General features: G+C 31.5%; 4 protein-coding genes and 1 long non-coding RNA gene across 6 annotated transcripts; 3 read left to right on the top strand and 2 right to left on the bottom strand.

Moving 5' to 3' along the window:
* Window positions 1–2,064: 2,064 nt before the first annotated feature.
* LOC133038991 (uncharacterized) lies at window positions 2,065–7,626 on the top strand. 2 transcript variants are annotated; one of them, XM_061117743.1, is made up of 9 exons: window positions 2,065–3,444; window positions 3,648–3,725; window positions 3,840–4,701; window positions 4,851–4,920; window positions 5,689–5,769; window positions 5,903–6,234; window positions 6,340–6,469; window positions 6,591–7,087; window positions 7,225–7,626. In XM_061117743.1, exons 6-9 carry the CDS (start codon window positions 5,963–5,965, stop codon window positions 7,412–7,414), a joined length of 1,089 nt encoding a protein of 362 aa, XP_060973726.1. In that variant the 5' UTR covers window positions 2,065–3,444; window positions 3,648–3,725; window positions 3,840–4,701; window positions 4,851–4,920; window positions 5,689–5,769; window positions 5,903–5,962; the 3' UTR covers window positions 7,415–7,626. The 2 variants fall into 2 exon arrangements, with proteins under 2 accessions (XP_060973726.1, XP_060973725.1); XM_061117742.1 differs by having other exon boundaries at window positions 2,266–3,725; window positions 4,851–4,959.
* Window positions 7,627–19,120: 11,494 nt separating this feature from the next.
* On the bottom strand, window positions 19,121–20,888 carry LOC115694784 (UDP-glucuronate 4-epimerase 1). Its single transcript, XM_030621883.2, has one exon. The coding sequence runs from the start codon at window positions 20,661–20,663 to the stop codon at window positions 19,350–19,352; it is 1,314 nt and encodes a 437-aa protein (XP_030477743.1). The 5' UTR covers window positions 20,664–20,888; the 3' UTR covers window positions 19,121–19,349.
* A 35,112-nt stretch (window positions 20,889–56,000) lies between these two features.
* On the bottom strand, window positions 56,001–56,839 carry LOC115724550 (glycine-rich protein 5-like). The gene has a single exon (XM_030653855.2). It carries the CDS (start codon window positions 56,683–56,685, stop codon window positions 56,329–56,331), a length of 357 nt encoding a protein of 118 aa, XP_030509715.2. The 5' UTR covers window positions 56,686–56,839; the 3' UTR covers window positions 56,001–56,328.
* A 6,638-nt stretch (window positions 56,840–63,477) lies between these two features.
* Window positions 63,478–65,930, top strand: LOC133039120 (uncharacterized). Its single transcript, XM_061117938.1, has 6 exons — window positions 63,478–63,825; window positions 63,902–64,655; window positions 64,967–65,137; window positions 65,224–65,442; window positions 65,521–65,613; window positions 65,697–65,930. The coding sequence occupies exons 1-6, from the start codon at window positions 63,659–63,661 to the stop codon at window positions 65,820–65,822; spliced, it is 1,530 nt and encodes a 509-aa protein (XP_060973921.1). The 5' UTR covers window positions 63,478–63,658; the 3' UTR covers window positions 65,823–65,930.
* A 1,304-nt stretch (window positions 65,931–67,234) lies between these two features.
* On the top strand, window positions 67,235–68,426 carry LOC133039056 (uncharacterized). The gene is made up of 3 exons (XR_009688588.1): window positions 67,235–67,458; window positions 67,560–67,915; window positions 68,015–68,426. It is a non-coding gene; the product is annotated as an uncharacterized LOC133039056 (long non-coding RNA).
* The last annotated feature ends 3,663 nt before the right edge of the window (window positions 68,427–72,089 follow it).

Here is a 72,089-nt window from a genome sequence, read left to right as displayed (position 1 = left end):
AATATCTTTATTTTCAGATGTTTTAGGTCACACAATGGAGGAAATAAATCATCTTTAACTTCCTCAGGAAATATCAAATGCTGCATATTTATGAACAAGAATATATATGTTAAAAATCATAATTAAATTTATAAATAAAGAAAGATAAATATTGATATAGTGTAGAGACATATATACCTTTGTGTTGAAACATTTGAGAGTCAATGATTTGCAATGACCAAAATAAGTTAAGAAATTCCTTATTTTTTGATAAAAATTTATATCAAAACTATTTTGGACAGTTATTTGAGCTTCAAGCTTATTATTAGTTGAAGTAACCAAAACCCCAGATGACAAAGTTGGTCCATCATAATCAAACCAATGTAGATTTGGAGCTTCAATCTTAATAGTAGACAATTTGTAACAACTAACCAATTCCACACTCTTCAAATATTGATTATTACAAATGGTATAATCAATCTCAACTTTCTCCACAACATTGCATTTAAACAAGTGAAATTTCTCCAAAATTCGAAAACCCGTTAATGGATTAAAATGATCTTCAATCCATTTATTGGTTATGTTTGCACCCTCTAATCTTACATCTTTTAAGTTTTCACACTCATAAAGATTCAAATTCAATATCTGATTATTGTGACGACGATTATTCAAACAACCATAATGAAAATATTTAAGGCTAGGAGAAACAACTTTGATATCCTCCATTGCTTTGCAATTAATCAATTCCATGTTCTGTAAATTTTTGTTACTCATACCAATTTTGATACTGTGGAGACTCTCACAACAAGTAATTCTCAAACTCTCAAGAGAGATTAATTTCAAAACTTGCTCACTAAACCATTCATCACTAACTTGTGTGTTTGCTAGGATTAGAGTTTTGAGAGATTGCTTACAAGATTGAAGATCAATTTTATTACCATCGAAACGACCTGTAATCCCTTGTAGCTCAAAAGAAAACCACTCGAGTACTTCATTATCTTTAGTCATCTCAATAGTATCAAAATCTTTAGAATCTATAAACTTTATAGATTTCAATTTAGGACACGAGATGAGTATTGTTGTTGGCCTAATAGTAGTATTGCACCTCTCAAAAATCAAATCTTCTAATAATGGGCACTTTATAATAATCGAATTCTCTACATTAAGAAGAGCAATACCACACAAATTCATTGTTTTGATCCATTTTGATGAGAAAACTTCAACTGGTAAAAGTGGTGGCAGTAGAGGTTTATTTGTTTCTTGCGAATCTTGATCTTGATCTCTCACTACAATATTGGAAGTTTGATGAGTACGAGTTGTGCATTCAATGGTTAAGTGCTTGACCTTGTTTGCTATACCATACTCTAGTGAATAAGCAAGAACATTGTTGATGATATTATCATTGGGTTTGGGTAATTTAGTGAGAGGAAATCGACACGTGAAGCTATCCAAATCACATGAATTTTGTGGGATGCGTTTTAAGGAAGCAATAATAGTTTCGAAAAACTTAATGAGTCTTTGGGAACAAGTAGTCGAGGAATTGTATGTGCTGGTGGAGAAAAGTTGGTAATCGAAATTAAGGATTGGAAAAGTGCACCAAATATGGAAGAAGTGTTTGGAGAGGAGGCTTGTGCGGATTACGTCTTTGGTGGTTAGGAATGAAAATATGTGATGAACGATGTGCTGAGGCAAATATGAGAAGTGATCATCAACTCCATTGATAATGTCTTCTCTTCTCATTCTTAATATTGAGTGTTCTTGCTATTTTTCGGTGCTGCCGTGAGAAAGAAAGGATGAAAGCATTTGAAAAAGTTTGAATTATTTTGAAAGAGAATAAGTGGCAGCCGTAGGTATTAGTTGTGCTTTAGGGTTAGAGAAGATACCTTTTATATATATATAGGGTAAATACCATTTTGGACCCTGTGTTTTGCAAAAGTTACAGATTGGACCCTGTGTTTTGTTAAATGACAAGATGGACCATGTATTTTCTAAAATAGTAAAAATAGGACCCTGAGTATAATTTTTGATAATTTTTTTTTAAACAACTAACTTGAAGACAATACTTAATACGAACAGATACAAAAAATGTAAACAGTTTTGTCATATAGCACTTTTAGATCAGATTATAATTAAACTTTATTTTGACAAAAAATCAATTCAGGGTTTTATTTGTACTATTTTAGAAAATACAGGGTCTATTTTGTCATTTAACAAAATACAGGATCCAATTAGTAATTTTTGTAAAACAGAGAGTCCAAAATGGTATTTACCCTATATATTAGGGTTTCTTGTATCTTTAAGGTGGATGTTGGTTTCTTCTTGGGCTGCTCTTACTGGGCCGAATATAGTGTGAAAAGTGAGTCTTATTTGACTCATTTTTGTTGCTTTGACCGAGTGATTGGAGAGAGAGAGTAAGAGTCTTTGACACTTTGTTTTGGTTCATATTGTGCTCTTGGTTGTTGGGCCTTAAACATAAATATTGCAATTGTTAATTTTTAATAATACTAACTATTTTGTGGACATAAAATAATAATTTTTAAAAAATACCAATTTGCATAAAGTATTAACTTGTTTCTTTAAGTGTGTTGGTCAAACAAAAATTTCCAACAAATATCAACAACAAATGAGTCCTACCAAACTTATGATATTGATTAGTAGGGTTTCAAACAAAAACAATATGATTATACGAAACTAAGTGATGAAAGATGGGTATTTTTTTTGGGAAATTTACACCCATTACTGTTTTTTCCCAATTTCTTTCTTTTATACTGTTACACGCTCAAATTAACTTTTATACTTTTTTTTTTTTGGCAGTATACTGCCTTTCAAACTTTATTATGTAATGGGCTGATGCTTGCCACTTGTCACGATAGGGTTTTGCCACGTTTTTTTTTAAAAAAAAAATATATTTTTAATTGTTTGATTTGACGGTTTTCTATTCTTATCAAAAGGTATTGTACTTTTGCATTTTTCTTTTATTTTTTTTTATTATTTTCGAATATAAAATTTATAATTATAACTCTCTCTCCCCTCAACTGTTCATCTTCTTCCTCATTTTCAATTTTCTTTTACGGTTGTAGTAGTGGGTGGTTTTAGCATTTTAAAAAATTTCAAATCCCATCCCACTTTCTTAAACTTCCCTCTCACTTTCCCTCCCATTTTTATTATTTTTGTCAATAAATACCTTCATAGTTCCTGATAATGGTCGTTACTCGTTCATCACCATCTCCGGCTAAAGTTACAAAATCCACAAAACAATCGCAGAAAATCAGACCCAAATCAAAAATGGGTAAAAAAAATATGAAAGAGAACCCTCCTAGCCCCACTTCCCCTTCTGTTAAAAGAAAAACTCTTGCTGGACCTTCGAAGAACACTCGAGGAAAAAGACCTCGAATTGTTGTTGAAAATTCAGACTCAGATTTTGAGTTGGATTCTGAATTTCTTAAGTCGCCTGTATCTGTTAAGGTATTTTACTATTTATCTTTTGTTGTTTTTGAGGTTTTTTGTTTTTTTTTGTTAAATTCGATTTTTGAAGTTCATATATCAGGGTATATGTTTGTTTTTATCTCTGTATTTGTAATGGTTTTATATATCTTGTTTGATTTATTTATGTGTTTTTGTTAATTTTTTATTTGTTGTTTTGTTGGTGTTATTTTATTTTATTGTAGGGCAAGGGTAAATCCCCTGTAAATGTGTTGCCATCATCAAGTGTGGCTGAGGAAATTCCTGTTAATAGGATTGTTGAGGTTTTTCATGTTATGCATTCTGTTCTATGTTTTTTTTTATTGTTTTTTTGTTGTTGTTATTTTCGTAGTGTTTTATGGTGTTTTATCAGTATTTTTGATTGTTCTGTTTTTTAGGATTGGGAATGCAAGTACACCCGATCTCAATTCTATCATTCTAGAGTAGTAACATCTGGGTATTACTCTGTACTTGGAGACATTAAGAGAATTCTAACTGAATGCCAATTGGAAATTTTTTCAAAATCTGTGTTTGGTTATTTTCTTCGGATTTCGGAGTACATAATTCATTACCAATTGCTTCATTATTTGCTGTTGAGGGAGGTTCAGCAGCCTAATGGGTTGGAGTTTTGGGTTTGTGTCCAAGGGAAATACCTTAGGTTTAGTATCGAAGAGTTTGCGTTGGTCACTGGGTTAGATTGTCATGTTGATTCTGATTTTTATCAGTTTAAGCAAGATGATAATGAATTGGTCAAACATTGTTTTAAGGGGTACAAAAAAAATTACCAAGGGTGCTATTCAGACTGGTTTTATTGCTGACAATCTTAAGGATAACGACGATCTTGCAGTCAAGTTGGCTGTATTGTATTTTGTGCAGTGTTATTTGTTAGGTGGTCCCCCGGGTAAAGTTGTTTCGTCTGAGGAAATAGATGTTGTCGATAGTGGTCGATATAATGAATTTGGTTGGGGAAAGCATTGTTTTGATATCACTATGCATTCTTTGAAGGGTAAGATAGATTCTGGTTATAAGAGGGTAGTTCGTAGTGACGAGGATGGTGGGTATTACATATTATTGGGTTTTCCTTTGGCTATTCAATTCTGGTTTTTCGAGTGTTGCCCGTATGTTATTGGGAAACTGTCGTTGTACTCAAATGTTGGCATTCCAAGGATTTTGAATTGGCCTAAATTACCCAAGGACAAGGAGGGTCAGGTGAAAATGGATGTCATGAACACCCTCATTTTCGATCGGTCTTTGAAAGAGGTAATTATGTTGTTTTTTACACTATTTCCACTGTTATTTTAATGTTGTTTTTGTGTACATTATTTATACTTTATGTTTTGATTGTTGTTGTTATTTTATAATTTCAGTTTCATGTGCATATTGTTTTTTGTTGGTTTTTGTTGTTTCAGTTAAAATTAAGAAACATCACTCCAACTTCCGTTGAGAGATTGAGTTTGAGCCTCACTGATTTTTTCTCTGGTGAGACTACTCCCGAGGCTGTCAAATTCAAAATTAAAGGTGGTTCCAAGCCTGCTGGTCAACCTGGCTTGATGGGTGCTTCTTCATCATCTGCTCATGAGAATGTCTCCCGAGTTGAGTTTGAGGAATTTAAAAAGTGTTTATCTGTTGTTGTCAGCCAGCAAGGGATACTTATGAAATCTGTTGCTGAGATGAACAAGAAGCTGGACATTCTTATTGAGGTGTTTTTTTAATTGTCATTACTTTTTCTGGTATTTTTAGTAGTGTTTTTATGTTGTTTTATACAGTAAATTAATTTTTTAAGTTTTTTTTGTTCTCAGTCATCCCAAGGTGGTCTTACTCACAATGGATCTCAGTCTGAAGATGCTCTTCGTACTTCAGAAAATGAGGATGATGAAGATTCCACTTCGGAGGAAGACGAGGATGATAAATTCGACGATGACAAAGGAGATGATCATCATGACGATGAAACTGATGATGATGATGATGATGATGATCTTGGTGGAGATGGTGTTGGTGCTGGTCAGGATGAGGCTCACACGGGCGATGTTCGTAACGATGAGGGTGTTGTTGTCCCCAAGGTTGTTTCGAGGGATGATGATACCGGCAAGGTGGATGATGCCAAGAATTCTGACCCTGTGGAACCTCTTGCAGAGATCAAACAGGTGTATTTCTTGTTTGGACATCATTTTTTTTTTTGTGCTTTTTGTGTGGAATTCTGTGTTTTGTGTTTGTTTTAATAGTTTTTTACTGTTTTTTTGTTGTCAGCCTAAACAGTCTCAAGGTGGGGAGGAGAACATTGATGTTGATGCAACAATTGCATCTGGTGTTAAAGCTGTGGAGAATTTGGTTTGTGTTTCTGTTTTTGTTCCTTTGTAATTTGTGTTTATATGGTATTCTATTGTTGTTTTTTTATAGTGTTTTGATTGTACTTTTTGAAATTAAAAAAAAAAATCTTCTTTTTTTCCTTTTTCTTTTTTAGATTGGTTCCTCAACTCATGTCCCTGCTTCTGTTGAGACTTCTGAGAAGACTGATCTTGAAATGTTTGTTTTTCAAGAGACTCCTATTTTACGTCCTCAAAAGAGGGATCGGAAGAAAGGAGCTGTTTTGAAATCTCCATTCATTGAGCTTGCTTCTGGTGCATCTAAATCAGGTTCATCCTCAGTTTCTCCTGATGATTCTGTGTATAAGGTCGTTAAATATGTGAGTGGTTTGTGCCCGTTGGACAACAACATTGGTGAACCTGTCGATCCGCAATTGGAAGCTGAGTTTGTCAAGTGGGTTGATACAGGTCTTCAAAAGCATAAATCTAAGTAAGTATTTTTGTAGGTGTTTTCAGTTATATATCTCTTATCGTTTTCCATTTAGTTTTTAATTTTTTATTTGTGTTTTGATATTTTTTTATTTGTTTTTTTTAGCACAACAACTAATGTGTATTGTAAGGGTAAGGACAAAATATTTCCGCCTTTTCGTTTTGGTGTTGAGGACATTAGCAACAAGATGTGGTTTCACAACCTTGCCTACCCTAATTGTTTCCTTACCAATTCTGTAAGTTTTTTATTATTATTATTATTATTTATATTTTTTTTTTTTTTTTATGTTTTTAAGTGTTGTTCTGTTAGTTTTTTTATAAGTTTGAATGTTTTTTTACTATTTTTTTTTTGTACAGCACATTGACATTATTTTCTATTATCTTCGTAAGAAAATAATGTACTCAGCCGAGCCGAAAATCAAAGTCACCACAACTGATTGCCTCTTTTGTTCTAGCATAACAAGTTTGTATGAGAAGTTTGTTGAGAAAAACAATGATATATCGGTGTTGTCTCTTTCTCACAATGTGACCCAGTACATTCAAGGTGGTAAGATATTATGTGCCACTCCTTGGCATTTGGTTGATCATGTTGTTATGCCTATCAATGTAAAATTACAGGATCATTGGATTTGTGGTCGTCTAAACATAGCTGAGCGGCGGATATATCTGTACAATTCATTGCGTTCTGGAAGGTATATGACAGTTGCCAAAGAGGCTTGCAAGCCTTTTTCTGTTATTTTACCATATTACTTCTCTATGTTAGACTTCAAAGGCCTTCGCAACGAAGCTAAGTTTAGCACTATGGAACCGTTCCCTATTGTTGCTGTTGATGGTTTACCCGAGCAGGTCACAGCGTAAGTTTTATGTTTAGTGTTCAATGTTTTTCACTGCTTGTTTGCATTTTTATTTTTTTGTTATGTGACTTTGATTTTTATTAGTGTTCTCATAGTGTCTGTTTTTGTGTTTTCTTGTTGTTTTTTTTTTTTTCCAGTGATTGTGGTGTTTTTGTAGCATCATTTGCTGAGTATTTCATTGATGGCAAACCCATCCCATTCTTTGGTTTTGATGTGGAAATTCACCGCGATCGTTTGGCTGTGTTATTTTATCAATATGGCATGAAGAAGCAAACTGAGAACATTGAAAGTGAATCCGAGGCCCCTCCCAGCCTTCCCAAGAAGTGATTTGTTTTTTCAATCAGACTGTCATTGTTCTTATAGTTTTTTAATGTTTTTATGTTTTTTTATGTTGTTTTTCGTAAACAAACATTGGTGTTCTGTTATGTTTCCTTACGTTTTGTGTGGACAATATGTAATCTTTATTTTTGTATGTTTTTTCTTATTCTTCTTATGTACAAACAAGTTGGTATGTTAAAGTTGTTAGTTTTTTCATTTCACATCCCTTCTTTTTTTGTTTTTTTTTCTTATAGTTTTTCTGTTTTTTTGAATACAAATATTCATTTCAGTATTAAAAACACAAACTGTTTCAATAACAAACTTCATATATATATTCAATTTAGTATCCAACATCTTTTAATATCCAATCTAAAGTATCATCAATTCCCAATGTAATCAATGTTTTTCAAATAAAAACTGTATTCCCTTTGTATTTCAGAAATTTAAATTCCTCAATATCTCATTCTCAAAACGTATGTGTAGTTTTCTTTTGTTTTTCCACTGTTGTTCTGTTGTTGTTTTTATTCCCTTCTACGTCTTCTGCTGCATGTTCTTTTGTTATGCCCCAGTTCACCACATTTGCTGCACTTGTTGTGTTGATCCTTTTCCCATCCAGCCTTCCTTCTTAATGTTTTTGGTCTTCCTGATTTTACTCTTTCATGTGGAGGTAAGACTATAATATTCTTCACTTCTTCCGGTACCTCCCACTCACTTTGGTGTCCTATTGGGTAAACTCTCCCTGAATAAGTTGCCAGCCAATTTTTTTTTGTGTAGTAATCTGAACAGTAGGTGTACGAGTCCATGTTCATCTCCCTCATCACGGCCACAGCGTGCCCGCATGGCATTTCATCTATTTGGAACCTGTTGCACGTGCATGTTCTTTTTTCTAGGTCTACTTCCCACGATTCTTTCATTCTTGTTACCTCAAACAAGTAATCTGTTGTTGCTTTAACCTGTTTTAAATTTTATTACAAAAAAAAAAAAAACATAGCTGTAATTCGTACAACAACAATACAAAACTATTAAAACAACACTACAACAACACCTTTTACTTACTGTTTGTTTTTTTTTTTTTTACAAAAAAAAAAGAAGCATAATTAATATTTTACCTCCAGATTCAATGAGTATGTGTAATTTTTCAACAGTTTGTCTTCTCCAGTTGGTGATAGCTTAGTGAAGGTGTTGTGTACTTTTGTCCTATTAGTATGCGTCCATTGTTGCACCAATGCTCTCAAGCATTCTAGCAGCGTTGTAATTGGTAGCTCCCTTGCTGCCAAATTTGCAGCGTTCAGTGATTCTGATATGTTTGAGGTCATTGTAGAATACCTCTTGTTTTGGCTATGAATTCTTGACCACTTTTCATAACCGACTTTTTTTAGGTAAGGTCTTATGCGTTTGTCCAATCCATCCAATTCAGCTATGTGGAACTCGAATTGCTTTTCTGTGTAGGCTTTGACTGCTCCAAAGAATGGCAGATTGTATTTGGCAGCATGTTGTTTGAAGCTTGTTTTAAGGTTGCTCAAAATGTGGTAACCGCAGTAACTGTGTGTAATTTCTGGATAGATTTCTCTTGCTGCTTTGATGAGGCTTTCATTCCTGTCTGAAATTAGGCATTGGTGTTCCCGTACCCCATACGCTTCTTTAAATTTTTTGAAGAACCATTTCCAAGATTGGTCATTCTCAGAATCTGCAACACAAAACGCTAGTGGAAAAATATGACCTGCTGCATCTTGTGTGCATGCGCACAACAAAGTTCCCCCATAAGCTGCTTTGAGGAACGTTCCGTCCACAACAACTATCGGTCTGCATGCTCCCCACCCTTTTATGGATGCATCCAACGCCATGAAAACAAAGAGCAAGCTGTTGTCTTCTGCCGTTTTCAGATCGACAAATGATCCAGGGTTTGTTTTTTCCACCATGTGTAAGAAACTCGGTATTAGGCTGTACGAGTCACTAGCATTACCTCTCAAGTCGTTTACTGCATGTTCCTTACTTCTCCAAGCTTTCATATAGTTCATTTTGATGCCATATCTGTATTTCAACTCCCCTTTTATGTCCATCGGTGTTGCCTTGGTCTTTATGTTCAAGAACTTCAGTTTTATGCATTCCCCTATCAGTTTCGATTTTGTTTGCCTTTGGTCTTCATGCCTAATATTTATGGGGCATGTGTGCATATTTGAGAACCTATTGAAACAAAAAAACAACAAAAACAACATTAAAAAACTATTAAAACAAACCTGTTGCAGATATCAAACATGTGTATTTCAATACAAAGTGTGGAAAAAGGGCATTTGTTCAGGCTGACAACAAAAACAACATTAAAAAACTATTAAAAACAAACCTCCTGATTATGAATGTGTTTGTTGGGCCATTTCTCGATGCTCTTAGTGACCAATTGCAGCTTTCGTAAACACATTTCAGACTGTACTCTTGAGAGCAGGACTTCCACACTTTGTACTGAAAGTTGTTTTTGATTGCGTAGTAGCTGAGGACATTCTTTAGAGTTTCTTTGTCTTTGTATGCCTGTCCTTTTTCCACTTCGGGGTGTTGCTTGTCTGTTATTAACTTTGCATTGTTGATGTCGATTTCTGGATCCAGATTTTTACTGGTGTTTTCAAGTTGTTCTACCATTTCTTCAGCAACCAGATTTGCATAGTCAATTATGTCGAATTTGTCCTCCTCATCTTCTATTGTTTCTGACTGTTCCCCTTCTTCTGTTTGCTGTCCCGTTGTGTATGATTCTGTTGTTGTTATGTTGTTTTCAAGCGTTGTTGTGTTGTTTTCGATCATTGCCACATTATATTCATACGGTGTTGTTGTGGATATCGAATTTGGTGTTGCAGCAGGTGTTGTGTTGTTGTTTTGCTGGTTGACACATAGTGGATATGTCGTGAAATCTGTTTCCTTCATTTTCAATTCCAAGTAAAAGTAGAGGCTTCGATCGTTGCATATTTTGATCGGTGGTATTCCTTCTTTAGCTTGGTACTGTATTTGTAGTGTTGTGCTGGTGTTTTCGCACCCCAATGAAGTAAGCAGTATTTGCAGTAGCTCTTCGTACTTGCATTTTGTTGGTATGAATTCTCCACTAGCCACATAGTTCACATAATTGTGATCTTCATTCCATTGTCCATTGCTCTTGATGAGTACTGGTAGACGTTCCATTACCTGTCATTCCAGTGTCTTATTTCATGTTAAAACAATAGTACAACAACAATAAAACAATAGCAAAACAACAAAAAAAAAATCAACAAAAAAAATAAAACAACAACAATAAAACAACACAAAAACAACCAAACAGAAATACCCATTATATTTTTTGTTAGTTTTTATTATTATATTTGTCTGATACATATATGTAGGAATGTTTTTGTATTACTAACCGCAAAACAGCATTAGAACAACCCTAATTTTTTGTATGAATAATTTTACTAATTTATCAACTATTTTTTTTGAATCATTTTGTGTTACAAACGTCAAATTAACAATAGAACAACCATCATTTATCTTTTTGCATAATACATTAAAGAATATCACATTTGTGTTTTCGTTTTTTTTTAAACGTCAGATCTAAATCTGGGTTTTTTTTTTTTTTTTTTTTTTTTTTTTGGTTTCTTAAGAATTAAATTATTTTTTGGGTTTTGTTGTGTTTACCTCTGTTATTTTGGGGGACAGTAATCTGTACTTCTTGTTCTTCAATTCTGCTTCCTTTTACCAAAAACTCTTCGCCGGATTTAATGGTTTTTTCTTGGTGATGTCCGACTCCGGCGACTCCCCACACACGAAGCAGGTCGTTTTCCCGTGTGTTTTACTGTTCACAGTATAAATGTTAAGTTGTTGGGCTTGGGCAGTACAAAAGTAAAGAAAATGGGCTGGGGCAGTAAAAAAATTGTTTTTGCCGTGTCCCAGTATTTTTGTAAAGTTTTGGTCCAAAAAAAGTATATATGTAAATTTCCCTAATTTTTTTTTTTATGGACTATGAAATTGGGCTATTATATATATAGAGTGGTGTGGGGTCATTTGAATTTAAATTTTGTATAGTTATAATATGATTAGAACACTATAAATAGATTTTTCAATTAATAAGAAGATTGTAAAATATCAAAGTAATCAATTTTTTTTTTGAATAAATAATGATATCAGTATTCACGTCAAACAATTACCACTTAATTTCCTCGGATTTTTCGTTTTCTTTTTTTTTTTGAAAAGAGATATTTTCTTCTATTAATTAATAATAAGATTGTAAAATATTAGTCTATTCCAGACAAACATAAGAACGATTAAATATATTAATCCTAAAAAAAATATTAATCCTAATAAAAAAACTAATAATATGAGACTTTTTTTAGGTATTCATCCAATCTAATTCGTATTATTTTTCTAATAGTGCATCCGATCCGTACTAAGTACAAATTTTATTTTTTGAATCAAATACAATCCACACAATATAGTTTAAATTCAATCCGCAAAATTGAATAGGTTATTTTGGACTGATTATTTTTTAATATTAAATTATTTAATATTTATGAAAAAAAATTACATAACTAACAATAAAATAAAACAAATTATTTTTATTTTATGTGTCCAACAACACATTAAAATAAATAAAATAGCAAATAACAAATTTAAAGAAAGAAAAAATTGTATGTATAAAAAAATATTTAATTTTATTGTAAATTGTACATAGAAAAAAAAATTATATATAAAAATATAGAATATACATTTGATTCATAAAGTTTTGAAATATAATTGTATTATATGTATTAGACTTTTAAAATACTATTTTCTTTACATTAAAATATTATTTGTATATTTATTTTTTTTATATATAAATATGTGTATTAGATTGGATTATTTACTTTTACATGTCAATTAACATCCAATCCGCATAAGTGCGGATTTTGAATTTTCTATTCAATCCAATCCGCACAAGTGTGGATATCCGCACAAGTGGGGATATTTGTACTTTGGGGATTTAATTGGATCATCTATTTTATGAACACACTTATTTTTTAAAAAAAACAAGATTAAGTTAGTTTAAATTCAAATAACTCAATTTTGAAATTTATTTATATATTTGTACAAATATGTAACTTAAAAAAATCAAATAACTTAATTTTTGATATTTATTTATATATTTGTATAAATATCTATGTAATTGAAAAGATCATGTATACAATTGCAAAGTATGTAATTTTTTATAATTAAATTTTAATCACACTCATTTATCCAATTACCAATATAAAGAAGGAGAAGAAAATTGAAAAACCTAATGTCACTTTTTCCTCTTTTTTTATTTTTCGAAATTCACTAAGTTTCTCTCTCAAAATATTGTTCTAAAGGTGTTTAAGTATCATCCCACTCTATTTAAGATGATACTCAGTCCTTTGTGGAAGATTGGGATGAACACAATCGAAGGAGGAGAAGATCCAGATTTAGATCTTGATAATGCTCTGTTTTAGACAAGAATCAATGGCTAGAGATCTGAATGAAATGAGTCATATTATTCCGCTGCCATCACTGTAAGATTTTCTTAGTCCCTTATGTGTTAATTTATCATTTTTAAGAATTTTATATTTAGGATGTTAAATAATAGAATTATACTCAACATACATGTTAGCAAATCTAGATCTTGGTAAAATATGTTTCCAACATTGGTAAAATTGTCGTTTACCCTTCTAATTACTTCTTTACTCTTTAGTACCATCAATTCACTAGTAGAAGTAAAATTGAGATCTCATCTGAATTGGTTCGCAACTTTCCAGTACTAGAACTAATACATAAGGGGAGCCAACATTCCATCAGTAGGAGAATTAGGACTCCATAATTGTATATCATATTCCCAGTCATCCACATTATTAAATTCTTAAAACAGAAGTTGTAAGAATTATCTTTTCTAAGAAACTTTAACGAGTGAATCAAAAAACTAATAACATAAACATACGTTCATGATAGGATTTAAGTCGATCTACTATTGATCATCATTATGATATGAATTAGGTCTTTATGGTAAACGTCATGTTAAATAAAGACAACTTTATTCATATCGGTCCTTATCATATATAATATCTATTATATATAGCACCTTCACTTTTATGTCATGCTACATTTGTAATCCGAACCAAGATACTTGCATCGAAAACCGGGCATCAGTGAACCGTACTAGCAACTATTAATTATAGATTCTATACATTTATATGTTGCTGACTATTTTATTCATAACTAAGTGGTCTTAGTTCTCTATACAATTACAAGGCACAACCTCATATATGAATAAGAAATTTTTAGATATTTAATATAAATTATTTAATAATAGATATTAATAATTTAATATTAAAGCATATATCAAAAGTTCAACTCTTTATTAATAATTAAAAATGTCTTTACAGGCTTTTTAGGGCATAAACTCTAACATTTTATCCTTAAAATACTTAACTTCTTATAAATAATATTTCAGTAAACTAATATAAATTCTGAAATAAGAGTTCTTCCATTTATATCATTTAGTTAAGTTCTATGGAAACAATCGTTTCACTTCTAAATAGTCATAGAAGCTATAGATTTCATTAACGCTCACAATCATTGCACTACCGAATTCCTATGATGTAAGTATGAGCTAATCCTACGAGTAAGCTGATAACGAACAAGTCAAAGAACATGTATAGTACAATTAAGCTAAAGCTTAATCATCTCAACATTGATATCAATTGACCTAAGATAAACTAAATGACATTGACTTAGAAAAGATTATATAACGGTAAGTTTATCATATCTTTTCCACTGTCAATATCAGTCTAGTCTGATGTATAGCCAATACATCTGATAGAAGTTTACTTTGCTAATGCACTGGAAAAGATATTCCACTTATCTAAATGTAAGCAAACCACATCGCTGATTATCACATCTGCATAAATCCAAAGCACTGATAAATTGTGGGAGTAAATAGTTTGATGTATATAATCATGATTATTTTACATTGTACAAGCACCACTATAAATATGAGTAACTATATATTTGAGATTTAATAACATTTATATATTAAACGTATAATCATAAAAATAACATGCGAACTAAAAAATATAAAATAATTTTTAAAATTTTATTATTTAATAAATTAAAATTATATTGAATTAAATTTTGTTTAGAAGATACCACTAGAAGGACTTCTCCAATAATACACTAAAATCCTAAGAATAGTGGAGTTTGGACATAAAATTGTTCCAATGGAACACTAAATGCTATCCTATATATGTGGGAGTCTATAGTGTCCCACTAGACTACACCAATTTTTTTTAAAACATTAAAATAATATGTTTATGACTAAATTTTTATATTTATATACATATTATAGTGTGAGATAATTTCATAAAATAATATAATAATAAAGAATATATTTTTTAGTGTAATTTTTAGTTGTAGTTGGAATTGAAAAAAAATTTAGTGTTGAAATAGTATTTTTTTAGTGATGATTTAATACTAAATTTGAGTTTTCCCATTAGAGAGGATGAGGAATAAGAGGGATAGAGGGAGAAAAATTTATCAGTAAAATTACAAAATTGTCCTTTTAAAAACAAAATTTTATTATTTTTTAAGGGTAGTTATTGTATTTTGCAAAATGTATTTTTGTCTTTTTCTACAATTCTTCCAAATTTAAAAGGATTAAATTTTGAAAGTTTAGAAGGAAAATATCGTCCTCTTTCTCTCATTCTTGCCAAACAAGTAATTTTGTTAAAGTAAAATTATGGATTACGTACACTTATCTTTTATGTATATACTCGTAATAAAATGGTGGATATAGGTATAAAGACAAAAGTTTCCAATTATTCTCTTTTGATGACTCTCATTCTTCTTTATTTATTCCCATTTATATATATACAAGAAGAGTAATAGTATTGATTCTTTCCTTTAATTTTCTTGCCTCCCAAATGTACTATAATGAAACAAAATGAACAGTATCTTGCAAGCAAGTTCTCCTACAAATAAACCCTTAACCCATTTAAGAAGCAAAGAATTATTATTCAAAAAGAAGATTGAGATTAATTAATTATTATAAAATTAAAGAGGAATATTTTATAACCTGTAAAGTGAACTAAATTACAAGCTAAGCTAAATATATGACCTGAATTACATAACTTTTGTAAAAAATAATAATATGAAATTCCAATTAATATAAAATATTTATATAGCATAATTTGTGCTCCACAAGTTCATATTACAACTACTTAAATCTTATACAAAGTTTTAGCAGAAAAAAAAAAAAAATCTTATATCAAATATATACTAATATTTCAGACCTTATATAAATACCTAGCTATTTGGACTTTATAGCTTCTTTTTTTTTTAATAAAATACTATATATTTAGCCCTCATATTTTACAAATCGATTCAAAATGCCCTGTTTAAACGCTAAAACATTTTTTCTAATGATTGTTTTCTAGATATAGAATTTAGAGGACTATTTTGAAACAATTATACATAATTTAGAAAGTTAACATACAATATTTATCAAAATAAAACTCTAAATTACAAAAATACGGTTTTTAAATTAAGTTTAGTGGTTATTGACTAATATAACTTTGTATGAGTGTAATCCTTCTAATTATAATAAATTTTTAATAATTACGAAAAGAAATCAAAATAAGATTATCAAAAATTAAAAGGTTTAAAAAATGAATAATTTAACTCGCCTCAGTTACAGATAAATACTTAATTTAAATTTTTACGGCAATAATACTTAAATTATACTTCTATAATTTCTATAGGTACTTAATCATTAAGTGTCAATTAAATCAATATATCTACGTGCCATTATTGATATATTTAAATAAAATAAAAATTTAATAACCTTAATCAATTAAAAAATTTCTATAATTATTAACTTAACAAATAATACTAAATACATACAAAAATTTTAAAATATAAATTAATTATATTTTATTATAAAAAATTAAATTTAAATATTTATACCATAAATTACTCTTAAAATATCCAATATATTTTAGACCTGGGTAAATTAACCTTACAAGACAAGGTTCAGTTAAGTATAAAATCACTTAATTCCTATATTCTTACACTGTGTACCCAATAATTCAATGTAGAAAACAAATTTGGCATTTTGCATCCAAATCATAATAATATTCTAGAAAGAAACTACTATTGATCTTATAATTTGTTCAAATTGTTTGTTGTTTTGCCTTTGTATAGACAAAAAACAGAGCCATTAAATAGTTTTGTCTGCACAAGTCTAATCTAATAATTATAACTTAAGGAACTTCATACAAGTGGACTACATAACATAACATGTACACAAGACTCTTCTAGCATAATATTATTAAAATATTATATATTAAATAATAATGCTATTTTTTTTAAAAAAAAAAAAATCAGCTATATATAATTTGCCACGTATATATGTTCTCATAATTATAGCATCCATATATTAAACCATATATTGCATGACACATGCAGGCTATAGACTGCATAATATATATTTAGTTTACTTCTTGTCTTAGCTTTGAAAATTAAATTAATAATAAATATAAATAGGTCACTCATTAGTTTGGCTAGTCACTAATCCAAATAATTAAACAATAGATTGGTATGTTAATAATATAATTAAAAGGAGAATTATATATGTGTATGTGTATATGTAGTATGAGATTGCATTAGTATATAATAAACCATTTTAATTAGCAAAACATAACCAAAATTGACTTTATTATAAATTAATGCAGAATCACTACACCAACGTTTGATCCACTACTTATAACTTTGAACATTTGAAATTGAGTCACTACTATTAGTGACAAATCTCCAAATGTAAATAGCATAAGGAATTATATATATATATAAAAGTATTTAGTTTAATTATCTAAAAAACCAAAATAAAAACCGTATTTATTATTGAGTTTTTTTGCAGTCAAATCTTCTGAACTTTCATTTCACTTACATTTCATTTTCTAAATTTAAATTTTAGCAGTAAAACTCTCTAAACTACTGAACTAGTAGCAAATTTAAGGTGTCATTCGCTTAACAATCACTATGGGTTGCTTACGTGTACACTCTTGTACACATGACACATTTATATTGGTACACTTAATATTATTATTTAAAAATTATTTTAAAATTAAATAAAATTATAAAAAATAAAAATAAAATATTTAAAAAAAATAAAAAATATATTATAAATTTGAAATAATTTTTATATTTTTAAAATAATAATATTAGGTGTACCATTATAAATTTAATACATGTACAAAAGTGTACACATAAACAATCTATATTGACAATTAACTATAAAAAAATAGATAACATCTTAAATTTGTAAGCAGTTTAGTAATTTAGAGAATTTCACTGTCAAAATTTGAGTTTAGAAAGTTAACTGGAAGAATAATGATAGTTGAGAAGATTTAGCCAAAAAAAAAAACTCATTATTATTTAATTAAAAGATAGAAGGTTTAATTAAATATCTAGAACTGTCTATTTCCAGCGATTTATTAATATATTATATAATTATTATTATTCATTCACTCTTCCTATTGGCTTTTTCCGTAATGGGTGCCTATAATAACTCAGTATTTGTCTAATAAACCCCTAAAAGAATAGACTAACATATAATTATTTAAATAATAAATATTTATAAGATTAAATCTTTAGTCTATCATTTTCACAAGTAAATATCCTTGGTCTATTCTTGTCGGTGACATAACATTTTCGACCTTAATTTTATCTAAATTCATCATTTAAATACAGATATAACTAATTAAAAGCAAAATTCTTAAAAGAGAAAAAAGAAAATAATAATAATTAATTTAATGAGCACATACTATTACTAGTCAACTAAAAAAAGAAAACAGTAACACATTTCTTAACCCAAAATCTAAAAAAAGGCCCACAAAACTGTCGGTGGAAGTAATGGTTAAAATCTATATAAATATAAATCAATAATTATTTTTCTATATATATATATTTATTTATTTTATTTTATTTTCACTTTATGATTAATAAAATCTAAGTGAGTAGCCAAATTAAAACGTGGTTGGCCAGAAATAACTTTGAGGATTAATTATTGTGGATAAAGACACCAAAAAGCGAAGACAATCAAACGTGGAAAGCAATCTTTAAAAAAGATTCCAAATGACAGAGATAGTAAAACGGGGGCCCACTTTAACATAAAAGCCCAGGCCCATTATACCTGAACCTAAGCCCACTTAATCAAACTCTAATGTCGGCATGTGGCTAAAGCCGAGAGCGAGTTAAGCCGCTAAGCCAAGTGGAAGAATGAGCTGGAAATTAATTATCCAATGCTCTGCAAGATCCGCTCTGGATTTGATCAGGGTTTGGACCAATCCAACGGCTGTCGTACGATCTCACATTTAGTAGATGAAAGGAGAAAGTGGGCCCCATTACAACCATATGTCACGGCTGTACCTAAGCTGTCCCACTCTCTCTTAGCTGTTACCATAAATTTTTTTTTATTTTTTTCATTTTGGGGACAACAATGTCTCGTGTTGTATTATAGGGTAAATATTACTTTACATCATCTCTAAAATTTACTAAAACTCTCTCTCACAATATTTTCCGGGATTATTTTCTGTTTTCTCACACTTTCTCGGAAAATAAAATATGAAAACAATATTTTGAAACTATTTTTGTTTGCCATGTTCGTGTTCAACTCCCAAGATTATAACATTATCTCTATGAAAAAATACAAAGTAATTGGGAGCAACAAAACAAACATTTTTGAACATATTTCTTTACACAAAATTAATTAAAAAAAAACAACACTAAGAAGAAAATGAATGTATCTCTCTCTCTTTCTTTTTCATTTTTTTTTTTAATAAACTTCTTAAAAAAAAAAGTTTCCTTTTCCCATTTTCTTTCATTTTGTTCTGGTAAAATGGTAAAGAAACTCCTACAAAGGAAAAATAAATAAAAAATATTAATTTTAATTTACAGTTTTGCTGACGCGATTATTATATCCATAATAAGAAAGATACCACCTAACAAACTTCCTCAACCCGGTTTGTAAATCGGTTGTGGGTTTGTACCCGAGTTCTCTTCGGGCCAAGCTGATATTAGCATGAGTAAACGGAACGTCGCCGTTTCCAGGCATATCCACAATATTCCTCTTCGCTTTAACCTTCAAATGTCTTTCAAGAATGTCCACAAGCGTTGGTACAGTAACAGGTGACGTGTTCCCCAAGTTAAAGATCCTATACGGGGCGGGTCCTTTCTTCTTTCCACCCGACCCGGTACTTTTCGCAGAAGTATCCAACGACCCGAGACAACCCTTAACAATATCATCAATGTAAGTAAAATCTCGGGCCAAGTCAACCCGGTTCTTGCCCCGATAGACCGTAATGGGTTTACCTTGAAGAATATTACGGGTGAAAGAGAAGTAAGCCATGTCGGGTCGACCCCATGGCCCGTAAACAGTGAAGAATCTCAACCCTGTAATGGACAAACCGTAAATGTGATTGTAAGTATGAGTGATTTCCTCACCGGCTTTCTTCGTCGCCGCGTAGAGACTTGCCGGAGAATCAGTCCGATCCAATTCAGAGAAAGGAACCTTGTCGTTTAGTCCGTACACAGAGCTAGATGAAGCCCAAACAATCGATGGTTGAGGATTGGCCATTTTACATGCCTCGAGAAGCGTGACGAGTCCAGCTATGTTGCTGTGGACGTAAGATTGGGGATTTTCCATGGCGTAGCGGACCCCAGCTTGAGCAGCCAAGTGCATCACGTGTGTAAACGCAACCACATCGAAAAGCTTATCCAAAAGCTTAGCGTCGTTAATATCTCCCTCAACGATGAAGACCCCATGGTCATTAAGCATTGATTTTCTAGCTTTTTTCAACGATGGGTCGTAATAGTTGTTGAAATTATCAAGACCCACGACGCCATCTCCGCGTTTTTTCAGAGCAAGAGAAACATGGGTACCGACAAAACCAGCGGCGCCGGTAACGAGCACAGACATACCTCCAGAACGATGGATCTTAGCCGAGTTACGCACTTGCTTTTCCCACTGGATTCCACCCCACGACGCTGAGAAATAACGGCTACCTGAATCGACGAAGCTCTGAAAACTCAAATACGACGCCGTTAAAGCTATCAAGAACAAAGCCCAGAGAAACATCGTGCTAGTCGATGCGAAACAACGGTGAAACTGACGATTCATGGTGTTTCCCCGATCGATCTTGAACTTCCCCGGCGTCGATGGAAATAGCTCCTCTTGTAGAGACGGCATTTTGTTGTACATATATGTGTATATATTTGTAATGAAGTTTTTATCTCAGGGACTGTTGAATAATTTACAGAAAGATCAAGCACTGTTTTGATATTTTTCGTATAAATAAATTTCAAAGGAAGAAGGTAAAGAAAAGGGTACAGATGCAGAGAAAATTATTTTTGGAGGTGTGATTAAAAATTTTCTGCACCTGCCATTTGATTGATGATGAGAGAGGGTTATATATAGTGGTCACCCACATAGAAGCGACAAATTATACGCGTGAACGCGTTTAAGGACGGCCTCTGTAACAGAGGGTAAAATCGTCATTTCATTAAAAGTCTCTCTCTCTTTGGAAATAAATGGGACCAAATTTTTTTCATTCTTTATGACATAATAATTAATGGGACCAAAATTAACACGTTGGGATAGTTAAAAAGTGAAAAGAAATGGAAATTAATGGATTTCTTTTATTTTTATTGGGTAAAAAAGTAAATCAAAAAGTTCAAAAAATGAGGAATGTGTGGGTCTAGTTGGTGTTACGCGCTTTAGTTGGTATTTTTCTAAATTACGAGTGGGTTTTTAGGAATTTTCTTAATTATGAATGTTCTATTCGTTTTGGGTTTTGACTGATTTTATTTTTTTAGTGTTAATTAATTATTATGATTTGAATAATTTGACAGATTTTATTTCATTATTTTTTTCATACAAACATGTGGTGCCGAATACCCAATATACTCATTGTTTGTTTTGAAAAATACTTAATTGTGGGTTTGATTTTGTATCACTAAAAAAATCTACTACTACTACAGTAACAGGACTACTCTCTTCTATAATCTTCTAAGTGTAAAAAAAATTAAAATAAAAAATGATAAAGAAAGAAAAGGATAAGTTTAAGAAAAGAATCACTACCTTGAACCGGGAGAATCGGTCACGACTAAGTGAAGAAGTTACAAAGAAAACTATATTTGGAGAAACGGATAAAACCAGCGTAACCGGTGGACACGGCTGTTGGTCTTCCTTTAGCTATTAGTTTTTTTTATTGTTTTTATTTATAAAAAAAAATATATTTCTTTTTTTTTTTTTTGAGGGGAATTGGACGGTGCTTTTTTATAATTTGACTGTTTTTATTTTATTTTATTTTTTTCTCTAATTATCAGAGTGCCAAATGACGGTGGTGGGACCCACAATATATTTATTTTAATTATTAATTAATAAATATAATAATAATAATTAAGAAGCTATATATGGGTTAGATTGGCTGGCAACTCTCATGCGAGCATGATCCATCCATTCCTCTATTATCTCACTCTATTTTGGTACACTCTTCCTTCGTAGAACTTTCTTCTATTTTTTTCTTAATTATTATTATTATTATTATTTTAATTAAATATTTAGGTATTAATTAACATTCTCATGTTTATTCGTGTTAATATATTAGCTTGTGATTATACATTTTGTCTCTAATAATGAAAATTAAGCATGTGCGGATGCATATAAGTTAAGTTAGTGGGTGTTAAATAATATTTATATATAGGTACAAAATATGCTTAGTGTATTAACTTCTAGATTTAACAAAATGGGGTTTTTTTTAATATTATTTATGCATAACATGTTCTAAAACTAATTCAAACGTTAGTTGAATGAACATGTATTCATTTTCAAATTGTAAAAAATCTAATAATTAAATTTGTTATACTATTGAATTATTAATATTTAGAAGTGTCAAAAATTCTTAATGTTGCTTGAAATTTGACAATTAGATGTGCATCATGTTTTGACCAATGACATTATATGGTTGGTGTTTGAATATGAGTAATAATAATATTCAACAAAAATTATAATGTTATTAGAATTGAAGAAATTAAGGTGGCGTTTGGTAACACTTTTTTAATTAGTTTTTTGTTTTTAAAAGTGGAAAAGTGAAAATATTTTTCAAAAACATGTTCTATAAAACTGTTTTTATTTTTTAATTTTATAATTAGAAATCAAAATTTTAAAAACAAAAAAAATCACTTTCAATATTTTTTTAAACAGTTTTTTTTCTTAATCAATCTTTTAGATTACGACTAGACCCGGACCCAAATCCCCTCCCTACGACCCTGCGCTAAACCCGGCTTTTAACTTGAACCTGAATCCGACCCCGGACCTAGGCCCGACTTAAATAAAATCAAAAAATAAAAATAAAAATGAACTTTACAGAACACACTTTTGTTTTCTGTTTTTAAAATTGAAAAACAAAAGTGGTTATAGAACGTATTTTTGTTTTTCAAAGATAAATTTTTTAAAAACAAAAATTTTACTTTCATTTTGTGATTAAAAAATTAAAAAACAAAAGTGTTACCAAACGGCACCTAAGTGTTGGAGAAAACAATAATAATATTTTCTCACATAGGAATCATTGCTTATTATTAGGGAAACCTTTGCTCAAAAAGATCTCTATATAACACTAAAAAATTATAAATGGAAAGCCAAGTGCAAGTAGTTATTAGTTGTAAGATTGAAGATACGTATACTATTTAATGAGTATCTTACGACTTAAAATGAATGCTTCTATTAATAAGTAGGTAAGGTCGTAGGGGCTCATTTTTTTTGGATAAAAAATAGAAACTTTCATTGTTTTCTTAAGTTAATTATGTCCCTTTATTTTTATTTTGTTTTAATGAATATATATAATACGTGTGTACAAATTACGATTAAATGTGCATAATTATAATAATTGAATATTAAACAATCAAACAATTAGTAATGATAAAATTATCAAATCGATAACAACAATCAGATGAAGAAAAATAACTATGTCTTCTTGCACTAGATTCGGCTCGCATAAGAAAGCATAACTATGTCTTGGTGGAGAGTGACTCAGAAACGGTTATCAAAGCGCTGAAAGAGCTTCACTATATTTGGAATCTTGATAATTATGTCTCTGTCTGTAATCAACTCTCTAAGTGTTTTTTATCTTTGTACTTTTTTTTTTTCTAGAGTTTGTAATATTGCTGCCCATAATGTGGCTAAATGGGTCTTGACCCAAAATATTACAGGTTTTGTAGAGGTATCCTCGATACCAAAAACTATCATTTGTAATGACCGTGAGGTGTAATTTTTCGATCTATCTAACGTTTTATTTTTCAAGAAAGAAGAAAAATAAATAAGACCTAACACTAATATAAAGAAAAATCTTATCTTATTACTAAATAAATAAGGTAATATTATTCTTTCTTAAAAAAATATAATATCTTATATATCTTATCTTGTAAAAATTGATATTTATAAAAAAAAATTAATCTTATAGTCTTAACTTAAGGAAATTTAGAAAGAATCCAACAAGAGATTCATATTATTGGAATTCTCAATTATTAGTTGAAATATTTTTTCAAAGGTGACAAAATAGTCCCACTTTTGGCATCAGATATATAAATCCTTGGACCTCACCAACTTACCCCCACCACACACACTTACAACCAACGCTCTTGGTTCCACCATTAGACTCAAGGGTTAAAGAGTTCGGCTCAAATTTGAGGAAATAAAACTATATATTTTTTTTTATTTGATGCCTTTGATTTTTATCTTCTTTTTAAAAATTTATTATGTTTACATCTTTTTTCAATTATTCTACCAATTTTAACCATATCACTTCACGATAGTTTTTATTTTTCTCTAATTAAAATTTTACCTCAACTTTCTCACAAACTTACACATCCATCTATAAAAGAATACAAATATGATATATTTGAAATTATGTCTTAGTTACATGTGTGAGGACAATTTGGGTACAATACTCATAAAAAAAGGTATATTTGAATTAAATTTTATTTAAAAGTTAAATTGGTTAATGTATAAAAAAAAATGTATTCTTCGACTTCTCCCCTTAATATTCTTTGCTTCGTTTGTGCAAAGAAACCTCTTTTGTAGACTTCCTATTGTTTTGGCATCCAAGAAAGTATTTTAGTTTTTTATTTTTTTTTTTTTTTTTATTTTTTATCATCACATACGTTATAGCTATTTAAGATTACTTATAAATTTTCAAATATTTTTAAATAATTTACAGTGCCAAACACAAAATTTGAACAACTACTTATATGACACATATAAAAAAATATTTTTTTTTTGGCATTGTATTTACTTGAACTTTTCTTAAAATTTGCAAGTGGTCCTAAATAGCTATACTTTAAGAGTTTTTTAAAAAAATACTTGATTTTAGGCAAAAATTTATAATTTTACTGCCACACGAAATTTTTTACAAAAATACTGTTTTTCTTTATAAAACAACCGTAAAACAAAAAAACAGAATAATTAAAAATAATAGTAGAACAACTAAAAAATAAACATAAAACAACAATGAAAACAACAATGAAAACTTAACACAGTACACAATATAAAAAATACATAGTACTTTTGAAAAAAATTCTGCCCCATAGTAAAAAAGAAAAAAAGTGGAAAATTTTAGTATGTAGTGTAAAAACTCCTATAATGTATGCCATCATTAAAAAAAATTAGATTAAAAAAAATTTACATTGAGAGGTAAATTTCTCAACACACAACCCTACTATGTAGGCCATATTGCCCTTTACATAAGAAACAATGGGCATTTTGGCCCATTAAAAAAAAAAAGGAAAACTTTCCAAGAGGGTTTGGAAACTTGGACTTTTCAGTTTTGTGGCTATACATCCATAACAATGGGCCGAAGGAACTATTTGATCTAAACACCCAAAAAGGAGGGTCTATTGGTTTGGTATGTTTCTTGTTTATTTATACCAACTTTTTAATTTATATACATAGAATAAAAAATAATTAAAAAATACATTTAATAAATTTATGCATACCTATACCTAGGGCCGGCCCAAGCATTTTGGGGGCCTTGTGCGAAATTTTAAAATTGCGCCCTTTAAAAAAAAAAACCATGTACATTAAAACTACAATTCTATTAGTAGCTTTTTTTTTTTTTAATTGCTTCATAAATTTTCAATTAATTTTTTTTTTATTTATGTATAAATAATAGGAAAAAAAGAAAAAAAAAATAGGCCTTTTTTTTTAAAAAAAAAAAAAAATGGGCCTTAGAAAAATGGGGGCCTTGTGCAATGGCCCAAGCTACCCAATGCTTGGGCCGGCCCTGCCTATACCGATATTAAGCCAACAGAGTAAGGTAATATTGATGCCGCGTTATTTGATAAGGAGGAAATGCATGATTTTGGTAGGGTTGTTTGAAATCACCACAGTCGGTTGTGGTTGGGATTTCAGACTGCGAGTTGGGCGAGTTCTTCTAGAGATTGCTGAAGTTGTGACTCTCAAGGAAGTGCTTTCATGGTTGAAGCGTGATTTCCTAGGTATTAACATTATCGAATCTGATTGTCTGGTATTGGTACAAGCTGTTAGAAAATTGAATATTTTGTCATCCACTTTTGGTAGCATCGTGAGGATTGTAAACAACTTTTATTGTCTTTTATAGTTATGTTTCTTTACGTTTTGTCAAACGATCTGCTAATCGAGCTACTCATCTTATGGCTAGAACGTCTCGTTTATATGCTGATTGTTTTTTTTAGAGTCTAATCTCCCTTTTGATTTTGTTGACATTGTTAAGGCTGAGTTGTTCTAGTTGAATGAAATTTATAGTTAAAAAAAACCAACACAATATACATACAAAGAACTGAATATTTCCTACAAAAATTGAAAAAAATCATGTTGCTTACCTGTAGCAACAACATCAAAACAACATTATTTTGTAAATAACAAAAAAATAATATTCCGTATTTTTTTTAAAAAAAAAATTGAAATCCATAAAGAATAAATAAAAAAAATACTAAATCCGTAAAGATATAGTTTTTTTTTTGTTATTTTTATATATTTATGAAATAATCCCTGAATATAAAATGCCACTAAAATACGTTATTTTGAAAATTAATCTTTATAAAAATATGAAAATAAGAATATGGGAAGCAAAATTCTATTAAAATGTGAATCAACATGCACAATGTTAAAAATATCATATTTACCAAACTTATGGAAAAGAAAAAACAAAAATAATATTTCATATGATTTCCTCTAAAAATCTTAAACAAATTTAGGAATGAAAGCAATAACATTAAATAGGGAAAAGTTGAAGAATATCATCTTTTTCTATACATTAACCATATTTATCTTTAAATAAAATTTAATTCAAATATGCTTATTTTTATGAGTATTGTCCCTAAATTATCCTCATATACTCACATAACTAAGACTTAATTTCAAACATAATAGATTTGTGTTCTTTGTAAATGGATGTGTAGGTTTGTAGGAAAGTTGAGGCAAAATTTTAATTAAAGAAGAATGAAAACTATTGTGAAGTGATAGGGGTAAAATTGATAGAATGATTGAAAAAAGAGGTAAATATAATAGATTTTAAAAGAGAGAGTAAAAATTAAAGAAATCAAGTTAAAAGAGGTATGTAGTGTAATTTTCTCATGGATCATCAAAACACCACTGCCATACATCCCATGAGTCCCTGTTTCTATCCAACAATTCAACTGAGAGGTAAGATTGACCCAAGCCCTACCTTGGCAAAAAAATGGTTTTTACAAAGATATTGAATTTTAAGCAAAAATTTACAATTTTACTGTTACACGGAATATTTTTACAAAAATACTATCTTTTTATAAAACAACCGTAAAACAACAAAATAGAACAATTAAAACAACAGTGGAACAACTAAAAAACAAATGTGGAACAACAGTGAAAACTTAACACAGTATAAAGTATAAAAAATACACAATATTTTTGAAAAAAAAAACACAATATCTTTGACAAATTCTGCCCCACAATGAAAAAGAAAAAAAGTTAAAAATTTCAATATGTGGTATAAAAACTCAAAAAAAAAAAGAGTTTTTCTTTTAACAATTTTTTTTTTTTTTTTTTTTTTTTTTTTTTTTTTGTATAGATAGTGATAAAAATCTATAATATGGTATTTGAAAAATAATTACACATCATTCTAAATAAATCTAAAATATAACATTTTTGAAAACAATTTAGTGCATGTTTGGCATCATAACTAAAAAACTATTTTTTATTTTTAAAAATAGAAAATTGTTTTTTGAAAACAATTTGGCTTGTTTGGCCTTGTTTTTTAAAAACAGTTTTCAGAAAATAATGTTACAAAAAACAAGAATTTTTAAAACAACAAAATGTTGTTTTTAGTTTTAAAAACCTTAAAAAACACTAACCAAACATGATTTGTTTTTAAAAACTTCAAAAACTATTTTTTGTTCTCATTTCTAAAAATAATTTTTTGAAACAATACCAAACATGCTCTTAGGTTTTCTTTTGTTCTTCTTTACACAGAAAATAATCGTGTTTATTTAATAAATAATGGCAAAATTTTAAAATATAGTAATTTTGAAAATAAGTTAGAAATTTTTTTTATGATAATTACGTAAAGCACTATTTTTGTAAATATTTTATATCTTTACGTTCAAAGATTTTTTTTTTTAATTTTTACAGTATTTTATAAAAATAATACAAAAATAACAAGAAAATTTCATAAAAGTAACTTCAAAACAACAAAACAAAATAACATATAAATAACAAAAAATCAACTAGCGTACAACATACAAATACATCAAAAGACCGTATTTTTTGTAAATAAAATTATAAAAAATTATAAAAAAATTTAAAATTTCATACAACTGTATTTCTGTATATTTGTGAAATAATTCCAATATTTTTTTTTTTCTATAGAAACTTTTCGACGAGAGTAGAGGGCCTTGGCGGCAACCCATGTCACCAAATCCACTACAAGAAAAGTAACTTTGCGCATTTCACAAATTGCACTGGCAAAGAGGTCAAAGTTTTACCAGCATACATTTGCAGTGGCTAAAATCTAACTTTTACCAGTGCATTTACGCACTAGGAAAAGTCATTTTTGCTAGCGCTTTCATTTTATGCTGGCAAAAGTTCTAATACCAACATTGATTTGCCAACCTCCTTTTGCCAACACATCACAAGTAAATTCTATTTTACCAGCGGAATACTAACTTTTGCCAGCACAAAAATGTGTTGGCAAAAGTGACATTTCTTGTAGTGATCCTTGGGTTGGGGATATTTTTCCTTTTTGAGAATTTTTATTGGGAAATTTACACCCATTACTGATTTTTTCCAATTTCTTTCTTTTATACTGTTACACGCTGGAATCAACTTTTATACTGTTTTTTTTTTTTTTGGCAGTTTACTGCCTTGCAAACTTTATTATGTAATGGGCTGATACTTGCCACTTGTCACGATAGGGTTTTGCCACGTTTTTTTTTAAAACAATTTTTTTTTTTTTTTGGCAGATGCAAACTTTACATAAAATATATATATATATATATATTATAATCTTAAAAAACGTGTGTGGGGGGTTTTTCTTTTTTTTTTTAATTTTCTTTTAATTAAAATTATATTATATTTTAAAGGTATAAAGGTGTGATGTGACTTGTGTTGTCACTTTAGTGACATATATTTTTTTTTATTATTTTTTTAATTGAAATTGATGATAAAAATATGTCACCTAAAATATTTCAAACTTATTTCTTTCACTCTAATCTCTCTTCTCCATTATTCTCTCTTACTATTCATCATCTTCTTCATTTTTTTCACTCTCTACTTCCTCAAGTTCTCTCTATTTCTCTCCATCAACATATAACTTTTTTATTTTTTTTTCATGTTCAGTTCTTCTTCTTCATCTTCTTTTCTTTTCTTCTTCTTTTTTTTTTTTTTTAAATTTTTTTTTTTTTAATTTTTTGAAGTTCTTAGTTACGTTTTTTTTTAAAATATAAGAGTTAGTGTGGTTTTTTTTTGTTCTAATTTTCCAGATCTTTCTTGCAAATATAGTGCATTTAGTATTGAGGATGTGCACAACATAGTTAATTTTTGATCATTTTTTTCTTTTATTGTTTTATTTGTTTTAGTATTGTTTTACTGTTGTTTTTCATGATTTTTATTTTTTTTTCATGTTCAGTTCTTCTTCTTCATCTTCTTTTCTTTTCTTCTTCTTCTTCTTTTTTTTTTTAATTTTTTGAAGTTCTTAGTTACGTTTTTTTTTTTAAAATATAAGAGTTAGTGTGGGTTTTTTTGTGTTCTAATTTTCTAGAACTTTCTTGCAAATATAGTGCATTTAGTATTGGGGATGTGCACAACATAGTTAATTTTTTATCATTTTTTTCTTTTATTGTTTTATTTGTTTTAGTATTGTTTTATTATTTTACTGTTGTTTTTCATGATTTATTTATTTGATGCCGATTTCACTGCCCTTGCTCCATCTCGCTGGAATTAATAGGTATTTTCTGGGTGTTCTCGTGTTGTTGTGATGGTTATGTCTGTGAGTGTGGAAGATGGAGGCTATAAATACATTTCTTCTTCGTTCTCTTTGGCTATTTTTGTGGTTTTTTTCTTTTGGTTCTCCTATAAATATATTTGACGAGCTCACTCACAAGAGAGTTTTGAGGTGTGTGTTTCTTTTATATTTTTCTAAGTAGTTATATTTGCTTCATTTGTTTTTGTGTTGTTTCAGTGTTGTTTTAGTAGTTTTTTTTTTATAATTTTCTAGGAATAGACTTGCAAATATAGTTGATTTTGCATCTGGTGTTGAGGTTGTGCAGCAGATTGTTTGTTTTTTTTAATAATTTTTTTCTTTTGTTTTGTTTGATTGTTTTAGTGTTGTTTTACTGTTGTTTTGCCATGATTATTTATTGACGTCGATTTTACTGCTTTTGTTTATTCTTGCCGGATTTAATGGTTTTTTCTTGGTGATTTCCGTCTCCGGCGTCTCCCCACACACGAAGAAGGTTGTTTCCCGTGTGTTTTTCTGTTCACAGTATGAATGTTATGCTGTTGGGCTTGGGCAGTACAAAAGTAATGAAATTGGGCTGGGGCAGTAAAAATGTTGTTTTTGCCGTGTCCCAGTATAATTGTAAAGTTTTGGTCCAAAAGCAGTATTTTTGTAAAATTCCCATTTTTATTTTCATGATTGTTAAGGTACAAGTTTCTAAAAGTATGTTTTTTTTTTTTAAAAAAAATGTTTTTTATGGGGAAATTATAATATATAGATTAAAAATAAAGAAAAAAAGAACAGTATATGGCAATTAATTGTCCTTACCTGTTTTTCCTTTTTTTTTTCTTCATAAAATAACAATTTTTTTTATAATATTTACTTGATGAAAAAAAACTTATAATTTTTCTCACATAGTATAAAATCCTAACATTTGTAATTTCCTTTTATGACAAAAATGAGTAAAGTAATTAGACTAGCAATGCTATTCAATTTTAAATAATAATAATAGATAAATAACCTATTTATTAAACTCTTCAAAATACTATTAAGAATTTATTTATAAATAAAATTAAAGTCTAATTGTGTATCTTGACCCACCACAATAGAAGGTCAAAGAGATGAAATAAGAAAGAAAGAAAAAAAATAAGTATTAACGATTATTACAAAAACTTTTTTCTTCTATTTAATCTCCTATAATAAGTAGTGTTAATCCAAAAATATTTGTAAAATTTGTTGAGGATTAGCTGAAATGATAATTTTTTTTTTTTGTGTAAATATATTTTATATATAAAAATAACACATAAACTTACCTAATTGAGCAAAATTTATTTGTCTAATAATCCAGTGTTAACAAGCAATAATATTAATGATTGTGTATACATTAATAGGAGGAGATTGCATTAATGGAGTAAATAGTGGCCATTTTGTACAAGGGATTTGTCATTATGTATAAAGTCATTTAATTCTAGGCATATGGTGGAAGCTTTGATTAAATTATTGTGTTTGGATTAAGTGGTATTTAGAAAAGGAAAATTGATTAAATAGTTGTAGTGCAAAACAAGTCAAATATATATTAGGTGGGGTAATTGTATTGGTAAGTAAAAGGACAGTCAAGCTTATAATATGTATCATAACTCAAATATATATTATGGTTATGATAAAAATATAATAGACAACAAGCTTGTAAAGCTGGTTGCTGCTTGAGATTGTCAAGCTTGTAAACAAGTAACAAACTGCTTAAGAAAGAATAACTTATAATGTATCCTAGACTATGTTCATTCAAATTAATGGGAACTTGAGAAAACACTAACCTTTGGAGGTAGTGTCTATTTTTTGTGTATTATGGACAGCTATTCTAGGAAATTTTAGGTTTTCTTGTTAAAACATAAAAATGAAGCCTTTCAAAAGTTTGTCCATTGGAAATTGCTCGTTGAAATCTAAGTAACAGAAAACTGAAAACATAAAGAACAGATAATGGCCTAGAATTTTGTAATGAGAAATTTACAGAGTATTGTTAAGACAATAGAATTATAAGGCATTGGACAGTGAGGAAAATTCCTTAACAAAATGGAGTTTCTGAGAAAATGAACAAGACTTTACTAAATAAAGCCAGCTGCTTGCTATTCAATACTGGCCTTTCCAATGATTTCTATAGAAAAAAAGTGGTAACTGTAATTTACCTAATCAATAGATGCCACTCTAGTACATTAGAAGGGAAGGCCCCAGAGGAAAGTCGGTTTGGTAAACCATTATACATTTCTCATATAAGGTCTTTGGCTGTGCAACATATGCACACCAAAGTGTTGGTAAGTTGGAGCCTAAGGCTCTAAATGTATTTTTTGGGCTACCTTGAAGGAGTTAAAAGTTACAGGTTGTGGGTTAAAGGAAAAGGAGGGTTCAAAACTCTTATAACTAGGGATGTAATTTTTTAAGAAAATAATTTTTCTTGTAAACATTCTAATGAGCTTAATGCAGGTACTACAGAAGCTAACCCTATAGGTACAACTATTGATTTACAACCTGAAACAAAACCTAATCCAGATGATGTGGAACCAACTCAGGAGGAACCACAGGCTACACTAGATCAGGTGGAACCTGAAATAAAAAATGAGAGATATATAAACCAGGGACACCTGGCAGATGACCAGCTTGCCAGGGACAGAACAAGGAGGCCACTTAAACCTAATTAAAGATACAACTACAACATATGGGATGAGAATATTGCATATGCGCCTACATGTGCAAGCTAGAAGTAAAAATCTATAAACCAAAGTAGCCTGGTTGGAAGCAATGAAGGAAGAATGTACTCCTTGATTAAGAACAAAACCTAAAGAGTTGCTTTTAGACCTGAAGGTAAGAGTGTAGTGTCCTGTAAATGGCTCTTTAAGGTGAAAGAGGGAAGAATTAAGGATGAACCTTTGATGTTTAAAGCTAGGTTAGTGGCAAAAGAGTTTACACAAGTGGAGGGAGTAGATTTCAAAAAGATATTTTATCCAGTGGTTAAGTATAAAACTATAAGACTCATGCTATCTTTAGAAACACAGTTTGACATGGAGGTTGACCAGATGGATGTGACTACAACTTTCCTACACGGGGACCTAAAAAAAGACATCTACATGAACAACCTAAGGGATTTGAGGTCAAAGGTAAGGAAGGGTATGTGTGCAAGCTAGAAAAATCTTTGTATGGATTGAAGAAGTCTCCAAGATAATGGGACAAAAGGTTTGATACCTTTATGAATTAACAAGGGTTCTACATAAGCTATTATGATCATTGTTTGTACTTCAAAGGATTTGAAGTATGTAAAGTCCTTTTTTGGCAAGTTAGGTGACAAAATAATTTTTCCTTTTTATGGTAAGATTGCTATGCATTCATTTTCGAAATCTTACCTCTTTTATTCGGTTTTTAGTTGCCATTTTCCTTGTTTGGAAAGTTGCACTTTCAGCTGAACTTTCCTTTGTTGAAAACTTCTCAAAAGAGAAGGAATTCTCTTTTGGAAAGTTGTCCTTTTAAGGGAAACTTTGATTATTGCCTTTTCCTTATTAATTTCGATTGTATCTTGATACAATCAGAATATCTAATCTGTTTTTGGCAGGAATCAAGCTTTGAAAGAAGATCGGACCCGATTTTAGTAAGTTTCCCGTTTAAGGCGGTCTGCTTCGTCAGCAACCGAATCTGATGTAGCAGATCGTGTTTGTTTTTGGAAAGTCTTTGTACAGCTGCTAATTCGATCTTGTGGTTGCCTCTTTGGTTTCTATGATCTATAAATAGAGCCTAGAGAGCAACCATTCGAATTACCTCTTCCATTATTCATTTTTTGCATTTATCATTTGTGAGAAGAGAGTGTTTCTTTGTTTTGTGAGAGCCTAGTTGTTCACCTAGGTTCTAGTTGTTCTATTTCTGTTCTTACTCTATCCTAGAGGTTGTGAAGAACTACTTGACTGAACAAGAGATTGGTCTTCGGGAGAAGACTTGATAAAGCCTTACTTTGGGAGGAAGTAAGCACTTGGTCTTCGGGAGAAGACTTGCTAAAGTCTTACTTCGGGAGGAAGTAAGAACTCACACTTCAAAGACGAAGGGAGTTCGGGCTTGAAGGTGTTTCAAGAAGTCAGATTCATAAAGTGGATTACAAAGGATTGCGACAATACTTTAGAGGGAGTCTAAACTTGTTTAAGTCAATTGTCTTTGTAATTTTGATACTTTATTAATTGATTTCATTCTCTGGGCGTGGCCCCATGGACTAGGAGTGTTCGTGAGAACACTGATACCACGTATAAATCTCTTGTGTCAAGTTATTTACTTTTCTGCAAATATTTTATATTCTGCCTGTTCATTTCTTGTAGCGTAATTACTTTCGCCGCAAACGCTTACAGTTTTTATATTTTCTTATATACAACTGACATTTGCAAAAACACAGTTTTTCAATTGGTATCAGAGCGGGACACTAAACTCTTAGTGTGGTCCTATAACGCTTTTGTTAGAATGTCATTTTTTGCAGAAGGAAGTTCTATTTCTAGACCACCATTGCTTAATGACTCTAACTATCCTTACTGGAAAGTTAGAATGAGAGCCTTCATCAAATCTCAAGATGAGAAGGCGTGGAGAATGGTTCTATCAGGTTGGTCTCCTCCAGTTGAGACAGATTCTTCAGGTAATACTATTATAAAATCTGAACTGGAATGGTCTATTGAAGATGATAAACTATCTGCCTACAATAGCAAAGCCTTGCATGCTATCTTTAATGGTGTAGGTGAGGGTTACATTAAACTTATATCATCTTGTGTTTCTGCTAAGGAAGCTTGGGAGATTCTTCAAACTCAGTTTGAAGGAACTTCTGATGTGAAAAGATCTAGATTTATCATGCTTCAAACTAAATTTGATGAGCTTAGAATGTCTGATAATGAAACTTTAACTGAATTCTATGAAAAATTATCTGACATTGCTAATGAATATTTTGCTCTTGGAGAAAAGCTTGATGATTCTGTTCTTGTGAGAAAAATTGTTAGAGTCCTTCCTGAAAGGTTTGATACTAAACTTTTGGCAATGGAGGAAGCTAAAGATTTTAGCACTATGAAAGTGGAAGAATTGATGGGTTCCTTACGTACTTTTGAATTAAATCAACAGATTAAACAAAAGGACAAACCCAAATCCATTGCTGATAAAGGTAAAAGTATTGCTTTGAAAGTTGCTGATAATGAAAATTTTGATAGTGAATGTGATGATGAGATTGCTTTATTAACTAAGAATTTTCAGAAATATATGAAAAAGATGGGAAATAAAAAGAATATTTCGAAAGGTTCAAAAGGTAATAGTTTCATTAAACCATCTGTCTCTAACAAAAAGGGAATTCAGTGCAGGGAATGTGAAGGTTTTGGGCATATTCAATCTGAGTGTGCAAACACTTTGAAAAAGAATAAGAAAAGTTTCAATGTCACTTGGAGTGATGATGAAACCGAAAGTGATGAAGATATTATCGAAAATGTTGCCCTAACCTCCGTTATGACTAATGTGTTGTGTGATTCACAGTGAAAGATAGATTGGTATGTCCGAATAATACCACCAAACAAGAGGAATCGGATTCGATGAGTCTGAAATCTGTGAAGAATCTCTTGCTGAATCATACAAAGTCATGTATGAAAAATGGATTCAGGTTGCTTCTGAAAATAGAGAGTTGAATAAATTGAATAAAAAATTGTCTCATCAGATTGAAATGTGTGAGTTGAAAATAACAGAATATGAGACAAGTGTTTGTGATAAAGATGAAAAAATCTCTCTATTGAAGAAGGAACTTGAAAACTTTAAGAAAAATGTTCAAATGCTTAATCCTGGATCTTCTATTTTTGAAAAAGCTCAGAATGCAGTCGGAGAGGTTTTGCGTGCCTTGGTTCTAATGGAATGAAAAGTTCCTGAGTCACGAAGTTTGTAAAATCTAGTGTTCCAACGAATCACCGTGAGGCTACAAACTCGCCGTAACGGTTTCACGTACTGTGGCGCAAGAACGACTTCGATGCCGCAAAATCTCCAGGATTTTCGAAAAGGGTAAGATCTCGTGTAAAAAAATTTGTTCCCATTTGTCATTTTTGTGGTAGAAAAGGACATATCGTACCTAAATGTTTCACATTGAACAACCTCGTTTAAAACAAATTATTTTGATAATTTGAAAAAATCTCAAAAGAAACATAAAGGTTTGAAACAAATATGGGTGGAAAAGAAGTGTCTAGTGGTTTTTCCGATAAAGCTATTGCATCTCAAATGTGGTATTTTGACGGTGGTTGCTCTAGACATATGACGGGTGACAAGGATTTTTTGACTAACATTCGGCCTATGCAATGTGGAGAAGTCACTTTTGGTAATGGCTTATCAGAAAAGTTGTTGGTATGGGAACTCTAAATTTTGAAGGGTTACCTAGATCGAAAAATGTGATGTTAGTTGAAGGATCGAGGGCTAATTTACTTAGCATCGGTCAAATCGTGATCAAGGGTTTATCGTTTCTTTTGATAGTGATCATTGTTATGTTATGAATGATGACAATGAATGTATCTTGCAAGGATTTCGATCCAATGATAATCGTTACACTCTAACCCCCGTGTTTACTTGTCACTCGGCTATCAACAACACCACGGATACGTGGCATGCCAAGCTTGGGCATATTAATTTTAAAAACCGAAAAACCTGTCAAATGCGGTATTGTTCGAGGTCTTCCCAAGCTTGGTAAGGAAAGTGAAGGTAAGTGTGAACCGTGTCAACTTGGGAAGCAATTAAAAATCACTCACAAGCTCGTGTCCGATATCAATACCTCAAAGGTATTGGAATTGCTTCACATGGATCTTATGGGTCCAATCCAAGTTGAAAGTTTGAATGGTAAACGATATATCTTTGTGTGTGTTGATGATTTCTCTCGTTTTACTTGGGTAGATTTCTTAAGAGAAAAATCGACACTTTTGATGCCTTTAAAACTCTTTGTCCGAGATTAAGAGTTGAGAAAGGTTGTAATATTGGGAAAATTGTTCGAATTCGAAGTGATCATGGTAAGGAGTTTGAAAATTCTCGTGTATGATGATTTTTGCAAGTCTACGGTATAACTCATGAATTTTCAGCTCCCAAAACTCCTCAACAAAATGGAGTTGTTGAGAGGAAGAATCGAACTTTGCGGGAAATGGCAAGAGTGATGTTAAATAGCAAGAAGTTGACAAAGCGATTATGGGCTGAAGCTATTAACACGACTTGCTACATAATAAACAGAGTGTTTATTCGTCCAGGTACCTCAAAAACATCTTATGAAACTGGAAAGGTAAGCGCCCCAATGTAAGTCATTTTCATGTTTTTGGATGTGTGTGTTATGTCTATAGAGATCGTGAGCATATTGGTAAATTTGATGCTAAAAGTGATGTTGGTGTATTTATTGGATATTCCTTAAACAAGAGAGCTTATCGTGTTTATAACATGAGGACTCAAACTGTTTTGGAATCGGCTAATGTGGTTGTTGATGATTTTAGAGATTTTTCGAATTTTCCACGAAGCCAAGATAGATAGTCTCATGGATACTCCTCCAAAAGCCGTAACAAGATCATCCCGATGCAACGGAACCCATTGCCGATGCCGCAAATGACGAATCTGCCGTCAGAACCGAAACTCGGAGAACCGTAACCGTCTATCTTGACTCATCCAAACATCATCACGGACTCTATTCGTAAAGAACCAAGCACCGCAGTCAAACCGAATCATCCAAAAGATCTCATCCTTGGAAATCCTGAAGAAAGCATGGTAACTCGCAGAAGGTATATTAATTTAATCAGCTTTCTTTGCTTTGTTTCTCAATATGAACCGAAAAATGTGAAGGAAGCCATGACCTTTGAGGAATGGCTCAATGCAATGCAAGAGGAACTCAACCAATTTGTTCGCAACAAGGTATGGATTTTGGTCCGAAGACCAAAAGGTATAAATGTTATTGGAACAAAGTGGTTGTTTAAAAATAAAAGTGATGAGTTCGGTACAATTGTAAGAAACAAGGCTCGTTTGGTGGCACAAGGGTACACTCAGGTAGAAGGTATTGATTTTGATGAAACTTTTGCTCCTGTTGCAAGATTAGAATCAATACGTTTACTTTTATGTATTGCTTGTATTCTCAATATTAAATTGTTTCAAATGGATGTGAAATGTTGCCTTCCTAAATGGTATTTTGAATGAGGAAGTTTATGTTGAGCAACCAAAAGGATTCGAAGATCCTCAATTTCCAGACCATGTATACAAACTTGAAAAAGCTTTGTATGGTCTGAAACAAGCTCCTCGAGCTTGGTATGAAAGGTTGACTCAATTTTTACTTTCTCATGGCTATCACATAGGTAGTGTGGATAAAACTCTTTTCATCAAACATATAAAATCTGATTTTATCATTGCTCAAATTTATGTTGATGATATAGTTTTTGGTTCTACATCTAACCATGAAGTACAGGTATTTGTTGATCAAATGAAAAGTGAATTTGAAATGAGCATGGTTGGTGAGCTTAATTTCTTTCTGGGTCTTCAAGTGAGACAAATGGAAGGAGGTACATTTGTATCTCAAAGCAAGTATGCTAAGAACCTTGTCAAGAAATTTGGCCTTGAATCGACTAAGCAGGTAAGTACTCCTATGAGCACTACTCTGAAATTAACAAAAGATGAGAATGGAGTAAAGGTAGACACTACACTCTATCGTAGCATGATTGGAAGTCTCTTGTATTTAACTGCTAGTCGTCCTGATATTTGTTACAGTGTGGGAGTGTGTGCTAGATATCAAAGTAATCCTATGGAATCTCATGTATCAGCAGTAAAAAGGATTATTAGATATGTTAATAGCACTCCTGATTATGGAATTTGGTACTCGAAAGATACCAATTCAAATCTTGCTTGTTTTAGTGATGCAGATTGGGCAGGAAATGCTGATGATCGAAAGAGCACAAGTGGAGGGTGCTTCTTTCTTGGGAATAATCTAGTATCTTGGCATAGCAAGAAACAGAATTCCATCTCCTTATCCACTGCCGAAGCTGAGTACATAGCTGCTGGCAGTTGTTGCACTCAACTATTGTGGTTGAAACAAATGTTGATTGATTATGGGTTTGATTTGGGTGTTTTGACTATTTTTTGTGACAATACTAGTGCCATAAATATTTCCAAAAATCCTGTTCAACACTCTAGAACAAAGCACATTGATATAAGACACCACTTTATTAGGGAACTTGTTGAAAATAAATCATTGCAATTAGAATATGTTGATACTGAAAAACAATTAGCTGATATTTTCACAAAGGCCCTAGATGCAAGTCGCTTTGACTCCCTCAGAAAGTCTTTGGGAGTTTGCATTGTTTAATTTTATCTGTTCATCATTCGTGTACAATAGTGTTGTGTGATTCTTCTCTAGCTCTTAATCTTCTATCATTGTTTTTGACAAATAATGTTTATGCTTTTGGAATATAATTAGTTAGGATCTCAGTCTGATCATACTTTGTGATGATGTGTTAAAAGATTCATGTTACTCTTTATTTGTGTATGGGATTAAATAATGTTCTTACAGAGTTGAGCAATTTTTGTTTCATGCTTGTCAGGCCCCTTGCTGGAATAGAGCTACCCATACTGAAGTGTGAAAGCCATCTGATGAGTAAGCTGGAGCATTGTAATTAGCAACTATGATGAGGATGCACTACCATAGAAAAGGGCTACCTTCAGTATGGTGTGAAAGCATCCAGTTGCGGGATCAATATGAAAAAGGCGAAAATGAAAAATCTTGCCAAGGACAATGATCCTATTTACACTGCACACACTTATGCCTGACAAGTGTGTTCAAATCTGTAAGTCTCCTCTATTAAAATTAAATTGATAAATCCTGGTTCACAACTTTCAGTAACATGCATATCTTTTTCATCAACATCAATTAAGTATGATTATTCCATGAGATACTAATTAGTTATTTTCCTTAAAAGCATAACATGTATTTTATTTTATCAATTGTCAATGATATTTGATTTACTTGCTTAATTCGAATCACATATAATTATTGTACACTTTGTCTTTATTTTCGGTTTTTACTTTAAAAAAAAATAAATAAAAAAAATAATAAAATGAGGGAGGCGTGTGACTTGCTTCATGGGTTAAGGAAAATCTTGTGCATAAATGGTAAGTATCAACATTCATTCTTTCTTTGATTTATTATGATATTTTTCCAAGTAAAGATTAATCTTTATATGGTAATGTGTCTTTATTCTTGAAAGATTGATTTATTTTTGGAAAAATTTGTTGGCATTTCTAGTTTCCTTTTATTTGTGTTTAAAAAAAAAAAAAATAAGGGAAAGGAGTTGAGAAGTGGGCGGTTTCCATTTTTGGTTCATGGGCTGGCGGTTACCATTTGAATTTTCAAAATTGGTTTCCTCTTTCTTGTTTTGATTCCAAGGTTATATAAACCAAAATTTGTCTCTTATTTCACCACCTACCCGAACCCTCTTTCTTGTTTCTCTGTCAGACACTATTCATCTTCTCTTTCAGTTTCAAAATGGTGAGAACCAAGAATCTAGGGCACTCTAAAAAATTAGAAGAAACCGTTCCAACTCCTTCTAGTGCTCCCCCTGCTGCCTCAGTTCCTCCTCCTGCTGTTGCAAAGCCTGGAGATTCATCGCTTCCCCAGCGTGAATCTCAAGCCGTGAAGCCAAAACGTCCACCCAAGCAAGTAGCTCGCAAATCGGTAAGGCCCTATCGCACCTGGACTTCCTCTTCTGAATCCTCGAAGGAATCTCCTCCTCCATTGGCTGTTCCTCCTCCTGCTGCATCAATGGCTGTCACCACTCCAACAGGCCCTTCCACTCGAACTCGAGCCCAAAGAAGCCTCTACCGAGAAAGAACTTCAAGCCTCTCAATCTCGAGAGAAGACTGCTCCTCCAGCCAAGAAGAAACTCAAGACTAATCCTCCCTCGGCTTCCTCGAGTTTCGGTTCGAAGAAGAGGATCCAATGGAAGTCTCTTCGTACAAATCCGCATCTCGCATACCGAGAAGGACAATGAAGACACGTAACTCGAGCCGCAGCCTCCTCGTTCAAAACCGCTTCGCAAAGAAAGGCCTCCGCCGTCGCCAAAGGCAAGCAGCCCATGGAAGATCCTCCATCCGGTAATATCCCTTCCTCTATCTCCTCGTCGTCCAACTTTTTACTATCGAGACAATGAGCGTGACTGGAATCTTTATGCAACTCGTAAGTTTGAAAGTGAGAGGAATTATGATTTGCATGCCCATAGTGTTTATGGTATTGTAAAGTTCATTCAATTTCATCAATGGGAACACACTCTTACTGGTTTTATTGGATTCATTGCTAACATTATTAAAGAGTTTTATGCTAATCTTACTGATGATTTCCTTGATGAGAACTCTAGACTGTATAGAAGAGTGTATGTTAGGGGTCACTGGTTCTCATTTTCTGAAAAGGACATTGCTCAGGCTCTGCAATTTCCTGAGAATGTATCCAATGCTGTGATGTCCATGGATCGTGACTTGATGCACTCTGAACTCACTGGTGCTCGTTCAGAATTGAAACCAGGGGAGAGTCTTCGAATTACTCACCTCACTTTTGCTCATGCTTCCCTTATGCGGTTTGCACTAAGCAATTGGGTTCCAAATTCGAACAAGACCGTGGTGTCTCAAGAAGTGGCTACACTCCTATACCGCATCACCTCTGGAACTTCCATTGATCTAGCCTCTCATATTCTCAACCAGATTGTCTCCTTTCGAAGAGGTAAAAAGCCAACCTTCAAACTTGTATTTCCAAATCTCATCTATAAGGTTTTATCCTCTCAGAAGAATGTGGCCCAAGCACATGAAACTCTTGAGCCTCCCATCACTGGCCCTACATTCCAACCTTCTGAATATTTTGATGGTGTGTTCCAAAAACGGCCAAAGGCTGGTGCCGCCGCTTCGCTCGGTGCAAGTTCAGCTCGCCGCCGCAGAGCTCCTGGAAGTCAAGTCAGAACTTCAGAATGTGTACACTCGTCTTGAAGCAATGGCTGATGTCCAGCATGACATGTCCAGGCAACTGTCCACCTTGATTAAACTCTCCAAAAATTAAAGTGTTATAGTTTGTTTCTTTTTCATTAAACTTTGGTCTATTTTTGTTCTTTGTTTACTTTGGCACTCCGATAAACAAAAAGGGGGAGAGATATTTATTTTTTGGTTTTTGTTACCCAACTCTGGACCCTTTTTTTCAGGGGGAGTTGTGGTTTGTTAGTACTTGTGAACTTAATGTTTAAAGTTAGCATGTTCTTTGTTTTTATTGTGATATTCGATTGTGTTACTCAGGGGGAGTAGTATCGTTTGCTCTTGCTAACTTTGCTTTGCAGGTACTTTATGGTAAAAATTATTTTGTTCATCTAAAGTGCCAAAGGGGGAGATTGTAAAGTCCTTTCTTGGCAAGTTAGGTGACAAAATAATTTTTCCTTTTTATGGTAAGATTGCTATGCATTCATTTTCGAAATCTTACCTCTTTTATTCGGTTTTTAGTTGCCATTTTCCTTGTTTGGAAAGTTGCACTTTCAGCTGAACTTTCCTTTGTTGAAAACTTCTCAAAAGAGAAGGAATTCTCTTTTGGAAAGTTGTCCTTTTAAGGGAAACTTTGATTATTGCCTTTTCCTTATTAATTTCGATTGTATCTCGATACAATCAGAATATCTAATCTGTTTTTGGCAGGAATCAAGCTTTGAAAGAAGATCAGACCCGATTTTAGTAAGTTTCCCGTTTCAGGCGTATCCGCTTCGTCAGCAACCGAATCTGATGTAGCAGATCGTGTTTGTTTTTGGAAAGTCTTTGTACAGCTGCTAATTCGATCTTGTGGTTGCCTCTTTGGTTTCTATGATCTATAAATAGAGCCTAGAGAGCAACCATTCGAATTACCTCTTCCATTATTCATTTTTTGCATTTATCATTTGTGAGAAGAGAGTGTTTCTTTGTTTTGTGAGAGCCTAGTTGTTCACCTAGGTTCTAGTTGTTCTATTTCTGTTCTTACTCTATCCTAGAGGTTGTGAAGAACTACTTGACTGAACAAGAGATTGGTCTTCGGGAGAAGACTTGATAAAGCCTTACTTCGGGAGGAAGTAAGCACTTGGTCTTCGGGAGAAGACTTGCTAAAGTCTTACTTCGGGAGGAAGTAAGCACTCACACTTCAAAGACGAAGGGAGTTCGGGCTTGAAGGTGTTTCAAGAAGTCAGATTCATAAAGTGGATTACAAAGGATTGCGGCAATACTTTAGAGGGAGTCTAAACTTGTTTAAGTCAATTGTCTTTGTAATTTTGATACTTTATTAATTGATTTCATTCTCTGGGTGTGGCCCCGTGGACTAGGAGTGTTCGTGAGAACACTGATACCACGTATAAATCTCTTGTGTCAAGTTATTTACTTTTCTGCAAATATTTTATATTCGCGCTCGTTCAGCTTTTGTCAGAAAGGTAATTACTTTCTGCTGCTGCAAACGCTTACAGTTTTTATATTTTCTTATATACAACTGACATTTGCAAAAACACAGTTTTTCAAAGTAAACAAAGTCATCTACCGATCACTCTATGTGGATGACATGCTGATAATCAACAAGAATATGGCTAATGTTGACAAGGTTAAAAGAATGCTCAAGTTAAAATTTGAGATGAAGGACATTGGGGTAGCAAACAAGATTTTAGGGATTAACATCCTAAGGGACAAAGAGAAACTGATGCTACACTAGGAAGATTACAATGTCAAAATCATAGAAAATTTTCTATGAAGGTTGTCAAGGCTGTTACACAGCCAATTGCCAACCAATATCTTATGTCTAATACCATGTGCTCTAAAATTACAATGGAACAAGAAAAAAATTATAGAAGTACCCTACTTAAATGTAGTAGGCTCTATAATGTACCTTATGATTAGCAATAAACCTGATCTTGCTTATGCAATCAACGTGCTAAGCAGGTTCATGTCTAACCTAGGAAAAAATCATTGGAAAGCCATGAAATGGCTTGTCATATACTTAAAGGGCACAACTAAAGTAGGGTTGATGTAGTAGGCACTTCAAGCACAACAGAATATTGAGGGATTTACATATGCTGACTATGCAATACAAAGGATAGAGACACAAGGAGATTTACATCAGCCTATTTTTTCTTAAGAGGAGGTCATTGCACGAGTTGAAAAGTGCAATTACAACCAGTAGTGACCCAATCCATTATTGAATCTGAGTAAATTTCCACTACAGAGGAAATTAAGAAAGACCTATGGATAAAAGGTCTTACGAAAGAGCTAAACCTAGCTAAAAAAAGACCATATTATCTACACAGATAGTCAGACCAATATCTACTTATATGAAAACACTATTTTTCATGACATGACTAAACACATAGGGATGAAATATCAATTTATCAGGGATAAGATTACTCTAGGGAAAATTAGAATTGAGAAAGTGCCTACAAAAGTGAATCCTGCAAACATGGGAACTAAGGTGGCATCTCTAAATATGTTTAAGCTTCCCTAATTAAGCTTATTATGGGTTGACATAGGTTGGTAAGACCCTTCGTGGGTTCGAGCTAAGACCTTCAGAAGACCTTAACTATTTTCTACCAGTGCATATGGGATTCAAGTGGAAATTGTTAAAATGAATCCCCATATATCCATTGTCCAGATCAAAATTACTCTATATTACAAATTTATAATTAAAAAGGAATTACAACAACAAGTGGCCTTCGGCCATAACTAACTCTCACTTATAACCAAAGTTAGTTACAAAGTCTAATTGCAACTAACTCAAACTCATCCTCTCAACTACGTACATCTATAAATATTTAGAAGAATAAACATAAATATGAGATTGAAGAGAAGAAGGAAGAGGCTTGAAAATTGAGTCTTGGAGCGCTAGGGTTAGGGCTCGGAGGTCCATACCTAAGAGTATACATATACAAAGAAAAAGAGAAAGTTAGAGAGACAGAGAGAGATAAAAATGAGAGCGAAATACCTAAAATAAATAAAGGATTACCATTTTTTTGCCTTTGATTTGCAATCCATTTGTTGTAATGTGTTGATCATAGAAGATCTAATAGTGGAATCAAGAAAATCTTTTAAGCCGAGCTTGAAAGTGGAAGTACTTGACAATTTTTGGGAACCTATATAAATTTGGTGTTCTCTTTGTTTATTTTTTTTAGAATCTGTATGTGTGGGTTTGTGTGTGGATTAACTTTAATTTGGGAGAATTGTTTGGCTAGATTTAGGCTGATGCAAACTTTGAGTTTCTGAAAAGAAAACTCTGAACTCTGTTAGGGTTTCTTGGGTGTGTGTTTGAGAAAATGAGTTGTTATTGATTGTTCTAAAGGGTTTCGATATTGATCAAAACGAAGTAGTTTTGATTGGAGTCAACTGGTTTGTTTGACTTAGTAAAGGTAGAAATTGACCTTGATACCTGATTTGTGTTATCTGTTAGGTGTAAGGAGAAATCGGTAATTTTCTTACATATTTCACATCCATTAATGGTGTTTATTTATAGGCAGCTCATTTTCTATTTTACCGTTCACTGCTGCAATATTACCTAACAAGCTAATGCCTCTTTTGAGAGGTATATCCCGGGCAAGTTTTTCTCCATTTAAGAAGCAAGTACTATCCATGACTTTAACTTCGCTAGTTTATCAAATATAGAGCAATCAAAATAGAGATTTTTGGTCATAGAAAGTTTTTACTTTATATGCATTAATTTCATGTATTCAACAGGAAATGAGAACTAGGATACAAATTACCAAGGAAAATGAAAAAGAAATATTTAGATTGGATTACATGTTTGTAAATAAAGATGATATATTTGTATACTAGTTCATATTTAGGCCTTAGGTGTTATCTAGTTTTTAATGAGTTGATGTTTTTAAGGTAATATGCAATTTGCTGATTCATAAAAAAAATGTTGCTCTTTTGTGTCGGCTGACAAAATCTACGCATATTCCATCAACACAAACTTAAAATTATTTGTCAGTTCCCCATCGATGCATCTGAGGAGTACTATCAGTTTGAAATTGATGGAAATATTGTTAAAAATATTTTTACGCTATTTGCATTGGTTTTACACTGATACAAAAAAAAAATATTCAACAACCATTCTCGAACTATCTTGCTAGAGTTCAGATTTAAGATTCTCATTCAACAAAAAAATAAAAAACAAAAAAAATATAAAAATTTCAATATCATCTCAGATCTGAGATCCACACATATCCCGTCGACCCTAAAAGTAAAAAAAAAGAAAAAACAATCAAATCTTCGATTTGAGATCTACCAACAAAACCCTGAGAGAGAGAGAGAGAGAGAGAGAGAGAGAGAGAGAGAGAGAGAGAGAGAGAGAGAGAGAGAGAGAGAGAGAGAGAGAGAGAGAGAGAGAGAGAGAGAGAGAGAGAGAGAGAGAGAGAGAGAGAGAGAGAGAGAGAGAGAGAGAGAGAGAGAGAGAGCAATACCTGGGCTAGGGTGTCGCTGTCACACGGTGGTGGGCAAGGGCTAGGGTTGGTCGCCGAGAGAGAGATAACCCTCCTACATGCCAATATCGCTATTAGTCCAACTAATTAGTATCGGATCCCATATAGTTTAATTTAATAATTTTGAGAGAGTATCACTAGTCAATCGCAAGGCGATACGTTTAGAAAGTGCTAGACACTATTGGTCTTTACAAAAAATCTTACTTTTAGTCACAACAAAATTTGTGATTAAAGATAAAAAAAATTGTGGCTAATTTTAAATTATTATTATATTGTGTTGTGACTATAATGTCTGTGGCTAAAAGTATTAGTCACAAAAGTTACAATTTATTGTGACTAAATGTGTTTTTAGTCACAATATTTGTTGTGACTAAAATAAAATTAGTGATAACTTGTCACTAAATACTATGTTTTAGTCACAAATAACTTTTTGTTATGACTAAAAGTCACATTTAGTAAAAAGAATCTTATGTTGTGACTAAAAAGTTGTCACTAAAACTAAAGTGTTTTATAGTGGGTGCCTAATAGCAATGCTCTTAAACTAATGTTAAATCTCAAAATATTGGTTTAAAATTAATGTAAAGTAGCACTGATCCTTAACGGACGAAAAATTTCAAACTTGTTTCTTTTGCGTGGTCATCAATTTTGAAAGTTGACAACGGTACCGTTTTGTTCTAGTGTGTGCTTATTCCTTTATCAAAAAAATGTTAGATAAATTAACAATTAACCCAAGATCTATTTGTATATAACATAGAACAGAATAATAATATATAATGATTAGGTATGCGTACCTGATTAGTCCATAGCAATTATCTCAATTCGATCCACAACAATTACTTCAATTCGATAGTGCAATACTATCAACTAAGTCTTCCTCCCTAGATCTCTAAATCAGAAGCAGTTTATTTTTTTGATTATCAAAAGGTATACAATTGTGATGAGACAATATGTATTTATAGAGTTAGGGAGGGGACTTAGCTACAACCCTAGTTGGACTGGGCCTGCTCATCAAAGGTTTCAGTCAACTAGAAAAATTCACACTTCTGCTTCACACAGACTTTACACACAGATGCTAAGCCCATTAACAATTGATCACCAACAATATATATGGGCTAACACAGCAAAGAACTATCCAATCAACCCAAATTTTAATAAAACCAATAAAATTTAATGAGCCCAAATAAAAAGTCTAATAAAAAATTCACAGAAATTATTATTATTATTATTATTATTATTATTATTATTATTATTATTATTATTATTATTATCTATTTTCAATTACATATAAATAAATCTAACAAATTTTAGGAAATTTACCTCGAAAAAGGTAAAATATTCCCTTGATGAGAATAACAACCATCGAGATTTATACCTACAAATTAATATATAGAAAAATTGTCATACTAAATAATTCACGTATATACAAATAAACTATATAATATCGATCTCTGAAAATAATCAACACATGGCAAACAAAACAACTCTAAAAAGATATAAAACACACACACACATATATATGTATATAAATATATTATATATATATCCTTAGACCAAATATAGCTAGCTTATACTATATATATATATGTGATGTCTAGCTTCATGAGATAAACTTTACTAGTTAGTGTTTATCCATTATACATTTGTGGATAATATTGGATATTATATACATATTTCAACAAGAAATAATTGGTTTTAACTTTTATATGATGGTATGAAAGAGACAAAAGAAGATGGAATAAGCAATATTACACTAAAATTATATATAAAAACACGTGCATAATTATTTGATATAAAGCTCTAATATATTACCAAATATATATAATATTATCTTATAGTGGGAGTGGAGAGTGGTGCTCGAGATTGTGGCAAGGAATTAAGCTAATTTATTTATTTATTATATATTAATTAAAAGTAGTGGAAAACAATGGTTAAGAGCGTACTGCCACTAGCTTGGTATATGTAATATTCTAGCCAAAATAAAATTAAGTTGGAAACACGTAAACTTCAAAGACAATTATACATATAAATATATAATTATATATATATAAGTAATTAGTGGATTTAGGATTTTGATAACATATATTGATTTGCAGATCCCCTTATAAGACAATTAAGGTTTGTTGTGTATATTATATACTACTTCTTCCCTTGCCCTAAGAAGCTAGTTTTCTTTTAATTTTATATGGAGAAAGTCCATTTATATGGAGATATTCATTGGCCTAGCTTATTAATTAAATCCGTTTTAATTTGACTCGAATTTATTATATATGTTTCCTTATAATTAATAATAATTAAACTTAAGAGAATATAGAAAAAGGAAAACAGTATAGTATATATTTATATCAAGACCAAAATTAACTATATCTCTGTACATATAAAATATGTAATATATATATATATGTGTGTTAGAAATAAGTAAAAGAAGTGTTATATACGTACGTACGTACACATGAAGTAGTTATTTTTTCTTCATATCAGAATATGGAGTAGTGTAGCATTGCAAGAAAGGAAGAGATAATCTGCATCCCAAGGTCTAGAAAATATTCATTTTATTAACAATATATATATATATATATATATGTTAATTTGATGGTCTAAACCTCAGGATGCAGATTATCCAGTCCTCACTTAACATTAGAAATATATATCAAATCAATTTGAGGAAAAAAGAAGAGAAAAAATGATTATTATTATTATATTTTTCAGTATATAATATATAAGTATAAGCTTCTTGCATGGTAAGGAATTGTAGGTTGAGGGCTTAGTTATATATATATTTATATAATATGGTAGGAATATTAATTAATGGAGGAATATATTTTTTATATATCTATAGCCAAATAATAAAATGATCATTTATAGCATATAATGGAGGAATAAATAAGACATGTATATACATATATAGCATATTCAATAAATAATAATAAGGTTCTCTCCAATGATATTGTTCTTCCCTTAGCCAATCATATGTATAATAGGGACATTTCTTTAAGAAGAATTAGATGATGATATATATGTAATGTTACTCTAAACTTTTTTGGGAATTTTATTTTGACATTTTTTTTTTGCCTAGCTAGATATATTGAGAATAAAAAATTCATCTTTTTTTTTTCTTTTTGAAATGTTAAAATCCATCTTTCAATATAAATATATAATAATTGTCAGCAAATTCACAAAAAATGGTGGTGGTGGTGTGGCATAGTTTTTATGGGACTTATTACTATTTATAATTCTCTTGAATAAATATTACTATTACTACAAAAAAAAAAAAAAAATCTTTACTTATACAATACAGATAATGGTCTCCTTAAATTTCTTGATTAAAATATTACATCGTTAAATTTTTCAAAAAAAAAAAAAAGAAAGATCTTTCATGTTTTAAATTTATATTTTACCAATACTAAGACAATTCATGGATTGGTTTACTCATAAATTTTGTGATTAAAAGTATTTTTTTTTTTTGTAATAATTACAAATTGTACCAATAGAATTCTTCATTAGACTTTAAAATTAAATAATTTTTTTTTGTAATGTTTTTGTAGACTTGGAATAAATGTGTGATATCTCCATCAGAATAATTAGTCCTAATATAAGATTTTTGCTCTACAACTTTTAAAGAACGCTACATAAAAAAAGCTGACATGTTAGAGGTATATGCCAAAAACTAATGTGTAAATAAAAATAAAAAATCATGAAAAGACAAAAAAAAAAAAAAAATGATAAAAAATAAAAAACATAACAAAGATATTTTTGTTATTAAAAAGTCATACCGATTGTGTAAGATATAGAAAATTTCAGTGGTGCACACGTATACTGATTGTATAAATGGTGGTTTTGGTATTTGAAATTTTTTTTTAGTTAATTTTTTTTAAATAATTACTTATGTTGTAGTTATTTAAAATTATTTTTAATTTTTTTAATTTTTTGTTTGGAATAATTTACAATATTAAAAATAAAATTAACTACTAGTAAAAAAAAATAGTGGTAACAAAATATTTAAATATTTTTTTTTTGATATTGTAATTATTCAAATATTTTTAAAACTTTACAAGTAATTATAAATAACTACAATATAAATAATTATAAATTTCTTTTTCATTTAAATATATAAAATGCTAAAACAAAGCATCTACTAAAACAGGCGGATGTAAAATTAATATTATTATTAATGCGAAATAGTGCTATAAAAGGATGTAGATGAAGAACTAATTCGAATGAATATTAATATATACCAACATGCATAACCAAGTGTTGGATAAGTGGTGCCTTTGCAATATGAGAATACTAATCTTTAAGAATAAATTAATGCATGCATATATAACATCATCATATATATACAAGATTCTATATCTATATATTTATAGTGTGAACTCATTTCAAGGCCATGCAAAAACTAATTAATGAAAATGAAAGATGAATAAGCAAGTGCATGCCACAAATGCATATAAGGTCTCTCCTCATTTTCTCTTACTTTTTCTTGGAGTAAGTTATATTCTTTTTTTATTATTATTATTATTATTATTATTATTATTATTATTATTGGTGAAAATATCAAACAAATATATTTGAATTCGATCAAATTCAATCTAATTACAAAAAATTAGATATTCGAGAATTAGATTATATATTAAAATTTAAATTTCGTTGACATAGAGTGCATTTAGTAACACTTTTTTAATTAATTTTTTGTGTTTAAAATTAAAAAAAGTAAAAATATTTTCCAAAATCATGTTCTATAAAACCGTTTTTACTTTTTAAATTTATAATTAAGAATCTAAATTTTTAAAAATATCACTTTCTAATTTTTTTTAAACAGTTTTTTTAATTAATATTTTGGACTCCGACCCCAACTCAAACATTGGAACCCAAACCTGAATCCAGCCCCAGACTTGGACCCGCCTCCGATTCCGACCTCCCTGGACCTGACTCAAATAAAATCAACAAATGAAAATGATATTTACAGAGTACACTTTTATTTTTTGTTTTTAAAATTGAAAACCAAAAGTGGTTATAGAGCACATTTTTATTTTTCAAAAATAAAATTTTAAAAATAAAAGTTTTACTTTTATTTTTGTGATTAAAAAATTTAAAAACAAAAATATTACCAAATGCCACCATAGAAAACTGACCAACATCTGCTCGCTAGATTGACGATATGAGATATGAGTTAAGTAATTAATAAGAGAGACACACAAGATTTATAGTAGTTCACTCCCCGTGTCGCGACGATTATGAAGCTACGTCTACTTTGAGTTTTTATTTTTCACGAAAATTACAAGAGAATTGACTAAGGAAAGCTCAGATTTCTAGAGAGAGAAATTAGAGAGAGATTCTTTAACCTTGTTGGGACTTTTCTGAATGTGTAAAATGAGCTAGTCATGGAGCTCTCCTTTTGTTGTCATTGATAATGGCGTCATTGATACATACTTTTCTTGTAGTGAAACCTTAAGACCCCAAACGAAAGATGGTTTGGAACCATCGGATTTGTCACACTTAAGAGTGTTTGGTGTTGGAGCATATGCACACTAAAGTATATGGAAGTTAGAGCTAGGGCCATATAATGTGTCTTCCTTGTTTACCGTAAATGTGTCAAAGGCTATAGGCTTTGGGTAAGAGATCAAGGGAGTAACAAAACCATAATAAACAGAGATGTAATTTTCCATGAAACTGATTTTCCTTGCTTGAAAGGCACTAACATTGGTGTGAAGGATGCCAGACACCATCTACCTCCACTCTAGGTGTATATGATATTGTCCGCTTTGAGGCTAAACCCTCAAGGTTTTGTTCTTGGGCACTTTTCCAAAAGGCCTCATACGAATGGAGATATGTCCATCCTTATATATCCATGATTCTTCTCATTTCTAGCCAATGTGGAACTTTGTTTGCATTCCCAACAATCATCCCCTCAAACATAGGACCACATAGCCTTTCCTCAAATGATCTTCCATCATGCACCGCTACTATCACCAAATAGAACACGCCACCTAACCTTCATTGTTAGGAAGACTTTCAACATAAGGCACCAAATAAGATCTCTAATATGTCCACTCTCTACCAACTAGTGTACTTTTCTCTAATGTGTTGGAAGGCACACCTTACATGGAGCCCCACCACTACCTCGAGAGTTTGTTGCTCATTACTAGGCCAACTCCAAATAGAATCAGAGTATATCGCCTAACAGAGCACATCCATGGACATCATGAGAGTACACTAAGGCACATCACCTTAAGAGGATTTCAGATGATTCATTTGCATGGATAATGTTGGGATCTGGCTCTGATACCACTTGTCAAGGACGTCAGACACCAACATTTCCACTCCAAGTATGATATTATTTGCTTTAGGCCTAAGGCCTCAAAGTTTTGTTCTTGGGAACCTTTCCAAAAAGCCTCATACTAATAAAGATATGTCCATCCTTATATATCCATGATCCTTTCTATTTCTAGCCAATGTGGGACTTTGTTTGCATTTCCGAAAATTGGAACTTTAGGACATTCTAGTACTAATAACACATCAAATACAACCTAAGGCACATCAACACAACGAGTGGAGATAGAACCTGATTTGAATCAGGTGGAACTAGACGTAGAAGACACTAGCTAGTTGGAACTAGGAACATGAAATACAGGTCAGATGGAACAAGGACAACCATAACCTGGTATGGTTCAGGTGGAACTAGTAGTTCAGATAGAACCTGACTCATGATAGGTAGAAGGAAACCTTGAGAATTATCAGCTAACCAGAGATAGAAAGAAGAGAATCCCCAAGCCAAATTAGAAATTTAGTTTCAATGTTTGGTATGAAGTAATGGCATATGATTTTCTAAGTGCCATGGAGACAAAATGCACTAAACCAAAATCCTATGAAATTACTATAAATTGCAAAGATGCAGAGAGATGGAACAAGACTATGAGTGAAGAAATGAGATATCTAATGAAGAATAAGACTTGGATTGTTATTAAGAGACATGATGGGAAGAACATAATAGCCTGTAAGTGGTTATTCAAACTCAAGGAAGGAATTAAAGAAGATGACCCGATGAGATACAAGGCCAGACTTGTAGCTAAGGAGTTCACACAAAGAGAAGGGATAGACTTCACTGACATATTCTCCTCTATTGTGAAGTACAAGACCATCAAAATAATGCTAGCCTTAGCTACTCAATTTGATCTAGAAATAGAGCAAATGAATGTAACCACTGCATTTCTAAATGGAAAGTTAGAAGAAGAAATCTTCATGGAGCAATCTAAAGGGTTCATCAAGAAGGGAGAGGAAGACATGGTGTTTACACTACAAAATTCACTATATGGGTTAAATCAATCACCCATACAGTGGAACAAATGATTTGATCATTTTATGATGAAACAAGGATTCAAAAAGAGCTATTTTGATACATGTATTTACTACAAAGGGGATCAAATTACATCATCTATATACTTGCTCTTATATGTAGATGACATGCTAATTAATATTAGCAAAGAAAAGGCTAAGGTTGAAAACTTGAAGAACTTACTAAAATATGAGTTTGAGATGAAAGACCTAGAGAGTGCTACTAAGATCCTAGGAGTGACATTAAAAGAAACAGAGTAAAGGGAAAGCTAACACTTAAACTACAAAAGCCTTGGAGAAGTTCTCCATGACAGATGCAAAAGTCACAAAGCAACCCATTACAAGTCATACCAATTTTTCAAAGCTCAGTGCCCCAAAACAGAAGCTGAAGTAAAGTCTATGAATGACATTCCCCACTCAAATGCAGTTGATAATATATCTCATAGTGTGCACCAGATCTGATCTTGCACACACCATGAGCATGTTGAGTAAATACATGGCCAACCCTGGTAAGGAGAGCTAGTTGGCCATGAAATGGACACTGAGCTGAGAACTATACTAAGGTATGACTTACATACAGAAGAAAAAATAAAAACCTAGGCATCAAAGGATATAATGATGCAGATTATGCTGGTGACATGGATAACAAAAGATCAACCTCTGCTTACTACTTCATCATCAATGGGTGTTGCAATAACTGGAAAGTCTAGCTCCAACTAGTGGTAGCCCTATCTACCATTGAATATAAATATATTGCTATTACAAAAGCAATTAAGGAAGCAAAATGGCTACAAGGATTGATAAATGTGATAACTAAAGAAGATATATAGAGTCCCTGTGATCTATTTAGACAGTCAGAGTTGCATACATTTATGTAAGAGCCTGATGTTCCATGATTGAACAAAACATGTAAATAAAATACCACTTCATCAAAGATAAAATGGTACATGAACATATATACATACAAAAGATTTCCACCAAAGAGAACCTTGCTGACATGAAAACTAAGATTGTTACCGTAAACAAGTTCAAGCTATGCATGAACTTGCTAGGGATCGATACTGGATGGTGAGTGACACCAGACTAGAGCTAAGACCCTCAGATCAATGTATACCTAAACTAATTCCACTATGCCAAAACTCACATACTATGAAGACTTGGATGGAAATTTTTTGTAACAAGTCTCCACAGTAGAATCGCCACATCAACATCTGGATAGAATCGATTTTTAAATGAAATTAGTTTCAAGAAGAAAAGAAAGACTGGACCCTACTTCAAAAAATTATAACTAACTTTTGTTTAGTCATAAAATTGTACAAAATTAAACGACTCAGGTTTAAATAAATATACTTTATATAGAAAAAGCCAAACTCAAATAGATGAGAGACAGAGAGAGAATAACTGTAAGAAAAAGTGAGAAGTAGAGAGAGAGATCATGAACTGAAATAATGTAAAACCACAAGATCTTCATTAGAGGGCACTGTAAAATCGTTGATCTTCGTACGTAGTAGATGAACGAGCTGATTTGAGGAAAGCTCGAAGAGGAAGAGTAACCCAAAATTTTTGAGGTGAACCTCTATAATCTCGTGTGTTTATTATCTCTCTGTGTGTTTTCTTTTTCATTGTATTTTTTTCTCACTACAAAAAACTGTTACTTTTAGTGACAACTTTTTAGTCACAGTATAAATTTGTTGGGCTTAAATGTAACTTTTAATCACAACAAAAACTTGTGACTAAAACATAGTATTTAGTTACAAGTTGTACTAATTTAGTTTTAGTCACAACAATATTGTGACTAAGAACACATTTAGTCACAACAAATTGTAATTTTTATGACCAATATATTTTTCCATAAATCTTTTAGTCACAACAGAAGAATGATAATTTATAATTAATCACAATTTTTTTACTTTTAATTACAACTTTTGTTAACTAAAAGTAAAAAATTTGTAGTGTCGGTTAAATTATTATTGTTTGTTTCTAACCCTTGGGATTTTTTGAGGTTCATCTCAGAATATCAAAGAAACGAACTTTAGCATTTGTGTTGGTACTGTTGTTCACTTGGACCGAAAGAATATCGTGGAAAGTTTGTATCCACACATGTTACTGTGTTTTGGGTTAGAAAGGGTTAAATTTTACCCCGAGTATATATGCTAATGTGTGATTAAGTGTGTAGGGTTAATTGTGGCCTTTAAAACCCAACAATATTATATGCAAATAGAAATAAAAATTATAGCCAACCATATATATACTGTATTATATTTATATACATAGAGACCAATATTATTATAATAACTTATTCCCATTCATAAAACATCAATATTTAATTACAAATTGTTATATTTAATATATTAATATATTGATCATAAAGTAAACCAAACTCCAAACAAAATCTAAGTACAACATATGGACTGATAAAGAAGACTATCTTAGTTTCACAAAAATAAAAATAAAAATTACACACACCACGTACGAAATCTTATTTATTCTTGACACTTGATCAAACCATGCAAATATAAAGTACACATACGTAAACTAACACTTGTTCCATTTCTCCAGCTAATATTAATAATTAGCTTTCAAAACAAGTAATATACTAATATTCACTCACTCACTTTCCACCCCCATTTCTACCAGATCCCGACCCGGCCCTGGACCCGGCAAAAGACCCAGCAGAAGAACCCGCTTCTGACCCGCCACGTCCACCCGAGCTAGATGAAGAAGAAGAGGAGCTAGAACTCGAAGAAGAGCTCGAGCCACCGGATCCAGAGCCCGAACCCGCTCCAGCACCACTGCCTCCACCACCTAGCCCAATCCCTATCCCAGCTCCAATTCCAATCCCCAAGTTTCCCAACCCACCAAGGTCTAACCCTAACTCCTTTCTTGCCACTATTCGACTCTCTGAAGACATGAACAAGCAGCTTGATGCTACTAAAGCTATGAACCACAAACACTTGAAAGAGGCCATAATATAATAATATCACTTATAAGATATAGGTGAGTAGGTTCAATATAACTTATAATAATCTATAGAAGAAAATGTAATGTGTGTGTGTGTTTGAGAGAGAGAGCTAGAGAGTTGTTTTAAGATGAAGAGTAGTAGTGATTAGAATTAGAAAATTAATGAGTGGTATTTATAGAAGAGAATAATATGTAGAAAGGTAGGGTTTGGTGAGACAAAGCGTGTAAAATGTACAAGAAAGAAAAGTTAGTTGTATATTGTGTGGCATGCTAGTAATGGTGACGCGCGTGACGATTTTGGTCCATACCTATGTCTTTCTCGTTTTATAATAAGGTTTTATTTATTTATTTCAATTATTCATTAAAATATTTGCTAAAGGAGATTGTGTCTAACATAGTGTCATGTTATTGGTGTATTTTTTGGTTTGTTAACTACTTATAATATTATATGGATTTTTTACTGGAAAAAAAAAAAAGTAATTTGTAGCAAAACTCCCCCAACTATCAATTTACTTGCAAAAAAACTATCCAATCTCATATTTTGGTGGGAAAACTCTCCAAAGTACTGTTCCGTTTATATTTTTAAGGTGCCATCTATCTAGCCTCGTCAAGTCCTAATTATTTTGCTCACGTGGCAATGACAGGTCACTAAAAAATTATCCTATGTGGCCATATTTTACAAAATAAAAATAAAAACTTTAAGAGTAATTTGCGGCAAAACCCCCCCAACTATCAATTTACTTGCAAAAAACCATCCAAAAAACTTTAAGGTTAGATAGTTTTTTGCAAGTAAATTGATAGTTAGGGGGAGTTTTGCCGCAAATTACTCTTAATTTTTTTATTTTTATTTTAAATTTTATTTTGTAAAATATGGCCATGTAGGATAATTTTTTAGTGACATGTCATTGCCACGTGGGAAAAATTAGGACTTAACTAGGCTGGACAGACGACACCTTAAAAATGTAAACAGAACAGTACTTTGGAGGGTTTTCCCACCAAAATATGAGGTTGGATGGTTTTTTGCAAGTAAATTGATAGTTGAGGGGACTTTGCCGCAAATTACTCAAAAAAAAAAAATATTTTTGTAAAGGAAAAATAGTATAAGAAAACTGGTTACTGTTTTAATTATCATAAATTATTTTTTATTTTTTAATTTCCTTTTTAATTCTTATCACAAATTATTTATTTATTTATTTATTTATTTTGAATAAAAGCCATATTTTTGTAAATTTTGCCAAAAAAATTTATAAAAATAAAAAATTCTCTTTTATATAATATAGGACAATTTAAAGTGTCTAATAATAATAGGCTAATTAGGATTTTTGCTCCTGAACTTTGACATATACAAAATCATGCCCCCTGAACTTTTAAGGTCGTTAAAAATGCCGCCTGAACTATTGAGATTGTTGAATTTAAGGATTTTTGTCCAATTTTAGTAAAAAAGTTTAACATGGATGAAAGTTGAAGGACCATAATTTAGTACATGTCAAAGTTCGAGAGACATAATTTGGTAGATATCAAAGTCTGGAGCATAATTTAGACATGTCAATAGTTCATGGGGCATTTTTAACGACCTTAAAAGTTTAGGGGGCATAATTTAATACATGTCAAAGTTCACAACGCAAAAATCCTAATTAACCATAATAATACTAACAAAATTAAAGAGCAAATATTAATTTTTTTATCAGCACATATTATAAATTAAGGCCGGTAAATGAGTGGGGATAGGTTTGGGGATGGTGCAGCCGACCCATTAAGTATTCAGATCATTCATGATCATATACACCACTCAGTTACTCTAGTGGAGTATGATTGGTATGCCTCAAATACATGTTTGATATAAAATAAATGATTATATAGAATAAGGATTGGTTTATATGTATATATATATACACACTATAAAAATTGACAATTTTTTTAGTCACAAACATAAATTTTTTTGTAACTAAATGTAACTTTTAGTCACAACAAAAAAAGTTCTTTGTGACTAATTTAGTTTTAGTCACAACAAGTATTGTGACTAAAAATACATTTAGTCACAAAAATTATACTAAAAATACATTTAGTCACAAAAAATTATAATTTTTGTGACTAATACTTTTAGCCACGAACCTTTTAGTCACAAAAAATTATAATTTTTGTGACTACTACTTTTAGCCACAGACCTTTTAGTCACAACATAGGCATGATGATTTATAATTAGTCACAATTTTTTTTTACTTTTAGTTACAAATTTTGTTGTGACTAAAAATAAATTTTTTTGTAGTGACATATACTAGGGTTGTGGAAGACGTGCCAGTGCTATATGCACGTAACCTCTGTCAAAACTTGTGTTATAACTATATATTTTACTTTCATCAATATAATTAAATGATTATTGAAAAAAATTATATATTAAAGAAGGACATTTATAGTGTGATATATGATAACATAAAAAATTGTTAACTAATTATTAAGTGTCGTATATTTGTATAGTGTTAGGTATATATCGTAAGATGCAAAATAATAATATTTTATTAATAATAATTAAAATAATTCACCAACAAAAAAATTGTATAAAAAATTATAAATAAAAAAATCAGAGAAGTTGTTGTAAAAAAATTGTAAACAAGTACTACAAAAGGTAACATCTAGTTATTAGTGCATTTTAGTTTCCGTAAATTTTAATTTAATATGATTTAGAAAATTACTAACCAATTATTGTGTATGTGAATCGGTATAATATTGAACACCTTAGGGTGCCACATAGCAATAATAGTACAATTATTTTAAAAAAATAGTACAAAGATCATTCATAAAAAATAAAACACAGAAGATAAAAAAAATTAATAACTAATTATTAGGTACCACATCGGTATGACATTGAACACCTTAAGTGCCAATAACAAGTATCAAATAGTATATAAAAAAAAAGATTTAGAAAATTGCTAACTAATTATTGTGTATGTTAATCGGTATAGTATTGAGCAGTTTAAGGTGGCACATAGCAATAATAGTACAAAAAATTATTTTTAAAAAAATAGTACAAAGATCATTTATAAAAAATAAAATACAAAAGACAAAAAAAAAATCACTAACTAATTATTGGGTACCATATATCGGTATGACATTGAATACCTTAAGTGCCAATAACAAGTATGAAATAGTATATAAAAAAAAGGTTTAGAAAATTGCTAACCAATTATTGTGTATGTGAATCGGTATAGTATTGAGCACCTTAAGGTGCCACATAGCAATAATAGTACAAAAAATTATTTTTTAAAAAATAGTACAAAGATTATTTATAAAAAATAAAACACAAAAGACAAATAAAAATTACTAACTAATTATTAGGTACCACATCATTATAGCATTGAACACCTACTAATAACAAATACCAAATAGTATATAAAAAAACACAAACGACAAAAACAAGTCGTTTCACTTTGTTGTTGTACAATAATATATATTGCACTACTACAATATTAGCCTTTTAGAGGCAGTTTTTTCAACCCTATTTATAAAAAGGGAAGCTAAAGGGTGTGAAAATACCCGCTATGTTCGAAATTGACATTTAGAGGCGGTTTTTTGATAAAAACCGTAGGTATAAAATTGCATTATACCATTTAGAGGCGGTTGGAAATTTTTTTTTTTTTCTGAACTACCCTATGGCGTCGGTTCCTGTATAGGAACCGACGCATAGGGTACATACCGTCGACACGTGTACCCTATGCCGTCGGTTCCTATGAAGGAACCGACGCCATAGGGTCGATCAGAGTATATCTTTGCTCGACCTTTCTTCTTCCTCCCCACTTCACTCAGCAACCCAGAAAATAAAAAACCAGAGACCTCATTTCTCAGCCAAAACCCTCGCCTCCACCACCTTCTCCCCACCCTATCTCCCCCATTTCTCAACCATTTCAGCCCATTTTTTTTTTTAAAATCCTCCATTTTCGATACTTAATAACATACACCTAAAAAGTTTTGATTTTTTAGCCTCTAAAAGTGTCATCCGAACCCAAATAGTAAATTTTGGGTGTGAAATCCGGCCACCCATTTTTGTTGAGAAATTGTTCAATCTCAATCTCGTTTAAGGTATAAATATTGCTTCTATTCTTATTGTATTATGTATATTGTTTTATTTTTTGTTTTTGTAAATTATTATTTGAGTTTTTTTATTTTATTAGTAATATTATTGTGTTTTATGTGTATAGTGTCGGGATTTTTTACGGTGGTCGTCGGATTGCGGTTATTAGGTAATAATTTATACCACAATGTATAGTATATATATGTATTTGTATATTTTATTGAATATTTGTATATAATGTGTGTATATATTGTGTGTGTGTATATAGTGTGTGTATATTTTTTATGAAAATAAATTTTGTAATTGTATTTTATATATTTTTTGCAATATATATTTATTGTGAATAAAATGACATGGGAGGGATTTCATTAGTTTAGAAATACAAATTTTAAAATTGAATTAGTGTGTGATATAATTTTATTTTTTTGAGATAATAGTGTGAGATATAATTGATTATATATATGTATGTATAATTTAGTAACTAAGTAACTTGTTACAATTTTTTATAACTAGTTATAAGTTATGAAATAATTAATTTTGTAATTTCGTTGTATTTCTTTATATTATAGGGGTTCGGCATAATTTTGTGTGTAGCGTATTTGGGCTTGCAATTATAGGTATATACTTTTACTAACTTTTTCTTAATATATAATTAATTATCAATGCATGTTAGTTGAGTTTGAATATCTTAAATATTCATCCGTAGTGAAGTAGGTTCTGCGAATACATGTACTGCGGTCGGATGGGTGGATTAATTTTGTATTGTTTATCTGTTTTGTTTGTTATTTTAGGCACTTGTAAAATTTTTGGGAACGTCCAATTACAGCCGTTATGCTGCCAAAATTTCGGTAGAATTAGGATAAATCTTACTAAAACCATTCATAATATAGTTAATTATAACATAGTAATAAGAAGTTAGGTCACATAAAAAATAATAATATTCACATTTATGTAAACTTTTTAATTTTACCAACATTCTAATCAACTAAACAACCTAATAACATGAACTAATGTAAAACGAAAATTTGAGTAATTTTTAGATTAATATGAATAAATTGTGTGAGAAACTTAGTTAGTTACATTGTGTAATTAGTAACTAGATATAATTAGTTACTAAATAAATTAACAAAATAAACATATAAAATCCTTCTTTTTTTATTTTTTTTCTTTCATTTGAGAGGTTCAATGTGGATTTTTATTTTTCAAAGAAAATAAAGAGCAAAAGTTAATTAAAAGGGGAAAATATTAGTTAATACATTTATTGCTTTACCAAAAAATTTTTCCCTCAATTTTATTTATTAAAAATATTTAACATTTTAATAACATTCTAATCAACAAAACAACCTAATAATATGAACTAATCTAAAACGAAAATTTGAGTAATTTATAAATTAATATGAATAAATTGTGAGAAACTTAGTTAGTTACATTGTGTAATTAGTAACTAGCTATAAGTAGTTACTAAATACTGAATTTTTTTGGATAGGATTTTTGTTATGGATAAATCATGGATGCGTGAGGAGAGAGACACACTGCGATTTCAAGTAGGGTTCAATGCATTTTTAGAGTTTGCCTTAAAGAATTCTACAAATCACGATCGTATTCATTGTCCGTGTGTAGATTGTTGTAATGTATCTAAAGGGAATATTACAATGATTAAGGACCATGTGTATTTACGAGGTTTCAATAGAAGTTATACTAATTGGTATTACCATGGCGAACATTTACCTAATGATCCATATCCATTAGGAAAGTGGGGGGTAGATGATATCGAGGGTAATGATTTCGATGATTATCCATTGGACTTGCTTAACGAAGCACAGGAGGAATTTCTTAATGATCCTGAGAAATTCGATAATTTTCTTAGTGATGCTGATAAACCTCTGTTCGATGGTTGTAAAAAACTAAGATTACCAACAATGGTAAAGTTTTACAACATAAAAGCAGAAAATGGAGTGAGCGATAAATGTTTTACTCAATTTTTAGCTGCTTTTAAAGATATCTTACCATTTGCCAACTGCTTTCCGGAATCTACTTATGAAGTGAAAAAAACGTTAAATTCTATAGGATTGAAGTATGAAAAAATTCATGCATGTCCGAACGATTGCATTTTATATCGTAAGGAATATGCAGACATGAATTATTGCCCGACTTGCGGTTTATCTCGCCATAAAGTAAACACGAGTAAGGAGAATAGGAAACTTATCCCCCAAAAAGTGATGTGGTACATGCCTTTGATTCCGCGACTGAAACGATTATATCGTAGTGCAGAACATTCTGAAAATTTGATTTGGCATGAGACCAAGAGAGTGAAAGATGGAAAACTTAGACATCCTGCAGATTCCCAAGGTTGGAAAAAAGTAAACTACATAAATCCTGAATTCAAATCTGAACCAAGACACATTCGTCTCGGTCTGTCTGCGGATGGAGTAAATCCACATAGATCTCTAAGTAGTCGTCATAGTTCATGGCCTGTCTTCCTAGTTATGTACAATCTTCCTCCCTGGTTAGTGATGAAGAGGAAATTTAACATGCTTTCTTTAATGATATCGTGCCCGCAACAACTCGGACATAATATCGATGTATATTTGGAACCATTGATTGACGATTTAATAGAATTGTATGAGAACGGGGTTCGTGTCTATGATGGTTTTAAAAAAGAATTTTTTAATGCGAAAGTCGTGTTGTTGTGGACTGTCAGTGATTTCCCTGCTTATAGTAATTTATCAGGCTTAAGCACAAAAGGTTACGAAGGTTGTACGATTTGTTGCACTAACACATCGGCTCGTCGCTTGGCAAATGGACACAAGATGTGTTATATGGGTCACAGACGGTACTTGCCTGCAAATCATCCTGATAGACGGAAGAAGAAAGCATTCGATGGTACTGAAGAGGGTGATGGTACTCAGAGTACATGGCTGGAGTTGAGGCAATAGGAATTAGCAAACCAAGAACTGACCCAGATGATGTTGATAGAGGATTAAGGGGCAAAGGGACAATGGTGACAGTGTCCAAGCTTGAACTAGATCAAGCTCAATTAGTCGTGATGAACAATAACGCAGAGGTTCAACCATATATAACGTAAGTACCTTTTGTTTGATTAACATTACTTAAGTCACGATGAACAATAACTTGATTTATCTTACTTGTTTTACAGTGACCATATGGAGCTGTTACAATCAATGGTTCCAAGAAATCAAAAAAATAAACAAAAATGGGTTGCAGACCAACATCGTCAAACTTTCATTGGGTGGTTAAGGAATACCATTATATCAAAGTTGAACGAACCGAATCATGGAGTATCTGATGTGTTGAGTCGTATTGCCCTTGGACCAACTTTTGCGGTTGCAAAGCATGAAGCGTACATTGTAAGGGGTAAACGTTTTCATACAAAGTCAAGAGATGATGCTCGAGAGGTTCAAAATAGTGGTATACGTATCGTCGCAGAAACTATGAACTTTGCAAGTGCAAAAGATAGAAACCCTGTTTTAGGTACTATGACGTATTACGGGGTCATTGAAGAAATATGGGAGCTCAATTATTTTGCGTTCCGAATTCCACTTTTTAAGTGTTCTTGGGTTGACAACAACGTTGGAGTAAAAACTGACGAGCTTGGTTTTACTTTGGTTGATTTAAGTAAGAGAGGAAGCAAGAATGATCCATTCATCATGGCTAGCCAAGCAGCTCAAGTTTTTTACATTTCTGATCCGGCTAATGATAAATGGTCTATTGTTTTATCGACACCAGAGAGGAGGTTCTTAGAGACTGAAGAGGATGAGGAGAATGCTGACTTATGTTACGATGACTTCATTGTTGGACAACCAATTCATGAGCAACTTATGGGAATTGATCGTAACATTGAAGAAGACAACGCTGAATACATTAGAAACGATATCAATGAGGGAATATGGGTCAATTGTGATTCAGGCAAACATAAACAAAAAAAGAAAAGAAAACGTGTCTAATTGGTAACTTGATATATAGCTTACTTTATATTGTGGTTGTGAATGGTCCTGAATACTTAACAATTTGTTTATGCTTTTAATATTTCATATACACTACTTGTTATATATATAGCTAACTTTGAAGTTTGTTTGTTAATGGTGTAGACATGGCGAACTCGGAATCAGGATCTGATTTGGGAGCAGAAAATGAGTGTCCAACCACAATACCTACACGAGGGCCGACGCAAATGAATGAAATATCCAAACTAATGGATCAGGGCAAAAGAGTGGCCCTCGAAGTTAATGATAAAGGTCAATACTATGGAAAAAGCTATGCGAAGCTCGTATCCACTCTAGGAGTCAGATGTCGGCAGACAATAGGGTTTGCTTATAAAAACCGGAAAGAAGTCAACCAGACTCTGAAAAATAAAGTTTGGAAAGACATTCAGGTAAGCTATTATTTGTTAGAATTTTGATTTGTTTTTCTATTACTCCAAATGTTGACTCTAACCGTGTTTGTTTTCCTTCAAAATAGACGGGGTTCATTGTGCCGGACACCTTCAAACATGATTGTCTCATCCTAGCTGGGAAGTTAATGAAAGACTTCAAGAATAGGATGACAAAAGACATCATAATGCCCGCGTTGAAAGAGAATGATCTGGGACGACTGGCACAAGTCCCTGAAAAGCACCCGGAGATCGACGCTGCTGATTGGTGCAAATTTGTTGAAAGTCGACTAACTCCTGAATTTCTGGTACGCTAATTATATTAACACTAAGATAAACTCTTAAATACAAGTACATGTATCTAATGTATTTTTTTGGCATTGTAGGAATTGAGTAAGGTGCAACGTGAACGTTCCTCAAAAATTCAATCCAGACATCGAAGTGGTCGGAGTGGAATGGTGAACGTACGGGAAGCTGTGGTAAGTAATACTTAAAATTTAATGTGCTATAATGTGCTATACAATTTAATTGGTACTCATTTCATTGTTATAACGTTATGTAGAAAAAGGACCTCGAAGTTGCAGATCCTCCCCGCCACCGTGTTTGGATTAAATCTCGCACCAAGAGTAGAAAACTTGTCACTGATTACGACAAGGAAATTGCCGAGAAGATAGTAAGTATATATTAATTCTTAATTGAGTTCTACTCATGAGTTAGTGTATATAATTCATATACTAATTGCTTGAATATATGCGTGCATTAGGCTCAATTAGAGGAGAAGCTTAGTCAGGGACAAATTCAGGTCCAAAATAAAACGATATCCTCACGCAGGCGCTCGGGACTCCAGAGCATCCTGGACGTGTCAGGGCTGCTGGGTATGCTATTACTTCAAATGTTATTTATTTAGTTACACATATGAAATCGTTGCTAATTTGCATTTTATGATTTGTAGGTTCCTGACCAGGGCATCTCAACTGTTCGACAGGAAGAAAAGGGAAGTGTCTGATGTTGTGGCTCGGCAAGCGAAGGAGATTGAAAAATTAAAAGCCGAAGTCCAATCCCTTAAGCAGCAGAGGAACGCTACCGAACAAGAGGAAGAAGGAGAGGTGGCTGGTGAGGCGTATGTTCCACAACCATACGCTCCTCAGGATGAGGTACAACCACAAATTTATGCTGAGGAGTTTATTTCCCTCAACGACCAAGGTATCCTATACAATTTTGATGACCATACGACCCTTAATCAGCAAGTACATCTCTGCTCTGACAACATCGACAATATTGTCGCCCGAGGGTTTTTGTACGAGCATGTGGGTACGATCAAAGTTCACTGCCAGGATTACGATGATTCACATGCTCGGATCATGGTTTCGGAAATCCTGCAAGAGGACGCTGAAATCCCAGTCCCAATTGAAGAGTGTAGATATGTTAGGGACGTGTACCAGATGTTCCTTCCTTGGCCTAAACACTTAATTTTAACAACCGAGGTAACTTCTCAACTGAAATTAATTTTTAATGATTAGTGGAGTTTGAATATCTTCAATATTCATCCGTAGTGAAGTAGGTTCTGCGAATATATGTGCTGCGGTGGGGTGGATGAACAAACTACTGTTATATATGTGTTATTTGTCGTTATACAACCATGTTCAAATTTTGGGGTCATTCAATTACAACCGTTATGCTGCCGAAATTTCGGTAGAATTTAGATAAATTTGATATATATATATATTATGTTCTGTTTTGTTTAGGGTCCACTCGCTCAACCGCCCTCAAGACGTGATGCGTCAAAGGGGAAAGCTCCGATGCTTTCTCCACAAGGCCGTGGTGCACGGGAAGATGACTTGTTCACGGAAGAGAAGATGGCGTTGATCCCTAATTCGCTAAAATGGATGATTCATGAATTCCTAAGGCTCAAAGATAAACGTGATATAATCACAATTTCTGTCTACCGAGGATTCATTGCACCGCGTACCCAGATCACGTTATCTGGAGAGGATTTGCAGCAGGTTGCTACGTGTAACTACATCGGCAAACTGTGGAATGCCGTTTTGGAATGATGTATACTCTTCTTTAATCTAATTAACCTTATATCAAATTATAGTTAAATTATTATAAGGCACTAACACTTTTTTTGGCAGGCACATATGGGAGAGCATCAACGGTCTGAGAAAAATTTTCAAGTTTTACGACCCAGAGCTTCTCACAGTGCATGGGATCAACGATGAAGAACAGAGTCAGTCTTTTGACGATGCGGCAAGACGATTGGCTAATTGGTTATCATTAATGAACAACAACCACCAAATGTTCTTTATTCCTTGGAATATCGGGTAAACTTTATTAAATTCTTTAGTGCTAATTGTTCATTTCTATATTATGTCTTCAAATTATTTTTATACTATCTTACTTATATTCCAATATAATTTTCTAGGATGCATTGGACGCTAGTGGTGGTTGCGCCAAGGAAAATTATCCATTTAAACCCTGTAAAAGGCCGCCCAATTCCCGAAGAAATAGAACAAATGATCGGAAGGTAATAATTTAATGACTTCTTATGTAACGAATTTAAATTAACTAACGAATTGAAATGCTAATATAATTTTCCCAAACAGGGCATTCATGTATATAGGGGACGCACATCAGTATCTTGGCCCGTGGCAAGGAATTTCATAAGCAAACTGTCCAAGACAACCTAAAAGCCAAGAATGCGGTTTTTATGTTTTGAAATATATCACTGACATCGTCGCACGTGCCAACCCCAACCGTTACATACAAGATCAAAAAGCTGTAAGTTTTAATTATTGATTATAGTATATAAATTTTATAATAACAAATATATAATATACATATACATAAATTAATATAAATTTTTAATTTTTTTAACAGTTTGGGGGTAAGAAGCAATACGATCCAAAAACAGAATTGTTACCACTACAGCGAAAGTGGATCGAACAATTGATGGCGGTGATTCACGGTGACGATTGAGGTTCAAAGGTCGAAGAATTTTTCTTCATTATGTAATTTTTATAGATTAACTTGTAGTTAGATTTATTAACTTATTAATATTTTTAACTAATTTTACATGTTTGTGTAATATTTAATTACTTTTATGAAATCAAATTATGTTTTTACCCAAATTTAATTACTATTTAATTTAAAATGTAATTAATATATAATTAAATTAAATAAATATGTAATTTAAAATTTAAATAAATATGTAATTTAAATTAAATAAAATAATATATAAATTAATAAATATAAAATTAAAATAATATAATTAAATTAAAAAAAATGAAAAAAACTGAAATCTGAGGAGTTTTGGCGTCGGTTGCTACGCCACATATGGTGTCGGTTATTGGCTAGGAACCGACGCCATATATCCCCCTATGGCATCGGTTCCTAGCTAATAACCGACGCCATAGGGGTATATATGGCGTCGGTTCATATAAACCCTTTAGCGTCGCCCTGATCAGCGTCGGTAGCGAATTTCGCGAAAACCGACGCTGAAAGGGCTTAAAAACCGCCTCTAAAGGGTGTTTTTGTAGTAGTGTTGGAATATATAGCTTTGTATATTACTAGATAGATGTTACGTGTCAAGTCACGTATGTTAATTTTATTTTAGTTTTTAGTTTTTTTTTAATATTATAATTTTAAAATTAATAATATTCAATGTAGTTATAATCATTGAAATTTGAAAACATAATAGTGATTTAAATAAAAATAAATATTACTATTATATTTTGTAATAGTAATTAAAAAAAAATTATGATTCGTTTTAAATTTATCTTCGGAATTAATGAAAATGCTCATCTGGTTAAACTATGGAAATATTTAAATTTAATTTAAAATAATATTTACAATTTAACTAATTTTAAATATCAAAATTTGAAAATAATTTTTAATAAAAAAATAAACAATATGAACAAATTTATTATTAATTGCAATACTTTAGGTGGATTAATTATATTTAGGTTTAACTAACTACATGGATGCTGATCCTTTATGTGGCAACATCTAATAATTTGTTTTTTTTTATTTAAAAATAGTTCACCCAATAATTTTTTATAAACCAAGAATTCTGTTATATAGTCATATTTTATATAGAATAGAGATATATAAATGTTATTGATATATATAAATTATTGTTGTACAGTAATATATATTGGAATATATACATTTGTAAGTGTATGTGGCCTCTATTTTTCATAGTCTAATTCCACTATAATGAAGTAATTTATAATACTTTTTGTTTGTCCAAATTTTAATAAGAGTAACGTTACAAGTTTGATAACTCATATAATATGAAATTATGTGAGACTAAATTAATGAGAAATATGTAAACTTATTACCCTTAGGGGGCGTTTTGTATGAGGTGTTCAAAATAATTTGATTATAGGGAATATTATGAAAGGAGAATATGATTATAGGGAAATGTGTAAACTGTTGTTTGGCTGTGTAGGGTAATATGTAATCATATTACTGTTAATTAAATTACACTGTTTGGTTGAGTACAGGAATCTTATATATATTATTTTAAAAAATTAAAATAAAAATATTTTTTTATTATATCTATTTAATGTAAATTACATATAAAAATAAAATATTTATTTATTAAAGAAATATATTTATTAATTAGTAAACATTAGATTTTATTGTATTTTTTATTAATTAAAATGAACATTTCTATATATTTTATCACTGTGTTATTTATTTTTGTTCGATATGTTATTTATGTACACCATCCGCATAAATTTTTTGTATAATAAATCTATATATGTTATTGCTAATAATATAAAATAACTCAGTTAAAAAAAAAACTGATCTCACAGACTAAATATATATATATCGTAATATTTTATTTATAATAAATGATAATATTATTAGTATTTAAATTCATTTATTAATTCAAAAATATTATTCAAATTAATATGATGGAAGGTAATAATTCAATCATACTTTTTTTAAGGTATGAATATTACCCTCCTCAAAGGTTGTTATATTAATAGGGGAATAACATTCCAAGGCTAAACCCTCTAAACAAACAAGGTAATGTTTCACATTACCATTCCCTTACTAAGATTAACCTATTCCAAACATGTTCATATATGTATGCGGGTGAGATAGTAACTACTCTTAAGGGAATATGTTTAAGCGACTAGTCCCCAAAAATAGGTAAAGTAACTAATCCCCAGTGGTTGTGATAGGTAACTACCACCTAAAATGGGTTAGACAATCACCTTCCCCTCCAGCAAAGGGTAGGTCGTCTATGCAAGGGTGATATCTTAGTCTAGCGGGTTAACTCTTCACTCCCTACACTCTTATGATCTTGGTATCACACCCTACGTATAACATGAATAATACAATACTTGGTATAAGTATCAAGATCACATACTACTAAGCACTAAAGACAATCATGAGGAGCAAGGGGGAGATGTCCCGGGGGTACCACCACGAGGTGAGTACTACTCCTATATGGTCGGTCGGTCAGGCTACACCCTAGGGGGCTACCACCACATAGTCCGAGACGTCAAACACTCAACATCATCGATCCCAGATGAAATGTAAAAGTGGTTACACTACAAGAAATGTCACTTTTACCAGCACAGTTCGCTACTGCGCTGGTAAAAGTCATTTCGCAAACTGCGCTGGCAAAGAGGTTAAAGTTTTACCAGCGTACATTTGAAGTGACTAAAATCTAACTTTTACCAGCGCATTTACGCACTGAGAAAAGTTATTTTTGCCACCGCTTTTCATTTTATGTTGGCAAAAGTTCTAATACCATCATTGATTTGCCAACCCCCTTTTGCCAACACATCACAAGGAAATTCTATTTTACCAGCGCAATATCAACTTTTGCCAGCACAAAAATGTGCTGGCAAAAATGACATTTCTTGTAGTGTCATAAACCCACAAAAATAGTGGGATATTACCGCAAGAATCGGACCTGAACCACTTTTAAAAATCAAGGGAGCATTTGGGATATTTTACAACTAAGTCGCGTCTTCTAAAGTGAGATAGACCAACCCTTTCCCTATATAAGGGGTCCCACCTGATCTGGGAAGGGGATGCAAAATTTATCACTTAGAGAGCAGAAATTTGCCACTTTTACTTCTTGTGCATTCAAGAGCTTATTCTTAATTTTGTAACCCAGATTATAAATAATACATAAGGAGCACTACAAGAAATGTCACTTTTACTAGCACAGTTCGCTACTGCACTAGTAACAGTAACTTTTACCAGTGCATTTCGCAAACTGTGCTGGCAAAAAAGTCAAAATTTTACCAGCGCACATTTGCAGTGGCTAAAATCTAACTTTTACCAGCGCTGGGAAAAATCATTTTTGCTAGCGCTTTTCATTTTGTGCTGGCAAAAGTTCTAATACCAACGTTGATTTGCCAACCCCTTTTATCAACACATCAGAAGTAAATTTCATTTTACCAGCACAATACTAAACTTTTGCCAACACAAAAATATGCTGGCAAAAGTAACATTTCTTGTAGTGGGGAGTAGGCTATTATTAATACTAGAGGCCGAACCTCTTTATATTTTAATGTTCTTTATTAGTATTTATTATTATTGTTGGTCTAATTTTTTATTTATTACGACTCTACGTCAATTGACAATAAAATTTCAATCAACACTTTTAATATATAATTGAGAAATAATAATAATAATATCATTACTATATATATCACTCCAGGATGGAACGAAACTGATGCTAGAACAGGGATCCTGAATAAATATTTCAATGGGTTAATTAACAAGGATTAATTAGGGTTTGTCTAGGTTTATGTATATATATATACTAGGTGAATGTACGTGCCGAGCCACGTATTGCTAGTTTCATTTAAGATTTTGAATGTATTTTATTTTTAAAGATTACAAATTTTTGTTTGAAAAAATTAAATATTTATATTTGAAATATTATTTAATAATGTATTAAAAATAATATTAGTGTAAT

Source organism: Cannabis sativa, chromosome 6 (genome assembly GCF_029168945.1).
Source record: "Cannabis sativa cultivar Pink pepper isolate KNU-18-1 chromosome 6, ASM2916894v1, whole genome shotgun sequence".
NCBI classification, from domain to species: domain Eukaryota; kingdom Viridiplantae; phylum Streptophyta; class Magnoliopsida; order Rosales; family Cannabaceae; genus Cannabis; species Cannabis sativa.
This window is presented reverse-complemented; position numbering and strand designations above follow the sequence as displayed.

What these genes read in the sequence shown, in the direction of transcription:
- LOC133038991 (XM_061117743.1), top strand. Translation starts at nt 5,963, where the DNA reads ATGTTTGTTTTTCAAGAGACTCCTATTTTACGTCCTCAAAAGAGGGAT. An exon ending in CTTCAAAAGCATAAATCTAA is followed by an intron (nt 6,235 to 6,339) that starts GTAAGTATTTTT and finishes TGTTTTTTTTAG; the next exon opens with CACAACAACTAATGTGTATT. An exon ending in TTACCCGAGCAGGTCACAGC is followed by an intron (nt 7,088 to 7,224) that starts GTAAGTTTTATG and finishes TTTTTTTTCCAG; the next exon opens with TGATTGTGGTGTTTTTGTAG.
- LOC115724550 (XM_030653855.2), bottom strand. Translation starts at nt 56,685, where the DNA reads ATGGCCTCTTTCAAGTGTTTGTGGTTCATAGCTTTAGTAGCATCAAGC.
- LOC133039120 (XM_061117938.1), top strand. Translation starts at nt 63,659, where the DNA reads ATGGCTGGAGTTGAGGCAATAGGAATTAGCAAACCAAGAACTGACCCA. An exon ending in AAGTTTGGAAAGACATTCAG is followed by an intron (nt 65,138 to 65,223) that starts GTAAGCTATTAT and finishes CCTTCAAAATAG; the next exon opens with ACGGGGTTCATTGTGCCGGA. An exon ending in TGAACGTACGGGAAGCTGTG is followed by an intron (nt 65,614 to 65,696) that starts GTAAGTAATACT and finishes AACGTTATGTAG; the next exon opens with AAAAAGGACCTCGAAGTTGC.
- LOC115694784 (XM_030621883.2), bottom strand. Translation starts at nt 20,663, where the DNA reads ATGTACAACAAAATGCCGTCTCTACAAGAGGAGCTATTTCCATCGACG.